The following is a 72,089-nucleotide window of genomic DNA, read 5'->3' on the forward strand; positions in this document are numbered from 1 at the left end:
AATAGTATCGGCCAACCGTCAAATCACCATTAGAGAAGTTACTGAGGACCTAAAACATAACGATTGGCTAGTACCATTTGGTTTTTACCAATGATTTTGGTGTGACACAGGTTGCCGCAAAATTTGTACCAAAAGTGCTCCATTTCGACCAAAAACAGCAAAGCACATTCCACATTGCTAATGACTCTGTCCGCAATGATCCAAATTTGCCCCAGAGGGTCAAAACTGGTGACCAATCATGGGTTTACGGTTATGACATGGTAACTAAAGCTCAATCATCCCAATGGAAGCTGCAGCGTGCACCAAGACCATAGAAAGCGCCTGAAGTTTGGTTGAATGTGAAAGTGTTTCTTCAATTGCAACGGCATGGTGCATCATAAGTTCTTGGCAGAGGATAGAACGGAAATTAAGGAATATTAAAGACTTAAACCTTGATGGCCAAGTTTAAGAGCCACCCTTCAAAGAGTGACAAGGAAAGACAGTAATGCAACATTAGACACAAACATCGCAGTGAATCAGAGCCAGGAGTAATTCGAGAAATTAAATGCACCTACCTTGATTTATTTGAAGAAACGTTGCATTTTGCACAAATGTCAGTCTAATCTAGAAGACATTTAAAAAGGGGATAATTTTTGGGCAAGCAAGGAGGCAGGAATAGGACCGATTGGACGGGAGGGGAAGATAGAGGCCTAATGCATTTCGGAAGAATGGTCCGCTGCGCTGTATAGCGGAGTGTCACGACGTGCTCTTTTGAACAGCATTAAGAAATGTATTCATTGTTGGCCTTGAACCCAAACAAAATCTGCCTTAAAACAATTCAATCATTAAACAATAATAATGAGATTATTCCAATATCCTTCCTTTGTTTCATTTTGCAGAGGAATTAAGGAAACATTCAACAGACCTTGGTCACTCAGTTACCACCAATAAATTAGCATGCAGTCCTTACTGCTGGCCACTAAGACGTCCTGCACAAAGTAATTGCACATGCACACACACACATTCAGGTCTCCTGAGGGAATAAGTGATAACTTGTCCCTCTGCACCCAGACACCGCTTACCTTCTGGAGGGTAAGCTGTGTCTGGGTGCAGAGGGACAAGTTATCACTTATTCCCTCGGGAGACTTAGATGTGTGTGCATGTGCAATTACTTTGAGCAGGATGTCTTAGCGGACCATTCTTCCAAAATAAGCCAGTGACCTCCTCCTGCTGACCCCTCCACTTCCTTCATCACATCTATGGGGCTGCCACCATATTTCTACCAGAGGAGACGATTGGGGAAGAAGAAAAACCATATTCTTCAGACACACATATAGATGATTTCGTCCAGGTAACAAAGAAATGTTGAATAACAAACTTTGACAGCAACAAACAATATAAAAAAACATGAAAAGACCGCTCACATATTATTTCTTGATCATTTCAATGGAATTTAACTCCATCTTCATCAGAAGAAATGGAAGTAATGACTGCTGGAATAGGAGAGGTGAGGGGTGTGAGAGAAAGGGAAGGGGAGAATGGGAGGCAGACAAGGGGCAAGAGGAATGGTTGGGGGAGAGGAATGGGAGAGGAGAGCCTAGAAGGGAGCAGAGATAGGAAAGGAGGGAGAGGGAGGAAGTGGAATTGACAAAAAATCAGAAAAGAAAACAATCTGCTCACCACAGCTGTTGCAACATCCAAGACCCAAGTTTCAACTTAACAAGTTATGATCAAGACCCTGCAAGACGAAACAAAGGCCACGCACAATAAAACTCATGCGGAATAACAAAGTATTCACCTCTCCGGTATACATCACTTCCACAAAGTGACAATTTGGACCATTCTCATCAGTAAACGACATTTAGGCCCGGTGGGAGTCTGTGGTTGAGGCAGACTTGGGGGTGTAGGATGTTTGAGTATTTTTTTATGGAGGAGAGAATCTGGGTATCCTCGTTGGAGGAGGGAGTGGTGAAGATTTTTGAGGTATTTGTGAGGGATTCGGGATGGTTGCAAATACAGTGACTGCAGATAGAGAGGGAGCACTTGGTATGGAAGGGGTAGCAACTGTTGTAATGAAGATATTGCTGCTTATTAGTAGTTTTGGTGTGAACAGAGGTCAGGAATTTGTTATTTCTGAAGAAAATATTGACATAGAGGAAGGTGATCTGAGAGGATGAAATGGTCGAAGTGAAAGACAGAGATGAGGAATCATTGACTAGGGAGATGAAGGGATTGAGGGAATCTTTGCTATGTGGCCAGAGTAAAAAGATGTCACCAATGTATCGGAGCCACAGGAGGGACTGCTAAGGATAATTGGAGAGGAAATTCTCTTCCAGGACACTAAGGTGGAGGTTTGCATATGAAGGGCTGAATCTACTTCTTATAGCACAGCCCTTTATTTGGAGGTAATATTTAGTGTTGAAAGAAAAGGAGTTACGGGTGAGAATCAAATGAGAAAATCGATACTGGGGATTTGAGGGGTAGGCCGTTTGTAGAGGAAGTAATGTAGGGAAGAAAGACCTTCTTGGTGAGGAATGGATGTCTATGAAGAGGCAACATTGACTGTAGCCATAGTAATTTGGGTATCAGGAGAGAGGGAAATTGAGAGGAGCAATCCGAGGAAGTGGTGGGTATCTTTTAAAAAGGGAGTGAACTAAAGGTTGGAGGTAGTAGTCCACGAAGGCGGAAATTCTTTCAGTCTCTGCACTATGAGAGGAGACTCCAGGGTGGCCTGGGTTGTTGGGTTTGCAGATCTGGTGAAGGATGTACAAGTCAGGGGTGTGTGGTTGAGAAGGAGAGGTCCCTGGGGGATAGATTCTCCTTAGGGCTGTTGTCACGGAGGAAAGCAATTATTTCTTTTTGAAATGCAGGGTTACGGTCAGCAGGAATATGTTGATAGGAAGATGTGTTGGAGAGTAATCTACTAAACTAAAAAAAATTATAGAAAAAAATGTTCTGGTTTAGGAGATATTGAGAAGTACTTTGTGTTTTTTCGTGTGAGGTGACAACCCTGGTGACGTTATTGGGCCCTGGTTACTAAACTAGGCCATGAGGATAGGGTAAGCGAAAGACTGCTGAAAGTATATGTGGTGCCTAGTGTGTATTGTAAATTTTAGAGAAAAAAATGTTCTACTCAAGCAGATATTTTTAAATTCTTGGAAAACCCTTCATCGTGGGCCAAGTTCAGTGTTTTGTCGTAGTCACTTTTAGTGGGACCTGGCTACTATACTAGGACATGAGCATGGGGTAAGCGAAAGACTGCCGAAAGTATATGTGGTGCCTAGTGTGTATTGTAGAATTTAGAGAAAAACATGTTCTCGTTTAGGAGATACTGTGAAGTACTTTGTGTTTTTTCGTGTTACAGAACGACCCTGGTGACGTTATTGGGCCCTGGGTCCTAACCTAGGCCATGAGCATGGGGTAAGCGAAAGGCTGAATAAAGAGGAAAGAGGGGTTAGTGTTTTTTGCCATATTAAAAAAAAAATGTTTCTAGTTTAGGAGATATTGTTGTGTACTTTCTTATTTTTTGTGTGAAAGGGCGACTCTGGTTGCTGCACTGGGCCCTGGATGCTAAATTAGGCTATGGATGTGGGTTTTATGCCTACGTCCTGATATAGTAGAGAGTGCCGAGTGTTTTTGGCGATTTTCAAGAAAAGTTTTCTAGTTGAGCAGATATTGCTGAAAATGTTTTCGTTACGACCTCTTAGTTTTCGCTATAAAAGACGACCTCCCGCTTGGGCTAACTTCAGTGTAGTTGTCTTTTTAGGGCCGTATATCATAAACTACATAAATCATCCCGGTCTTATAATTGCAAGTGATTACAGGCAGTATCACTGAGTATAATATGTCCGTTGTAGTGAGATTACTGCAATGCTTTTGGGGAATTACTTAGTTACTTCGTGGAAAAATATTTACGTTGGTGTGACTGAAAAATCCAGAGCTCCAACGGCCGGTACATAGTCGTGGGCCAAGTTCAGTTAACTGATGTACTTAAGAACTGGCATTAGTAACAAAGATTGTAGTGGTGAGTTTGAGTACCCATACGGAATCAGATAAAGAAACCATTTCCTTTAATGATCTGGACAAGTATTTCTTCATGCTGTATACATTTTCTGATTCATTGAATAGATACAAGTCCCACGCTTTGATGAACTGGAAATGACGTACTCAGCTGTTCAGTTATCCCGTAATGGTTTTTTATTATTCGCATGCAATCGGAAATGAATTTACCTTTGAAACGGCGCCAACCGTCGAAAGCAGCGCCCTCACCTCAAGTGTCTAATAAATGAATGGTTGGGCGCGGTCATGGTCATCTACATCGGGCTATTCATGAAGGGGAAAATTTGACGTAGTGATGAAGGTTTATTTGGCTCAAGGATTTTTAAGAGTGAAAGTGAACGTAACTAAACCAAAAAATAGGTGGAAGTATGGAGTTAAACAGCGAGCTAACTAAGCAATTGAATGATAAAATAATAGGTGGACAGGAGTTATTGAATAAAGTTTCTCAATTCAGTGATGTTAATGGAATATCCAAACTCCAGAAGAAAATCAAGCAGGAAATCAATTTCCTCGTGAAGGTTTGTGCTGATATTTGCTGATCTCCTTTTTCTTTCACTTAATTGTTAGCAGTAATATAAATACCGACTTGTGAGTTTTGTTAAGACTCAAGTGAAATTGAGAATAAGTCTGGTGGGTCTGAATAATTATAACAAGTCCTATACGCACAAATCAAAATAAATTGACCGTTAAACTTCGCATTGCAGACACTGAAACTTGGGCGAGTAAAAAAGGAGCACCTGCTATGCACCAATCTCCATCATTTTTGGGCTTTGGCAAATACACTTGAGTCATGTAATGGCCTGGTGTCAGTCCTTCAACATTTCACATTTAAGTCGGGAGAAGACGATTCCAATGGGTCATCGACGAGATTATGTGTTGACGTTGTAGCGGAAAAAGGGAGGCAATGGATGAAAGTTGTAGCTCGTAATCCTCGGGCCCTTACCCAACTCTGTTCAGGTATTATTGCCATTATATTATGATGTAGTGTCAATGAGGTATTGGGTAATAATTTGAAAACGGATTTAAAAAATGAGAATAAAAACATTTCCCGGAGCTTAGGAGATGACCGTAATTGATTGTCCTGTATTAGGCAATGACAGATCATGCGCAAACATTCGCAAATTTTATTGTGTTATCGTATGTATGTTTGGTTTTAATTCCCGCTCGCCTCTCAAGCATGAGGCTAGGAATGTTATGAGGTTCTCTATTCGACAGGAGAATGCCAATTAAAAATGATTTTGAATTATGTTGTGGTACATATTGGTCGGAGCGTTTTATTTTTTTTATTAACTTAGTATATACTACATTTAATGCTGTTGATTTATTCAGCACAATTTTTCCTTGTACAGCATTCTTAACTCAACAAGGGAAAAATACCCACTGTCCACATATAAGAATATGGATTGTGAACTGACCCTTAATGCTTCAAATCTTATTCAAAGGTACATACATTGATGAAAGAGGTGGAATAGGGAAAATGGAAGTTTTATCATAGAATTAAGGGTGATTTATGGAGGATGGTAACCTTGCACAAAATTATCCCTTGGGGACCCAAAACATTTGAATGGGTCATTTAATTTCCTTATAAACAATGTTGTAAAAACTTCATTATTGTGCCCGGTCAAACGATTGTGGATAAGTTATGGATTGCCCTTACATTGCGTCGTGGAGTCTTAAAACATTCCTCCACCTCTTAATGACCCCCTTTCCAGCCCTCTCCCTATCAGTATCATTTATTCGGCATTAGTACTGCTGCCCATCTAAGGTCATGTGCTCTTTTACAATCTACTTCCACTCGCCCCTCTCTTCTGTCTGTCTTCTCTTTCCCTCACATTTTCGTCATTTTATCACACTGCCATAACTTTGGTCATCCATCCTCTTCTTTGTTTGTCACCTGACTGTGCTTCATCTTTTTGGTGGGCTGTATGAGGCAATCATTCTAGTTTATGCCATGAAAGATTCCTCTTAAAAGATTTGTTATCATGCCTCCAATATTACCATAATTGAATTCACAATATTGGAATAAATCCAGTGGTATTTATTGGAAATAGAAAGTGGACATATTCATTAGTGGCTGGCTGTATTGAGGTAATCTGCCCTGTTGGGTAGATCTTACAATCCTATTGATTTGTCATTTTAGGCCATAATTATTGAAGCAATCCATGACCAAAACCAAGAAGAGGTAGCAGCATTATACGATCTTTATAAGCTGTTTTCCTATCTTCGAATATGCACCTGGAAATTGTGTTTCTTGCCAAGTTCATGGTCTACTGAAAAGATACAATTACAGTGAAAACTTATACAGTGCATTCATGTGTCTTTCTGCCTGGTTCATGATTCTGTTGAGATCATGCTGCGTTCCTAACATTTGCTCGGAAACCTTTGTTGAAACTGTATTCAAGACATATTCTTAGTGGTTATGGATTTTATGGTAGCTTGGTACAGTTATAGTATTTCAAAAAGCATTGTGGTAATTTTAAATTAGCGCAACGATGTAAGTAATAACATGCAGACGCATTCCCATGAAGATATTTTTGTGTTGTGTTGCATGAGATAATAATTTGTTAGTAATTACAGATTCAGGTGCAATGCGGTGGAACTGTTTCATAATAACAGAGATGAAGACTGCTGCAATTTTCCACTTAATAATTTATAAGTTAATTGGTGGAAAATAGTAGTAACCTTCGTCTCTGATATAATAATCTGGATACACATTTTGATAAAAAATTGGAAGTAAATTTGAAATATTAAGGCACTCTATTATTTTTAAAATATTGGCACTTTGTTAATAATTAAATGATAAACACAGTAATCACCCCGAAGGTTGGTTTGGTAGGTGATGTTAGAGTTCACCCAGTCATAAGCCCGAGGGCGTGTGAAATTCACCATCAGGGTAGGGGGGCCAGTTCCTTTCCCTGTGCCGGTTATGGTTTCCCAGGAAGATCTGGTACCCAAAAAATCACATAGTTTGGGTGGAGCTGCAGGTGCCCGGAGACGATTGTCTGGTAATTGAACCCAGGCCCTCCCGGGTCAGTAGTCCAATGCTCTACCCCTGGACTACTGTGACGTACTGATAGTAATTACATTCTAATTTTCAATTGGTACATATTACATTTTTCAAATTATGTAACTTATAATTCATTTATTCCTTTATCAGGTTGTCAATATAAATCTGAATTATGACCCTTGGAATGTTTTAAAAGAAGAAGAAAGGGTCTGTTCAGACACAGTAAGTGACACATTCAGGCTCTATTAATAAGGAACAGAAGAGCATCCCATATACAAGGGTGGTCTGAAAAGTTTCCGACCTAACAAAGATACCAGACAATTTTTCTGAAAATTTTTTGGTTATTTTTCAACATAGTCTCCTTATAACTCCTCACACTTCTCCCAACGATGCTCCCATCTCTGTAGCCCATCCAAATAGTACTTGGCGTTTTTCTCTGCAAAATAATCGTTCACGAAGGTGATTGCCTCTTGATGGAAATCTCTGTTCTCCGAGCGCAATTTTTAGATGAGGGAACAAAAAGTAGTCGCTTTGGGCTGGATCTGGTGATTAAGGCGGATGGTCAAGCAGTTCAAACCATTATTTGCGGATTTTTGCCGTGAAAACTGCTGAGGTGTCTTGGTGAAACAGGATTTTCTTTTTCTGCGAATGTGGCTGTTTTTCCCGCAAGTTCTGCCTTCAGATTGTCAAGTAATGATGTGTAGTATGCTCCTATAATGGTTTTTCCTTTTTGAAGGTTAATCGATTAAAATAACTCCATGAATATTCCAAAAAACAGTCGCCATCACTTTCCCAGCCGGAAAAATAGTTTTTGCTTTTCATGGAGCCGGTTCCCCCTTTGCGGACCACTGTTTGGGCTGTATTTTTCTTTCGGGCATATAATGGTGTATCCAAGTTTCATCTACAGTAATTAATCGGCACCAAAACTTGGATTTATTGCACCTAAACTGCACCAACAGAGCGTGTGAAATGTTCATTCGAACACGTTTTTGGTCTAACGTGATCAAACGCGGCACCCAACGCACGGACAGCTCTCTAATGCCTAAATGTTGATTTAATATGTGACAAACACGTTCTTTTGACATGTTCATAACCTCTGCTACCTCTCTCACTTTAATTCCGCGGTCGTCTAGCACCAGTTGGTGAACTTTGGCGATGTTTTCGTCAGTAGTTGCAGTTTTTGGACGTCCCGAGCGTTCGTCACCTCTCAAGCTCTTACGGCCACGTTTAAATTCAGCCGTGCAAAATTTCACCGTGGTGAATGAAGACGCTGAGTCCCCAAAAGAGAATCCAACTCATCTTTGATTTGTGTAGGCGAATTGCCTTTCAAAAACAAATATTTAATGACAGCTCGATACTTAATTTTTTCCATTTTCACCAAAACGCTTTCATCAATTCACTCAAATGGCTGTTACATAACAACTGCGCATCCAAAATGGCTGAAACTTTGGTGAGTAGCTGTCAATGGATGAACGACAAAATTCACTAGCTTTTATTCAAGAGTGCTGATATATTCACATTGAGTTTGGAAACTTTTCAGACCACCCTCGTAATAGCAACACGTTGAAATCATTCTGCCATGTTTGACTGCAGCTTTAGAGGAGAGAAACTTGATGATGACATAGTTGCTATATGATTCCTAGTTTTTAGGGTTCCCTGAGTACCAGCCTTCCTTTTTAAGAGCCTCTACTTGGAAAATTACATGATAATCCAGAATTTCCTGCTTGATGACATATATTCAAATAAGGAATCACATTTTGTTTTATTATTAAATCTTGACCCTGGCTAGTGCCACTGCTTACTTTTCAAATACCATTCCTTATTGTTTGTCATCATTAAACGAGGGTATTATCGTATGCATATTGTACATTATGCATATCTGCGTCAACAGCTGAAGTGATTTTGGACTTCCAAGTGCCTAATGTTGTTAATAAATTAATTGAGTTTTACTGTAATTGTCCTCTTTGGGACAGTTAGTCCCAGATGTGAGTCCTATGTTTACTTTACTTTTTCTGTCCTATGTTAACCCCAAGATATTCTAATTGTGGGGATTCTTTGATGAGAAATATTTAATTGTTCAGATCTTAAAATACTGTCCAGAAGGAAAAGAGAGGTCTGACTGCCAGTTTTAGTGAATGGTATTGACCTATTTGTCTCTCTCCTTCCTAAGTGAATCAATCTAAGGAGTTAATGTATGCTGAGTGTGTTAACAAGCTATTGGTATGCTATTTCCTTTGTATCACGTTGGAGTAATATGTTAATGGTTTCATTCAATGTGTGTGCATGTTTTGTAAAATCTCGGTTCATTTTTACTCCTCAAAATCTTATTGTTAATTGGTTACGTATCTCAGTTTAAAATTTATATACCAATTTAGAATTATAGTGGCTTGTTTATATCCCCTTGCAAATGATAGGATTTTAACTGCATGTAAAGGAGAATTGATTTTAATTTATGCTCCTGAATTTAAATTAATATTAGTTAAGTTTACTTAATAGTTTATTTGGCCACTCTAGCTGCAGAAAATAATGTTTCCGTTCTCCATTTTGTTTGCAGGTGCTGGGGAGTATGGCCAAAGGAATGTCATCGATCAGGCTCAAGAATTCCTGGCATGTGCCAGACAACATTTGTATATGTTCCGTCCACCAGAGGTGAGTGTGGTCTAATTTTTGTATAAGCCTGCACCAGTTGAAGTTTATATTAAGTAAGAATAATATGATGTGGGGGCAAGGTAGGTTTAGTGGCTAGTGTACTGGCTTCTCACCCCAAGGACCAGGAACAAATCCCAAGAGTGAAATAATTGTCTGGAGGCATTCCTAATTTTGTGGTAATAGCCTCTGGGCCTCAGCTTCTCGAGGGATCTCAGCTTAGACTAATGGAATGTTGCATTTGTACCTAAAAATGATGTATTTTGTCTGCAATTTTAAATTTTCCATCTGAATATCATTCAAATAGAAGGGACTTTTACTGTGAAAATTCAACAAAAGTAGAAGACATGGGCAAAGAAAATATTTATGGCTATTGAAGTCAATAGAAAGAATAAGGGAACAAAATCATTGGGCCAAAATGAACTCCCATGTCACCAATTGCCTTCTTAATTAAAAAAAACAACATTAAAAACAAACTCAGGTGATGATTTGGTGCTTGACCCTGTGGGGTAGAAATATTCTGGGGTCATTTTGAATTTTAACCTCATAGTTGAATAGGGAATGTTGGAAGTTAGGGTTTTTGATACTGAATACCTTAAGGGAGGACCTTTTCTTTGTTTTGAGTTGTGAAGTTGAGTTGAGTTTTGAAGTTTTTGCTCCCATCACTTTCTCTTTGCTTTCTTTTTTCCTCATTTTCAGATGCACTCAACTGAACTTTACCCAAAAGTATATAATTTCAATGCACATACACTCAAATCTGTTTATTGTAAAATCTCAGGAGATTAGAGAAAATTTCTATAGTTTGGTAGGTTGCTTGGTCATGCCCGATCATGCATTGAAATGGCTCTACTCTGTCCTATCTGCATCTTCTATTGTTAAAATAGAAGGGATATAGGCTAAGTAGGCAAACAACCTGGTTGATGTTTAGTAAAATTTGTAAAGTTACATTCAAATATGAAAAAAATGCAGCAAACCTTTGCTAATATGGGCTAAGTGGGGCCAGAGGTCTGGAGTAAGCAAAATACAGATTAACTGGGGATATTATTCTAGCTACCCAGTGTTTTTCAACACAATTTTTATCACCTTTTATGCTAAATAGGAGGCCTCAAAAATAGAAATATCGTATATATTAGTAATAATAATACTTAATTCATTTTGAAAAATGGTACAACAATATTAAATGTCGTCAATAAAATTATTTATTTAACGTATAAACACAAGTTCTTAAATGTGATGAAGATAGTCACCTAAGGATTCATCCAATGAGTAAAGTAGGTGAGCAAGTAACCAGGTATATGTGTACCCTATTCTTGAAACCCTGGATACAGTCAGATTTCAACTGAGTAGGCAGATAGTTGTATAGTCGTATGATCGTATTAGGATATGTGTTGTAAGTTGATGACAATCTACAATAAGTAGTATTTAGATTTGATTTACCTCTTGTGGAGTAGTTATGGATGTTAGATCTTAATTGGTTAGTTTCTAGATTAATTTTCACATGAATCAAGAGCCTTAGGGATATATAAACTAAATACAGTCACGATTCCATACCTAATAAAAAAAGGTTTGCAGGAATCATGTGGTGGTATATTAGCAAGAGGGCAAATAGCTCTCTTTTGTAGTTGCAAAATTTGTTTAACATGTGGGGAATGACCCCATAATTCAACACCATAGTTCAAATGACATTGAAAGAAGGCATGGTAAAGCGTTAAACGATACTCATTGGAAATGAGAAACTTGAGCTTTCTTAACATATTTACTCAGTTTAGTACAGGTATGACTGATGTGAGTCTCCCAGTTACCTTTTGTATCAATATAAATTCCTAGTATTTTAGCAGTTTCAATATCAGTTAATTTTGATTTGAGACTGTACACAATATGCTGAGTGTTGTTAGTATTTAAATGTAAATGATTAGTATCAAACCATTCCTTAGTCTGTCTGTGTGTAAAGTTGGTAAGATCTTAATTGAACGAACTAAATCGCAGAATTACCTCATATTATCTCTGTCATTCATAAGTAACTTCAATAAAGCATGATGATTAGATATGTTTAGCAATGGTATTATCCCATTTATTTGATCTATTTTCATGCAGTAAGTGAATGATGAATGTTTGCTATTTTATGAATGTGAGTTAACCTTTAGAAAATTATGCTAGTTTTCTTTTGCAAATTTTGGTAGTGTTGACCCAATGCTCTGTTCTCAGTCATGCTTAAATTATACCATTTGCAGAATTAGCGCACTAACACGTATGACTTGCTCATCTTCTAGAAATATTTGAGAATATTACGGCTGATGGAAGCCTCTGTGACAACATGATATGTTTAGAGGCAATTGAATTCCACTAGATTTTAAGTTAGCAGGATTCTATGTGCAAATGAAGTTGGCCAAATTAATAGCTTTTGATAAATGAATAGCACTGTGAGACCATTTGTTTATATTCATGTGATTATTGCGATAGAAATTAATAATTAACAATTTCATGATACAATGAGTCAAAGCAATACATATTATAATCCTGAAATCATTTTGAGATAACTCCTTGTTGAATTTCTAGGTGAGATGACTACTATATGTTATCATTGGAAATTGAAAAGCTGGGTACTGATGTCAACTTTCTGTAAATAAATTCTATTAACCCATAGTACATGGGCTCTTTAGAAAGTAAACTCCGTTATGCTGTGAAAAATACATTGGCATAGGTATAGAAAAATTTATCATTTTCGTCTAAAAACTGCATATCTCTTCTGTTTTTTTGCATATTCGCCAGATAGATTTAAACATTTGTCATATCTCTGAACTAGTTTTCAACTTCCTTCAGTATAAAACTCTGCCGCCTGAGATTGCAGCTGATTAATGATGCTATCTTGAAGTTCCTTGTAATGACGCTATCTTGAAGTTCCTTGTAATGACGCCATATTGAAGTTCCTTGTAATGACGCTATCTTGAAGTTCCTTGTAATGACGCTATCTTGAAGTTCCTTGTAATGACGCTATATTGAAGTTCCTTGTAATGACGCTATATTGAAGTTCCTTGTAATGACGCTATATTGAAGTTCCTTGTAATGACGCTATATTGAAGTTCCTTGTAATGACGCTATCTTGAAGTTCCTTGTAATGACGCTATATTGAAGTTCCTTGTAATGACGCTATATTGAAGTTCCTTGTAATGACGCTATATTGAAGTTCCTTGTAATGACGCTATATTGAAGTTCCTTGTAATGACGCTATCTTGAAGTTCCTTGTAATGACGCTATCTTGAAGTTCCTTGTAATGACGCTATATTGAAGTTCCTTGTAATGACGCTATATTGAAGTTCCTTGTAATGACGCTATATTGAAGTTCCTTGTAATGACGCTATATTGAAGTTCCTTGTAATGACGCTATATTGAAGTTCCTTGTAATGACGCTATATTGAAGTTCCTTGTAATGACGCTATATTGAAGTTCCTTGTAATGACGCTATATTGAAGTTCCTTGTAATGACGCTATATTGAAGTTCCTTGTAATGACGCTATATTGAAGTTCCTTGTAATGACGCTATCTTGAAGTTCCTTGTAATGACGCCATATTGAAGTTCCTTGTAATGACGCCATATTGAAGTTCCTTGTAATGATGCTATATTGAAGTTCCTTGTAATGACGCTATCTTGAGGTTCCTTGTCGAGATGAGCTCAAAACATGGAGCAGCCTAACTTTTCAGTCATGTTTCCATGCAGCAGAGTCCTAGAAATCTGTGAACATTTTTCTATGAATTTCATATATTGTAAAACACCATTTTACGCGAAATTTTTGACCAATTTCTGGTGAAGTTCATTGTTCACCAAAGATGGGAGGCCAATCCCGTCATCATCGTGGACATAAGTGCTCACTCCCAAACAAACGGCAACACTGATACACTCAACTCTTGTCACCCTTCACAATTGGTCCGTGCAGAGCACAAATTTCCCGATGATGAATGTCAGCACCGTTGAAGTTTATTCCCAGTGCAAACCTTACTAAATGGTTTTTTTTAAACAGTTCTGACCTGGCTCCACCTGACGTTTTCTTGTTTCTGTGAATAAAAAGGGAGCTCAAAGGATATCGGTTAGATTCCATCGAGGTGGTTCAAGCGGCGACGTCAAATGCTCTCAGCAATATTCCGGAAACCGACTTCCAGCGGGCTTTTGACGAGTGGCAGACGTGCCGAACTAAGCATGTATCAATGCAGGAGGAATGTATTTTGGAGATTATTAAGTAATTGTAATGATAACTGCGATACATTTTGATTTTTTGAACCAGTCCCGATAGTTATTGTACGGACCCTGTATATTTGAAGCAGGTGTTCGGGATTAGCCATAATAATACGTGTTTTCTGAAGGCAGAGTTAATTTTTCAAGATCAGGTTTCCTATTTTCTGCCAATGGCAAAACAGGTAAATTTGACAGCAGAATTCTGAAATTTTTTCATCCGTTTAATTTACTAGAATGTACTATCTTCATAGCTCAATATGTGAATTAGAACTGCCAGGCTTCTAAGCGTGAGCTGTGTATGGTGAGGCATTAATTATCATTTGACTCTGAATCATATTGTTACTTCTTGCATCATTTAATTTATCGTGTGTGTCCTGATAAGGGTTTAGGTCCTGAATATACATGTCAAAGTCTGATTTTTAAGAATTTAGTAAGTTTTTCTGTTTTTGTCTCTTTAGGTGGTTTTTGTTTTCTCAAGTGGGATTGAGGAATCCCTAGCCAGCACGTTGGAAGATATAGGAGTGACCATTGTCGGGAAGCGCATGCCTGACAGCTTTCCTTGTCAGTTTGACGACGAAGACAGCGAATCTAGTGATGAGAATGAGGAACATGATGTCGAGTGCAGTGGTGCTGGTAGTCAAGAATTGGAGGGTCAAGGGGATTTGTCGCAGTTTTCTGAGCACGTTCCTTTGTACAGTGACTTAGATGTAGAGCCTAATTGCCTTAACCTGGATGTGACTACTCTGTTGGCCTATGTCTCAGCCTTAACAAATGGAGGTTGCAATTGGAATTATAAGCAGCCTATTCTAAGAGAGCAAGCAGCTCAGGAAATGAAACATCCAGTTAAACCTGTTCTTGAAGCTTTATTTGAAGGTGTGTTATATTATACAAAGGGTCTTTTAACCTTTTTTTTTTTTTGATGGGCACTGTCATCGATACTTAATACTAGTACTAACAGACATTGACTGAAATATACAAATTTAAGGGATCTTCCCAGTTGACCGCATCAGCTGCAAATTCAAGATACAGAGATTAGTCTAGATAACTTTTTAAATATTTTCTTTGTGTTTTTTTTAAAAGTTGTAATTCATTGTAATTCAGTCATGAAATTGTTTTCTTTTGTAAATTAATGCAGGCTTTTCAATTCCTGCAATTTACATATCATGAAGTAGATTTCATTAAATGGCTGTCAATGTACTGTGATCCACTTATCAATATGTCCGTACAGTTGAATTTTGTGAAGTAAAATATCCACTTCTCACATTTTTCTGTATTATATGGAAGCCATGTTCAGAGTGTCCACCCCAGTGGGAATTCTGGAGAAGGCACAGGATAGTTAACTCGGGAAAAATGAATGAAGAACTGGGTGAAAGGGTAGAAACCAGGCGAAAGGTAGTTCAGGCAGTGTCCGTTCCTCAGTGAGGTGGCTGCAAAAGTGTCTTGGCCCCTGGGGTGGTCATTTGAGTGATAGTGTTGAGGGAGAAACATCTCTTTCATTTCTCTCTCCTTGTATGAAAAAAATAAGTCATTTTGTGACCAGCAGGGAATAAGTGTTCCCTTTCTAAATAATACTTGATGTTCTATTTACCAGCACAGAATCATATTTATTACTCTTGTTCTTGAGATATCACCATGTATGTTGTAGGAGGCCAAAAATTGTGGTAATTTCAAAATTTCTTTTGAAAGTGTTCTAGGTAATGTTGTGTTGAATATAATTTGGCCAACAAATGTCTGTAACAACTTAAAATATTGAGTCCAAGTATTGTCATCTCAATATTCACTCTCCCTTGTGTCTATCTTATTGTGTATGGTTTTGTCTCCATTGAGGTCCTCTTATGGCAAAGTGCTTGGCTGTGTGATGCAACTCTCTGTTTATTTGTGTTCTTCTTTAGGCAAGCAGCTTTGTGTTTGCAAGTCAGCATTTGATTCCTTCATGACCATTCTAAACACTTTGGGGGGACCTGGCGAGAGGGGGCGAGCGGCTGAGTTTGTACCACGTCTTAACATTGTTGAAGATGGCGAAGAGAACTGGGCGAACCTAAAAACACGGGGCAGGATTAAGGAGAGGTCAAGAGCTGTGTTTGCGACTGGAGTTGCCCTCAAAGCCATCACCGTTACTGCAAATGGAGGTTTTGTACGATCTGCAAGAAACCAGGTAAGGGGATTGCTGTTATATCAGTCTGTTTTTGAGGTATTGAATTGGATTGCAGCAGCCAATTACATTGATCATCTGGCTAATGATTAGAAAGGGCGCTTAGAGTAAATTCACATCTAGTTGATATGCCACTTGACTGGACCAGTAGGGTGTGATTTTCTGGTTTCCATTATCATTTGGGATATTGCAGTTAAAAGTAGATGGCTCTATCAAAAGTCTTGTGCTTTATTAATTTTTAAGAGATTAAGATGATATGGATTGAAAACAGTTTACCATATGTACATATCCCAAAATCCTTTGGCATCAAGAATGTTATGTTCATTGCTGTTGAGAATTTTTACTTTGAAATCATTTAATCATGAATTCATTTGAATTTAAATATCTGTTTCCTAGTATTGATTATCAGCACGAGCAGATTCCAAAGAAACTGCGGGAAATGTGGCAACAGTAACTTTAAACGGAGTCATCTGCTAATATGCATTTCGATGCAACAATTTTAGTGTGTTGAAATCATTCGCCTTGACCGGGATTCAAACCCAGATCCCTCAATGTCCGGTTCATTGCTTTATCCAGTTAAGCTATGGAGGCATCCTCTTAAACTCTGAAATTTTAGGGGCTTTTAAGGAACAAGATGTTGCGATGAAACACCGCACGTACAATGTGACAGTAATTCATAGTCGTGCGCAATGTACCACCGGTCAAGGCAAATGATTTTTACACTCTGAATAATGGTTGGCATGAGCAGAGCTCTAGCCTCTCCTATTAAAAACTGATTGGGTTAAACATGTGAGAATAATGGTTGGCTTTTTAACTTAGAGCTTTTAAGTTAGATGTTTTGAATTTTATACTACGGGTAGCTGTGCATATTGGTGGAATTAGTCATTGTTTCTGTCATTATTGAGTTTATTATAGAGTTACTTAAAATAGAATACACCATTGGATACTTCTTAATTACTGCTATTAATTCCATTTTCAGGGCTACGAGTTCCCTGTCTTTGTGCATGAATCAAGAGCATTGACTGAAGGAAAACAGTTTGGACCTCCATTGTTATAATGAAACGTTATATTTATTATTGAAATTTAATTATTTTGTTTAATATTATTTGGAGGTGGAATATACATCATCATATGAATGGAATATGCTCTTTCTTTATTGGAAACAAAGTATTGGCATTGAAGTTGAATAAATTTATTTCTCGGCAAAAATGTACGTATGAAAATTTGATGACTATGGAATACAAGGTGCATTTTCATTGCACATTAAATATTTTTAGCTTAACATTGAGACATTTCATTGCTCCTTCTTTATTAGTATCATGTAATGCTTCTGAAAGTTATTGGTCTCTTGGCTCAGAGTGAGAGTTATAAGAAGAAAACAACCAGCGTAGTAATACTTAGAGGAAGAGCCAGCTGAAAATACAAGATGAAAAAGTTATGCATACATAGAATGAATTTATGTTTTAATACATCTCTCCTTAATGCTTCTTGACAAGGAACTCTAAATATTGTCATGGAAATCAATGGAGGTAAAAACAATCTGCCTACATGACCTTTTCCAAAAAATATAAAAATTCAATGCAAGTGTAATAATGTGCATTGTGTTGCATTTTGATGGGAAACTTGAATGGGACTGCTCGGTCATGCGTGTATTTTCAAATAAGATGGAAGGGGATTGGAGATTGCCATCTTGGAGTGTGGTCTTGGGGTACTATATGTGGGTGGCATCCTTGGAATGCAAAATATCTTCTAGACTCGGTCCATCCAGAGTCGAATTTGGGTTGTTGTTCCTTTTGCTCGTGCCTTTTTGTGGTGAAACTGATCACATTCGTTTATACTTTTTATGTACCGAGGAGCCACAGTGTTGGTATTAATGAATGTGATTTCAAAAACCTAAATTAAGCAAATGAAAAAAAATTTATTACACTTTTACATATCTTAAGCTAATATTCCTCAAAATAGGACCCTTGTGAGTCGATACACTTGTTCCAGCGGCGTTCCCATTCCTGGAACGCTCCCGCAAAGGCATCATCGGGAACCTCTCGAAGACTCGTCGTCAACCTCTTCTCTGCCCTCCACGAACATCTTGTGCCACCAAAAGATCATGTTTCTGGACATGGCTGACTCCCCGTAAGCCTGGTTAATCAAACCGACAGTTTCGGTAGACGATTTCCCAAGCTTTACCGCAAATTTGATGGAATAACGCTGCTCCAAAAACTTTGGCATCGCGTTCCGTGACGTGGGTCGAGCGTGGAGGTTCGCGTTAGCAGAGCTCCTCACTACACCACAGCTCAGAGCCGACTGCCTTTTTCAGCGTCGCTTGCCAACATACCCCCCTCCAATCGCAGCCCGTCAGAGCGGTGCTGGGCGCGCCTGGAGCGGCGCGCCCAGCCCAGGAGTCAGTACACTTATTTTCCGGACGAACCCTGTAAATGATAAATTCAAAGACTATCTGCCGAAAATTTAAACGTGTTTTTTTTTAGAATTTAATGAAAACAGAAAAATGTAAGGTATAGGGAGACGAGGAATAATGGGGAGTTAGACGATAGATCGCAAGTACTGAACGCATGTGTACAGATGTTTTTAAGCTTCAGCGTCTCACTCCTGTTCACACGCTCATTGGAGTTTCATTTGGGTCTTAAAAATCGTAATAACTCTTTGAAATGTGTAACATCTTGCACTCTGCTTTGATCCCTCAAAAGAAGGTACTCTTGATTGGTTATCATCCAGGAGGAAATCAATAAATGAGCAATTAGTTTTACTTATGTTTTGGCTGTAGCCAGCACCTAAATGAAGCAGGGATTCATTGACCAATTTTTGGCTTTGTTATTGCTCTCTTTGCTACTCTTTTTGGCTTATTTTTTTGACATACAATTTCCACTACAAATTTCAAAGATTTCCAAAAACTAGCAAAGTTTGAGGAGTGACCTGTTTACGTATGTCCTTGTTTCAGATTTTGAGAGCCTCCTTGCCACTGAGTTCAAGTGGACAGGTAATTTGAATGAATCATATACGTGTACTTTCTCTTTGATCACATGTTTAGGATCATAGAAGAGCCAAGAAAATGCTCGACTATTTTTGCCCTTTTTTCTTGTCGACTGTAAGGGTGTGTGACTCAGGCCTTCAATGGGAATATTATGAAAAATTAAGAGAAATGGAAAAAGCTTACAAATAGGAAGCTGTGCCACAATTTCAGTATGTATTTTTATGGGATGTGGGTGAGAGTTCAGGTGGAATCAGATATGTATTGCATTTCATTATTTCAAATTTTGTTTTTAATATTAACATTATTCTATCTGTTAGGATAGGTTTGCCATGAACCCTGTCACAGTATCTTAAGCCCTGACTAACACAATACGAACTATGTAAATAAAAGGGGAGACCAGTAATTATTGACCTGGTGTCTTATCCTCGCTCTCTTGTAAATTTCTAGAACATATCATTTTTAGTGACGTCATGCCATTTCTTGGCACAGCAACACATCAACCACACACAGAATATTCAGCAGACAAAACGAATTCTGGAAGGAGAAATGAGAAATTTTGTAGAATGGAGTTGGGCTATTTATGCACGATGACGATGGGGGCAGGGGACAAACACGTTGATGTGGTTTTATTCGATTGTATTAAGGCCTTTATTTAAGTCCTGCAAGTCAAATTGAGACAGAAGTTGCTAGGGTATGGAAAAAAACGATAATGTAATAAACTGGATTTCAAGACTTATTAATTGGAAAGGAAAGGTAGTAAAGGATGGCCCAAGCAATAATCATGAAAAAATGACATTTTGGCGTCCTTTGGGGGAATGTCATTGGCCATTCGTACTTTCCTATTTACATCATTGATATCACTTCAAAAATATAAAGCAAAATAAGACTGTTTGCCGATGACCCTGCATTATGAAGGAAAAAAGCGGACGATATAGATCGTCTAATACTAAACGTTGGCTTAAACAACATTAAAAGTTGGTAATCAGAAGGGGGTTTGTAATAAACCATCAAAGCATTCACGATTATACACTTCTTAAAAAATAAAAACAACTCGAGCGGGCATTACTGACTTACTATCGCATGTGTTCAGATCGACTTTTCAGACCATGCATCATTATTGGGGGCCACCATCGCTACAGATCTACGCAACTATTCCCACACATCGCTAAGTTACGCGGTTTTTCAATTACGCACTTTTGCACCAACTATCTCAAATAGCAACATATTTACTTTCGGCCTTCATCTTTTCATTCCTTATCCTTAGAAGCAGTACTGCTGCGTTGGGTGTCAGAACTCGAGCTACCTTATCATAAGGCGCCAAATATTTAGACAAATTAAGACAGTGTATCGCTTATTTCACAGTGCTTTTCTTTTCCTAATGGATGGCTTATGGCCTTGTCTGCTGGGAAATGTAAGACAGATTTTAAGCATACGAAGGAAACTTGGCAATTTTTTTCAGTCAAAACTAACATTATAAAATTAACAATATGCACAAAATTTTAATTGCAGAGAAAATCAATTTGAAACGAAATTGCGTCCGTCGCGGGAGGCGCTCCCTTGCTTTAACAGTCTGACTGTTTCTTCTAGTTTAAATACTTTCCCAATGTCGTCTGAGCGTGTTACTCTTCGAGTTTTAGAGCAATTGTGCGTGAAGAAACACACACGGAGTCGTTACGACAAATGAATCGCGTAGCAAGCATTATATGTATGTAGGTTCAACAAATAAACCCGCCAAATACCAGTTAGCTGAGTCCGAATTCGGATGTTTAAATTATAAGGAAGTTACTGCCATGCAGCACCGGATAAGATATCTTCAAAATTTTGTCATCTTGATGAAAATAAATTTGAAAGTGAAGAACTTAATGACTTTTTGTGTCTACTTCTAAATTTCACCCACCACTCGCGAAAAAAGTAGCAAAAGGAAATTTTCAATGTCCACTTTTATCGAATTGCACCTACGGTCAAATTCCGTCTTCTGAGCCAAAGGGACTGTCTTAGCTTGGCACTTCTCCTCTAATATTCCTCATTCTTCTCGCATCACTCAGGACCCTGAAATAGATAAAAATACAAGGGAAAGGAACATCCAAACAAAAATTTAAGGGTTTTTTATGGTCTTATTTCCTTCAAGTTCATTGAAATAACATGAGGTCACGTTTGCATGCGAATAACTCAGCTTTGTGCTATGAGTAATTGGCGTCATAGATTTCTTCCCTCCACATAGAACACGCATAACTCAAAGGAATTATCGGATTGAAAACATGGAGCACATCAACAACGTTTAAACGAGCGAACATTTACAAGCACGAAAACATGAAAAAGCTATAAAATTTAACGCGTTCGCAGTCAATCCAAGGGTATGCGTCACATGTCCAGTGGAGGACATTTCACGCTGACGAAGGAAACTCACACCTTCAATGAAATTCCACTGAGCCCAGTTTTCCTTTAAATCTCGTCGGTATAATGCCGATACTCGGCCATTAAATTCTCTAGCTATATGCTGAGAGGGAAAGAATGTTGTCCTGCATTTTTCAATGTGAAGTGTCCGTTTAGTCACTTCCACAGGTAGCGGCTGGAAGAGTCTGGCGAGTCCTGATTTAGTTCTTCGATGGAACGTCTGCCAAAAAGTGCTTTGACCACGGATTACCCGTACCTACATTTACCAATAGATAGTTAAAATGAATAGTGATCCGTGCGGATGTGAATCGTAGGTGGGCAGTGATTGAAAGCCTACATGGGATGCAGTCATATTGGTTAAAATCCCGGGAAAAAGTGATATTTTTTATTTCGATGCGAAAATTGCAGGTGTTCCTGGGATCGCAAGTGACCATGGCAATACTCCAAGTGCACGCAAAACTCATGGCCAGAGGGCCTTTCTCATTTTCCCTGCATGTATTTATAAAGTGCCCTTTTAATCCATCAGGCTATGGTCAATCAACATGTTTCATAACATCCACCGAACAATTTTCGCCGCCAAGAGTGAGTTCCGAATTACGTGTGATTAAGTCGTTAACCGAGGAGGATTATCTCAGTGAGCGTGCATGAACTCCGTAAAATGTTTCGTAACCGAGACACATTCAAGAGGAAAGAAAAATAAGTCCTACTAGGAGAGGGGACGGTAAGAATTCTTGCCGGTGGAAGCGAAGGATGGACCAAGATCCGATCCTATATTTCTCAGGTACGTACGTGTCTCTGTGCCAATGCTCGCCTTCGCTGTGTCGTAGCCAACGTCCTGGGATGGATTGCGCAAGTGGTTAACTATTTCCCCTGGCGCCATCTTGTGGTTTAAGAAAATACTTTTGGCGGTTAGTTGCAATTCGTAACAAAATTAATATTGAATTAAAATATATTCATTAATGTAAAGAAAATTGTTTTTAATTTTCGTTATCAAAATTTTAATTGTAATTATTTAGGTAAATTTTATTTACATTTGTTAATCTAACTTAAAGGTCCATTTTCAAATTTTAAAAATGACGTCATCCAACGGTTTTGGGCGCCAGGTATTGCTTCGATTGACTAATCCGATCAGATGGTCATGTGTCGTCGTGTTGGATGGAGGTGAGTGCATACTTGTCTAATATTCGCGCCTTTTATGTTTGATGTTGGCTCTTCTGAGTTGCATTTGCGAGAAAGGGTGTAATTATTTCTTTCCAAGGTAATTAAATAATTTTTTGCAAAAGCGACGGTTAAGTCAATTCCCGCGTGTTTTTGAACACCATTGTCGACGGATTTTTCGTGCGATTGCTAGTTACTTATCTGTTTGAAGTATGCTACGTAAGAGTGAAATTACATCGTAATTTACAATGAAACGGTAAATGGTGCCATTTCGTTTGATTTCAAATTATAATTAATGCCGAGAAAACGGAGGGACCTCAGTAGACGACGATGTGAGACTTTTTAAATTTTCTTCACTAACATTGCTGATTTTCTCAGAATGTCATTCTATTTTCTTCTCCAAACTCATCTAAACTAAATATTTAATGACATTTAGTCATCTTCAGTGTGTCTACTGCATTTGCGATTCTTTCACCCGATTTTTTTGAATGTAGGTACTTTTTTCTAGGGAAGTACCCGTCATATCGCATTACGTTTTGCTTCCATGCTCATTGGAAGGATAATCTAAAATATTAATTAAACTGTATAGACCGGAGTCAACATGCGTCGGAACGTTTTTCGCAAGAAAGCGGTGGTGATTCAAATTGATATCATGCTATAGTTCAAGGTCACTGGGTGCCAAAAGTCATATGCTGCATTTCGCCCTATTTTACTAGGAGTCTCTTAGCCCGGAGTTTACAAATCATTTTTGGGAGATATTGAACTAATGGGGACGATGTATTTGTGTTTCGAACACTCATACCTCCACTTATACGACTGATGTTGGGTAAACGATACGTTAAGTATTTTCACCTTCCGATGCGCAATGACCCTCAAGTGTTTAAATTGAACACTTAACTGAAGAGAGTTTCTTATTGCGAAAAACGTTCAAAGTCGTCATTGCGAAGTGTTGGGCATTCTTTTCATCGCGAATTTTAAATTAAAAATTGAATGTTTTTTCACGTATATTCTGGAGTGTTTGGACTTGTCTAACTTGTTTTGTAATCTGTTTCAGTGATTCCATCGGTGTGTGTGTGGAAAAGGATACCTTGAAAAGGGAAGAATATGTCTGTGTTATGAGAGAGAGAGAGTAGGAAATGTTTGGAAGTGCAGGAATGAAATTGATTCCCACGGAATGGAACTTCGGAGTATCCAGCGAATAGGAATATTTGTAAGTTGAGACATTTATACATTATCTCAAAATACTTTTGTGAACTTGTATTCTTTGCATGCAATGCTCAGTCTTAAAGACATGCACGTCGATTTGATCTCTGTCATGGAAGGTCAAATGTATGTTTCCCTCTCTTCCTCGTCTCTTCTTTACTCGTCCCCTATTCTATATTTATCACAAAAAAGATTCTCCCTTAAAAGTATTCTTTGGAAATATTGTCTACCAATTTGTTTTATGCGGGAGAGTCATTGTTGTTGAAAATTTAAACAGTCGCAGTAGCGTGCGTCGAGGCAATTGATATTCTGCAAACGTGACTTTATATGTCGAGCAATTAAAATTCCTACAGAGCCTCTTCAGAAAAACCTTTGCTTTTATAAAAATGGCTAATCATCGAGATACTTCAGTCAAGTTTTGAACAGTTCGTCTTTCATTTAAGAATCGTATCCATTTACTTCGGCTGTGATTCATATGTTTTAATTCTTTGTCGTACTATTGCCTTTTGAGAGGGAAGGGGGACATGCGGTTTATTAAACAACTGAAGGCTACCATTTTCTGTTCATAAAATTGCAGTGAATGTGGTTTACGGCGTGCGTTTTTTTCCTGCAAATGTCCAATTCGGGTTTCTCGCATTTCTAATGAAAAGTTTTCAAAGTGAACAAATGGAAGCGGGTGGTCTTGAATCCAACATCGTGCGTGAATTAAATTAAATTTCGCTGGTTAATAAGATTCTCCATAAATTTATGGATGTCACCTTTACTTGCGTCGGAATGGAAATAATTGAACCAGTTTCTACATTCCTTTTAATAATCCTGGAAGAAAATAATGGCGATGAAGGAATTGCTCATTGCTTTATTTTATGCTAATACGTTTTGTTGGCGTAGAATTATATGGAGCCTTTGCACATTTTCTCGATAATAACCTTAAGTCAGCTGGATGCATCTTATTCAGTCAGATAAGTAATCAAGGGCGATGGAAATAGGGGCGCTATGGAAGGATGTATCTAGCGCGAAGGGTACCGTAATATCATACTCGAGAAGGTTTACGTTTTGCGCGTTATTAAGGAAGATTTTTGGGTTTTTGAAGCCGAAAGTGTATGTAGGCCCAACTGCCTTGTGCTGTGCGTCGAGCTACTTTGCGAAGATTGTACTTTAGGTAGTTTAAAAATGTGATAATGAGTAATGCCTACATTCGTGGGTCTTTTTGTTTTACGGCTTTTTAACCAAAGGGTTTTTTAGTGTGAAAATGTTGGTGCATTGGTCGAGTGTGTTTTTGACGTATTTGATGATTCTGTTGATGAGTTCTCTACGTATTCCGACAATGGGGATCTAATGGTCAATGCTATGGTGATGTTTGTAATCTGATTTGTCCAGTATCTTCGAGTATATCTCTATTGTTGCTAATGTGATGGATTCCCGTTTGGTGTCTTTAATTTTGCAATTTTATTTTGGGCTGTAATGTCCTTGGACAACAAATTGAGTAGCTTCAGGCGTGATGTGGTGGAAGTCGAACATAATGAATAACTGATTGAAGCACTTTTTCACTTGATAACATTTTATTTTACGACCGGGTTTCGATGTATTACATCATCATCAGGTAACCAACTGAAGTTTAGTCCAAGCTTACATGTTTTTTAACAAGGTCAATACGCTGTTTCCGCTATTTCTTGTAAATGTCTTCCTTGTCTTTCCCTCCCCCCCCTCGTTTCAAACCACGTCCTCTCCACCCCTTCGGAATGTATATAAGCTTGAACACAACTTCAGTAGGTTACCTGATGATGATGTAATACATCGAAACCCGGTCGTAAAAAGAAAAAAAATTATCAAGTGGAAAAGTGCTTCAATCAGTTATTCGTCCTTCGACAAATTATTTTTTTTAAACATTCAAATAGATTGGCATCACAATCAATGCGATCATACGAATTTTTCACTACGAACTCTTTTTAGTTTTTCTGTAATTGCCAATTGTCGAACCAGCGTTGTACAACATTAAGGTCATGCGATTAGGCTGAATTTTTCCCGAAGATAAAATTAACTCACTGAATCACTGCCTTGTGGATAAAACGTGTCTTTCCATTAAGACGAGGAGTCAATGCCATTGTCGTAAAGCAGTGATTGAAGGCACTTTGACTAAATTTTAGTCAATACCTCTTAGGCGAACCTTACTACGCCACCTTTCTTAAAGTGTAAAATCTCAGTCCTGGATATTTAAGCTATCATATACTTCCGTAGTGTTGTAAGGAGCCTAATAAGGAAATGTTTACTAGGAAATACTTCGTAAAACGCCTATATGAAGGATAGAAAAATCGCGTACGCTGGAATATTATTTTCTTTTGAAATCAAAATTGCTTGAATTTAAGGAGTAATATTACCTAAAGGAATACTGTCGAGAGGGTTAATATTGTATCAAGATTTACTCTTACCACTACCGCCACGAGTAGGATGACAATACACGGCTGACTTCTTTTCTCACAAAATCCTTTTTCCTCCTTGCGCAAGGGGTTATTCTAAACCCTCATCGTTTGTGGGGAAAAATACATCTCCATCTATGGATACTCGACGCTGTATCTCCGTTATGCTACGTAAACCCACCTTTCAGCCGTTGTACCTGTGTATAAATAATATCTTCTCGACGTCAACGCTAAAATGAATCGTTCTATTGTTTGTATAAAATTGATCTGTAATCTGTGATTTAACCATAGTCCCAAAAGTGATTCCGTAATCAGCTCCTCTAATAATTTTCATTTGCTCCTGTTTATTTTAACAGTTAATCTTTTGAGAAGCATTTAGTTCAATTTATCGTCTTAAAATCAATGTTGAAAAGACGCAAGCCATGACATTTGTTCTCCCTCGCACCCAGCATCATAGTCTTAATTATTCCGTCAGATGCATAGACTTGACGTCAGGCTCTGTCAAGATTCGTGCCATTGACTTGAATTCCCACCCCCATTGGCTTTATAACATTGACATTATTCTGAGGAGACTTTACTAATATTTTATTCATATGCACATTATTCCATTGTTTCTGATAAAGATCTCCTAAAGGCTAAATATTTTTAAGGGCAATTTGAAACATTTGCACAAACAATTTTACTTAGGCAACCTGACTGGAGCGCATGCTTAACACACAACTTAGATTTCAATTCAATATCGAAGATGATGAGTTAAAGTGTCGCGACCACTTGTCTATTTATTGTGCATTATGATTTATTGCGTATGTGAGGAGACACAACATACCTGATCCTATCGCATTGCATTTGATTATTGAAAAATGTTTATTAAACTATTTTATGTGACTTTTAAAGCGCACATCTTTTGGTGAACCACAAATTTATTTATTTATTTATTAATTTATTCAGAATTAGTCCGAAAACAGCGCATTTTGGCCTTTACATCGAACTGTTAACAACGATAACAATGGTCACATTTACAAACACCCAAGCGGGAATCTAACCCAGGCGGGAATCGAACCCGCGACCCTTGGAATGTCAGACGAGGACGTTACCCCGCCGCCACCGGGGTCGGCGATACATAGACATACATAAATCAGATACACAGCGACCTTGCAACTAGTTGAAACTCTAGTCGGACTTTTACATTAATACTACAGCTTTGTAAGACATATGGGCACGATAAACATCTGACGCAATACCGGTGATGCAGGAAGCAAATAATAAGAGCAGCCTTTGAAAGAAAAATCACTTAAGAGCAATAAAAGTTGTGCAAACAGTCCATGATGTTTCCGTACATGCCTTAAACCTCGAGGAATAGAATAATCAAGGTGACAATATGAATAAAAATATGATTGTGTTCATGGTGGCTCATTTTCAGTGAAATGGTGGCTGAATTTATATTTTCTTCCTGAGCAAAAACTTGGGAAGCACCGCGCTCTCGCATTTCATTCTGCTCAATACAACCCCCCGGTTCTCACCTAATTTCCATGAAATCGGTACCTCCTAGTGAAGCGAGCATTAATTAAGACTAGGAAAATATTTGATTCAAACTTTGTAACCAGTCAGTCATTTTAATAAAACACCCCCGTCCATCGCTCTTAGTTCGCTTTTATTTATAAAATATTCGCCTTCCTTAGTTATTTAGAAGTTACAATTCCATAGCATATACATTCCCTTCAATTTTAGCCTATATATTACTGTGTTAAGTTAAGGGAGCAATAACTATTCAAATTTTATTAGCATCGGATATTTAAAATAATCAAAACTTACTACGACTAAAAGTCAGGGAGAGTAAATTTCATCACATAAAGAGAATTCTTCTTCGAAATAGAAAAATATTAGCAAAATAAAAGTGTATGAAGGGGGTACTAAACGGACGTGGGGTGTTGAAGACTGCAATGGAGGGGAGGATGTTAGGCAAACGATGAAATGGAAGGAACAGGATAGGGATGTTCAACGGGTTGAAGGGAGGAACGAAGTACTCAGTGGTGAAGAGGGACTCAGTGGTAGATTAGGATACTGGATGATATGTCTTGTTAGGAGAACCTCCGGTCAGTAGTCCAATGCTCTGCCCACTGGACTACTGAGACCCAGCAATGTGATTTTTCGGGTACCAGGTCTACCTGGGAAACCATAACCGGCACAGGGAAAGGAACTCGCCCCCCTACTCTGATGTGTGAAGTTCAACCATCTCCTGCTATACAACCACCTAATCTGTGAACTCTAACATCACCTACCAAACCGACCTTGGGGTTGATTACCGCTTTTATGATTCACATATATGTTCATAAACACACATACATTGCCATTTTAAAATCTATTAGATCTCTCTTGATACAATGAAACCATTGTCTAAGGTATGTTTTTTCTACTTTGTTGCAGGAGGATAAAAATGGATTCAAATAAGGAAAAAGGGACAAAAATAAACTAAAGCAAAAGAGATATGGAGCCTGAAATCCTCCCTACACGATGCATTTTTGCAATCGGGTGAATAAGCAAAGCACTTGCCATTCAAGGAAAATGATAAAAAAAAGCAATCAACGCATTGAGTTAAACGCTCAAAACAAGAGCAAATAAGGCATAGAGGTGTAATACCCTTTTTTTAGACCAAAAGGGACCATAGGGTGAATGCATATAAAAAGAGCTCAGTACTGGTAAAAAAGCAAGGTGCTTTTATGATACGAATCCACGGATCCGTTGGATATATGGTTAAAATGGTACACCAAAAAAGGGTCATACAAATAATACCCTTAACAAGAGAGAGTGCACTGCAAACAAAAGTATATATGGTATCAATATCATCGATCGATGATCAATAGGTATTATGTGGTGGTATAAATGGCCAAAAGAACGACACTGCTCATTTCACTTATTGTACGTTGCAATGTTTACTCGAAGCATGTCCTGTTATTTTCCACATTGTATGCATGTATGTATTAATCCACTCTATTTAAGGTGTCAAGACAACACGAGAAGAAAGAAGATAGGAGGAAGTGCGAATGGTCAGCGGGGCGGTATTAGAATTAGATTTGGACCATTAGGGTCGAATTACATTTCGATTAAGGTTAGGCGTATTTCCGCGGATAGTGTTAATTTTATGTGTTTTTGATTCTCATTGATTGGTTCTTCTCGTCCTCCATCACGTGGATTGGTGTTCGGCATGGTGTCGTTCTTCCAACCGTTTGATGGCTGATGGAAGGATCGATCTTTGGAACCAAACACACCCAGTGTATTTTATTTGTATACTAATCCGTTCTTTTTCAGAGAGGAACGACATTGACTGAGCAAGACGTGGAATGAATTGGGGAGAGGGAAGACTTTCAGCATGCAACACTATGTGAGTATTCTGATTTATTGTGTAAATTCTAGTATTAATTTAAAGAGTATTTCAAGGTATAACTTTATCTTAGATATTCATTGTCGGGGGTGGGAGAAAAGATGGACCATAAGTGATTTTAATGTAATGCTTTTAAGGTTAAGCACATTCTAATGATATGGTGTATTTTTTTGTATGTAGTTTTGAGGGAATGTTAATGGCTCTATTTTCGAGGTTACCTATGTTTCAGCATTCTAAGGTTATTTTAATCTTGGGATGATTGTGTCGATGGTTGGAGCCGCCAATATCCTGTGTTTTTTTAAATTCACTATTCTTCTTACTATATCTTCAAGGAGTTAGACGAACGTTGACGACCACTGCAGATTGAAGAATGGAGCCACCAATGGAGAATTGACTACGGCAAAGAAACGCCGTAGGGATAGGTTGAGCCTTAAACCCTTAGGATTGAAGTCCTCTAGTCAGCAAGACGTCGAACCGAGGGGACGCCGAATGAAGACAGAAGAATTATGGGACTAGTTTTGATCACGCTGTAGTATGTATTTGGACAATGTTATCATTTCCCATTTTAATTTAGAGGCATTGAACGCGTTTCGTCGAACATATTTGTATAAATTGTATTTCTTCGCCTGGACAATATGAGAATTTTATTGAAAATAAAGCCTGCATTTCTCACGGTTTAGAATAATGTTCGGGAGAGTGAATCAAAAGTAATCCAATTCCTATAATTCTAAGTCCGATGATTTCCAAATGCCATCATGTCATTCCGGCACTCAGGGTAACAAGCATGGCGTTCGCTCAGCGTCACAAAACGGGACGGAGCAGGGGCCAATTTGGTAGTTACTTTGATGTTGGGTCTGTAGAATGATACGAAGAAAGTGGAGTCCCCATTTAAGTTCGGTTCCTTCCTTTCATCTCTTGCCCTGAAAGAATTTCAGCTCATTATGAGGATATAGTTAAACCTTTTAATTTCTTTTTTCCTTAATATCTAAACAAATGTGTAGGTAAATATAGATTATCTGAAATTGTCCATTTCAACTTCGGAAAACTTCAGAAGATAAGTTAAGGAAAAAACTTTTTCTTTATTTCCTTGCCTATGTTTTAGAGACATAACTTATAACTTAAATTCCCGTGTTGAGAATTCAAAGCAGAATTTCTTTTTTTTCACATAAATATATCATAATACTCTGCCATAATTACCATGTTGATTGAAAAAAAAAGAATTTGTGAAATTCATTTTATATATAAATTAAAATATATATATATTTAAATTAAAAAAAAAAATATATATATATATATATATATATATATATATATATATGTATACCAAGTAAATATTGTCTAGTGAGGCAAAGCTTAGAATTATTGCATTCCTATAATTCAAAACTAGATAGTTGAAAATATATTCTGAAGTAATGTTACTTGGTCGTAAAGAATAAGATTCCTTCAAGCCTCAAAGTGGTTCATGTTCATATGAATACTCCCACGAGTTTAAAAAAATTATGTGTCAGTAGTAACTTAGGTATGACGTCATTTCAGGCCCGGCGCACCAACGACGAGCACGGAGTCCTCCACGGATGCGATGAAGAGGAGCCGAAGAAATTATTTTACTCACTTTTGTATTTTCTGAATGCATTATTGTACGTTTTTCAATTGTAAAGGGATGTTTTATGGATGTAAATATTACCACTGTTACACTTCCAATCTCTCCAACACATTTTAAGACACTCGCCATCATTTCATTGTGAACACTTGTAGGATACACATTGTGTGCTTGGATGGGTGTAGTTAGGAGTGTGTGTGTGTGTGCGTGGGAATGCATTGGTAACTAACGAACGGGTAGATAATTGGGATTTGGTAGACCTAACCAGTTGCACTAGTATTTGAAACCTGTTTTCACTAACCTGTGTGAATGTGTCTACTAATCCGTTCTTTTTCAGAGAGCAACGACATTGACGGAACAAGACATCACCCGAAGAGAGAAGAAACAAAAGAAGCACTCTTATGGAGAATGGAGCCACTTTTATGAATAATACACCTACTCCAATGAAGAATGGACCATTATTTAGGAATATAGGGTTAGATTTGGACCATAAGGGTTGAATTAAATTTCGATTAAGGTTAGCCGTATTTCCGCGGTTAGTGTTAATTTTATGGTGTTTGTGATTCTCATTGATTGGTTCTTCTCGTCCTCCATCACGTGGATTCGTGTTCGGCATGGTGTCGTTCTTCCAAATGTTTGATGGTTGATGGAAGGATCGATCTTTGAAACCACTAACACCCAGTGTATTTTATTTGTTTACTAATCCGTTTTTTTTTCAGAGGGGAGCGACATTGACGGAACAAGACGTCGCCCGAAGATAGAAGAAACAAAAGAAGCACTCTAATGGAGAATGGAGCCACTTTTATGAATAATACACCTACTCCAATGAAGAATGGACCATCATTTAGGTAGAAAGGGTTAGATTTGGACCGTTAGGGTCGAATCACATTTCGATTAAGGTTAGGCGTATTTCCGCGGTTAGTGTTAATTTTATGGTGTTTGTGATTCTCATTGATTGGTTCTTCTCGTCCTCCATCACGTGGATTGGTGTTCGGCATGGTGTCGTTCTTCCAAATGTTTGATGGCTGATGGAAGCATCGATCTTTGAAACCACTAACATCCAGTGTATTTTATTTGTTTACTAATCCGTTCTTTTTCAGAGGGGAACGACATTGACGGAACAAGACGTCGCCCGAAGAGAGGAGAAACAAAAGAAGCACTCTTATGGAGAATGGAGCCACTTTTATGAATAATACACTTACTCCAATTAAGAATGGACCATCATTTAGGAAGAAAGGGTTAGGTTTGGACCATTAGGGTCTAATTACATTTCGATTAAGGTTAGGCGTATTTCCGCGGTTAGTGTTAATTTTATGGTGTTTGTGATTCTCATTGATTGGTTCTTCTCCTCCTCCATTACGTGGATTGGTGTTTGGCATGATGTCGTTCTTCCAAATGTTTGATGGTTGATGGAAGGATCGATCTTTGAAACCACTAACACCCAGTGTATTTTATTTGTTTACTAATCCGTTCTGTTTCAGAGGGGAACGACATTGACGGAAAAAGACGTCGCCCGAAGAGAGAAGAAAAAAAGAAGCACTCTTATGGAGAATGGAGTCACTTTTATGAATAATACACCTACTGCAATGAAAAATGGACCATCATTTAGGAAGATAGGGTTAGATTTGGACCATTAGGGTCGAATCACATTTCGATTAAGGTTAGGCGTATTTCCGCGGTTAGTGTTAATTTTATGGTGTTTTTGATTCTCATTGATTGGTTCTTCTCCTCCTCCATCACGTGGATTGGTGTTCGGCATGGGGTCGTTCTTCCAAATGTTTGATGGTTGATGGAAGGATCGATCTTTGGAACCAAACACACCCAGTGTATTTTATTTGTTTACTAATCCGTTCTTTTTCAGAGGGGAACGACATTGACGGAACAAGCGTCGCCCGAAGAGAGAAGAAACAAAAGAAGCACTCTTATGGAGAATGGAGCCACTTTTATGAATAATACACCTACTCCAATGAAGAATGGACCATTATTTAGGAATATAGGGTTAGATTTGGACCATAAGGGTCGAATTACATTTCAATTAAGGTTAGCCGTATTTCCGCGGTTAGTGTTAATTTTATGGTGTTTGTGATTTTCATTGATTGGTTCTTCTCGTCCTCCATCACGTGGATTGGTGTTCGGCATGGTGTCGTTCTTCCAAATGTTTGATGGTTGATGGAAGGATCGATCTTTGAAACCACTAACACCCAGTGTATTTTATTTGTTTACTAATCCGTTTTTTTTCAGAGGGGAGCGACATTGACGGAACAAGACGTCGCCCGAAGAGAGAAGAAACAAAAGAAGCACTCTAATGGAGAATGAAGCCACTTTTATGAATAATACACCTACTCCAATGAAGAATGGACCATCATTTAGGTAGAAAGGGTTAGATTTGGACCATTAGGGTCGAATCACATTTCGATTAAGGTTAGGCGTATTTCCGCGGTTAGTGTTAATTTTATGGTGTTTGTAATTCTCATTGATTGGTTCTTCTCGTCCTCCATCACGTGGATTGGTGTTCGGCATGGTGTCGTTCTTCCAAATGTTTGATGGCTGATGGAAGCATCGATCTTTGAAACCACTAACATCCAGTGTATTTTATTTGTTTACTAATCCGTTCTTTTTCAGAGGGGAACGACATTGACGGAACAAGACGTCGCCCGAAGAGAGAAGAAACAAAAGAAGCACTCTTATGGAGAATGGAGCCTCTTTTATGAATAATACACCTACTCCAATTAAGAATGGACCATCATTTAGGAAGATAGGGTTAGATTTGGACCATTAGGGTCGAATTACATTTCGATTAAGGTTAGGCGTATTTCCGCGGTTAGTGTTAATTTTATGGTGTTTTTGATTCTCATTGATTGGTTCTTCTCCTCCTCTATCACGTGGATTGGTGTTCGGCATGGTGTCGTTCTTCCAAATGTTTGATGGCTGATGGAAGCATCGATCTTTGAAACCACTAACATCCAGTGTATTTTATTTGTTTACTAATCCGTTCTTTTTCAGAGGGGAACGACATTGACGGAACAAGACGTCGCCCGAAGAGAGAAGAAAAAAAAGAAGCACTCTAATGGAGAATGGAGCCACTTATATGAATAATACACCTACTCCAATGAAGGATGGACCATCATTTAGGAAGAAAGGGTTAGGTTTGGACCATTAGGGTCAAATTACATTTCGATTAAGGTTAGGCGTATTTCCGCGGTTAGTGTTAATTTTATGGTGTTTGTGATTCTCATTGATTGGTTCTTCTCGTCCTCCATCACGTGGATTGGTGTTCGGCATGGGGTCGTTCTTCCAAATGTTTGATGGCTGATGGAAGCATCGATCTTTGAAACCACTAACATCCAGTGTATTTTATTTGTTTACTAATCCGTTCTTTTTCAGAGGGGAACGACATTGACGGAACAAGACGTCGCCCGAAGAGAGAAGAAAAAAAAGAAGCACTCTAATGGAGAATGGAGCCACTTATATGAATAATACACCTACTCCAATGAAGGATGGACCATCATTTAGGTAGAAAGGGTTAGATTTGGACCATTAGGGTCGAATCACATTTCGATTAAAGTTAGGCGTATTTCCGCGGTTAGTGTTAATTTTATGGTGTTTGTGATTCTCATTGATTGGTTCTTCTCGTCCTCCATCACGTGGATTGGTGTTCGGCATGGTGTCGTTCTTCCAAATGTTTGATGGCTGATGGAAGCATCGATCTTTGAAACCACTAACATCCAGTGTATTTTATTTGTTTACTAATCCGTTCTTTTTCAGAGGGGAACGACATTGACGGAACAAGACGTCGCCCGAAGAGAGAAGAAACAAAAGAAGCACTCTTATGGAGAATGGAGCCACTTTTATGAATAATACACCTACTCCAATGAAGAATGGACCATTATTTAGGAATATAGGGTTAGATTTGGACCATAAGGGTTGAATTAAATTTCGATTAAGGTTAGCCGTATTTCCGCGGTTAGTGTTAATTTTATGGTGTTTGTGATTCTCATTGATTGGTTCTTCTCGTCCTCCATCACGTGGATTGGTGTTCGGCATGGTGTCGTTCTTCCAAATGTTTGATGGTTGATGGAAGGATCGATCTTTGAAACCACTAACAACTAGTGTATTTTATTTGTATACTAATCCGTTCTTTTTCAGAGGGGAACGACATTGACGGAACAAGACGTCGCCCGAAGAGAGAAGAAACAAAAGAAGCACTCTAATGGAGAATAGAGCCACTTTTATGAATAATACACCTACTCCAATGAAGAATGGACCATCATTTAGGAAGAAAGGGTTAGGTTTGGACCATTAGGGTCAAATTACATTTCGATTAGAGTTAGGCGTATTTCCGCGGTTAGTGTTAATTTTATGGTGTTTGTGATTCTCATTGATTGGTTCTTCTCGTCCTCCATCACGTGGATTGGTGTTCGGCATGGTGTCGTTCTTCCAAATGTTTGATGGCTGATGGAAGCATCGATCTTTGAAACCACTAACAACCAGTGTATTTTATTTGTATACTAATCCGTTCTTTTTCAGAGGGGAACGACATTGACGGAACAAGACGTCGCCCGAAGAAAGAAGAAACAAAAGAAGCACTCTTATGGAGAATGGAGCCACTTATATGAATAATACACCTACTCCAATGAAGAATGGACCATCATTTAGGAAGAAAGGGTTAGATTTGGACCATTAGGGTCAAATTACATTTCGATTAAGGTTAGGCGTATTTCCGCGGTTAGTGTTAATTTTATGGCGTTTGTGATTCTCATTGATTGGTTCTTCTCGTCCTCCATCACGTGGATTGGTGTTCGGCATGGTGTCGTTCTTCCAAATGTTTGATGGTTGATGGAAGGATCGATCTTTGAAACCACTAACACCTAGTGTATTTTATTTGTTTACTAATCCGTTCTTTTTCAGAGGGGAACGACATTGACGGAACAAGACGTCGCCCGAAGAGAGAAGAAACAAAAGAAGCACTCTTATGGAGAATGGACCCACTGTTATGAAGAAAAGACCCACTCCAATGAAGAATGGACCATTATTTAGGAATATAGGGTTAGATTTGGACCATAAGGGTCGAATTACATTTCGATTAAGGTCAGGCGTATTTCCGCGGTTAGTGTTAATTTTATGGTGTTTTTGATTCTCATTGATTGGTTCTTCTCCTCCTCCATCACGTGGATTGGTGTTCGGCATGGGGTCGTTCTTCCAAATGTTTGATAATTGATGGAAGGATCGATCTTTGGAACCAAACACACCCAGTGTATTTTATTTGTTTACTAATCCGTTCTTTTTCAGAGGGGAACGACATTGACGGAACAAGACGTCGCCCGAAGAGAGAAGAAACAAAAGAAGCACTCTAATGGAGAATGGAGCCACTTATATGAATAATACACCTACTCCAATGAAGAATGGACCATCATTTAGGAAGAAAGGGTTAGATTTGGACCATTAGGGTCAAATTACATTTCGATTAAGGTTAGGCGTATTTCCGCGGTTAGTGTTAATTTTATGGCGTTTGTGATTCTCATTGATTGGTTCTTCTCGTCCTCCATCACGTGGATTGGTGTTCGGCATGGTGTCGTTCTTCCAAATGTTTGATGGTTGATGGAAGGATCGATCTTTGAAACCACTAACACCTAGTGTATTTTATTTGTTTACTAATCCGTTCTTTTTCAGAGGGGAACGACATTGACGGAACAAGACGTCGCCCGAAGAGAGAAGAAACAAAAGAAGCACTCTAATGGAGAATGGAGCCATTTTTATGAATAATGCACCTACTCCAATGAAGAATGGACTTCATTTAGGAAGATAGGGTTAGATTTGGACCATAAGGGTCGAATGACATTTCGATTAAGGTTAGCCGTATTTCCGCGGTTAGTGTTAATTTTATGGTGTTTGAGATTTTCATTGATTGGTTCTTCTCCTCCTCCATCACGTGGATTGGTGTTCGGCATGGGGTCGTTCTTCCAAATGTTTGATGGTTGATGGAAGGATCGATCTTTGAAACCGCTAACAGCCAGTGTATTTTATTTGTTTACTAATCCGTTATTTTTCAGAGGGGAGCGACATTGACGGAACAAGACGTCGCCCGAAGAGGGAAGAAACAAAAGAAGCACTCTTATGGAGAATGGAGCCACTTTTTGAATAATACACCTACTCCAATGAAGAATGGACCATCATTTAGGTAGAAAGGGTTAGATTTGGACCATTAGGGTCGAATCACATTTCGATTAATGTTAGGCGTATTTCCGTGGTTAGTGTTAATTTTATGGTGTTTGTGATTCTCATTGATTGGTTCTTCTCCTCCTCCATTACGTGGATTGGTGTTTGGCATGAGGTCGTTCTTCCAAATGTTTGATGGTTGATGGAAGGATCGATCTTTGAAACCACTAACACCCAGTGTATTTTATTTGTTTACTAATCCGTTCTGTTTCAGAGGGGAACGACATTGACGGAAAAAGACGTCGCCCGAAGAGAGAAGTAAAAAAGAAGCACTCTTATGGAGAATGGAGTCACTTTTATGAATAATACACCTACTGCAATGAAAAATGGACCATCATTTAGGAAGATAGGGTTAGATTTGGACCATTAGGGTCGAATCACATTTCGATTAAGGTTAGGCGTATTTCCGCGGTTAGTGTTAATTTTATGGTGTTTTTGATTCTCATTGATTGGTTCTTCTCCTCCTCCATCACGTGGATTGGTGTTCGGCATGGGGTCGTTCTTCCAAATGTTTGATGGTTGATGGAAGGATCGATCTTTGGAACCAAACACACCCAGTGTATTTTATTTGTTTACTAATCCGTTCTTTTTCAGAGGGGAACGACATTGACGGAACAAGCGTCGCCCGAAGAGAGAAGAAACAAAAGAAGCACTCTAATGGAGAATGGAGCCACTTTTATGAATAATACACCTACTCCAATGAAGAATGGACCATTATTTAGGAATATAGGGTTAGATTTGGACCATTAGGGTCGAATTACATTTCAATTAAGGTTAGCCTTATTTCCGCGGTTAGTGTTAATTTTATGGTGTTTGTGATTTTCATTGATTGGTTCTTCTCGTCCTCCATCACGTGGATTGTTGTTCGGCATGGTGTCGTTCTTCCAAATGTTTGATGGCTGATGGAAGCATCGATCTTTGAAACCACTAACATCCAGTGTATTTTATTTGTTTACTAATCCGTTCTTTTTCAGAGGGGAACGACATTGACGGAACAAGACGTCGCCCGAAGAGAGAAGAAACAAAAGAAGCACTCTTATGGAGAATGGAGCCTCTTTTATGAATAATACACCTACTCCAATGAAGAATGGACCATCATTTAGGAAGATAGGGTTAGATTTGGACCATTAGGGTCGAATTACATTTCGATTAAGGTTAGGCGTATTTCCGCGGTTAGTGTTAATTTTATGGTGTTTTTGATTCTCATTGATTGGTTCTTCTCCTCCTCCATCACGTGGATTGGTGTTCGGCATGGGGTCGTTCTTCCAAATGTTTGATGGCTGATGGAAGCATCGATCTTTGAAACCACTAACATCCAGTGTATTTTATTTGTTTACTAATCCGTTCTTTTTCAGAGGGGAACGACATTGACGGAACAAGACGTCGCCCGAAGAGAGAAGAAAAAAAAGAAGCACTCTAATGGAGAATGGAGCCACTTATATGAATAATACACCTACTCCAATGAAGGATGGACCATCATTTAGGTAGAAAGGGTTAGATTTGGACCATTAGGGTCGAATCACATTTCGATTAAAGTTAGGCGTATTTCCGCGGTTAGTGTTAATTTTATGGTGTTTGTGATTCTCATTGATTGGTTCTTCTCGTCCTCCATCACGTGGATTGGTGTTCGGCATGGTGTCGTTCTTCCAAATGTTTGATGGCTGATGGAAGCATCGATCTTTGAAACCACTAACATCCAGTGTATTTTATTTGTTTACTAATCCGTTCTTTTTCAGAGGGGAACGACATTGACGGAACAAGACGTCGCCCGAAGAGAGAAGAAACAAAAGAAGCACTCTTATGGAGAATGGACCCACTGTTATGAAGAAAAGACCCACTCCAATGAAGAATGGACCATTATTTAGGAATATAGGGTTAGATTTGGACCATAAGGGTCGAATTACATTTCGATTAAGGTCAGGCGTATTTCCGCGGTTAGTGTTAATTTTATGGTGTTTTTGATTCTCATTGATTGGTTCTTCTCGTCCTCCATCACGTGGATTGGTGTTCGGCATGGTGTCGTTCTTCCAAATGTTTGATGGTTGATGGAAGGATCGATCTTTGAAACCACTAACACCTAGTGTATTTTATTTGTTTACTAATCCGTTCTTTTTCAGAGGGGAACGACATTGACGGAACAAGACGTCGCCCGAAGAGAGAAGAAACAAAAGAAGCACTCTTATGGAGAATGGAGCCACTTATATGAATAATACACCTACTCCAATGAAGAATGGACCATCATTTAGGAAGAAAGGGTTAGATTTGGACCATTAGGGTCAAATTACATTTCGATTAAGGTTAGGCGTATTTCCGCGGTTAGTGTTAATTTGATGGCGTTTGTGATTCTCATTGATTGGTTCTTCTCGTCCTCCATCACGTGGATTGGTGTTCGGCATGGTGTCGTCCTTCCAAATGTTTGATGGTTGATGGAAGGATCGATCTTTGAAACCACTAACACCTAGTGTATTTTATTTGTTTACTAATCCGTTCTTTTTCAGAGGGGAACGACATTGACGGAACAAGACGTCGCCCGAAGAGAGAAGAAACAAAAGAAGCACTCTTATGGAGAATGGACCCACTGTTATGAAGAAAAGACCCACTCCAATGAAGAATGGACCATTATTTAGGAATATAGGGTTAGATTTGGACCCTAAGGGTCGAATTACATTTCGATTAAGGTTAGGCGTATTTCCGCGGTTAGTGTTAATTTTATGGTGTTTTTGATTCTCATTGATTGGTTCTTCTCCTCCTCCATCACGTTGATTGGTGTTCGGCATGGGGTCGTTCTTCCAAATGTTTGATAATTGATGGAAGGATCGATCTTTGGAACCAAACACACCCAGTGTATTTTATTTGTTTACTAATCCGTTCTTTTTCAGAGGGGAACGACATTGACGGAACAAGACGTCTCCCGAAGAGAGAAGAAACAAAAGAATCACTCTAATGGAGAATGGAGCCACTTTTATGAATAATGCACCTACTCCAATGAAGAATGGACTTCATTTAGGAAGATAGGGTTAGATTTGCCCCATAAGGGTCGAATGACATTTCGATTAAGGTTAGCCGTATTTCCGCGGTTAGTGTTAGTTTTATGGTGTTTGAGATTTTCATTGATTGGTTCTTCTCCTCCTCCATCACGTGGATTGGTGTTCGGCATGGGGTCGTTCTTCCAAATGTTTGATGGTTGATGGAAGGATCGATCTTTGAAACCACTAACACCCAGTGTATTTTATTTGTTTACTAATCCGTTCTGTTTCAGAGGGGAACGACATTGACGGAAAAAGACGTCGCCCGAAGAGAGAAGAAAAAAAGAAGCACTCTTATGGAGAATGGAGTCACTTTTATGAATAATACACCTACTGCAATGAAAAATGGACCATCATTTAGGAAGATAGGGTTAGATTTGGACCATAAGGGTCGAGTTACATTTCGATTAAGGTTAGCCGTATTTCCGCGGTTAGTGTTAATTTTATGGTGTTTGAGATTTTCATTGATTGGTTCTTCTCGTCCTCCATCACGTGGATTGGTGTTCGGCATGGTGTCGTTCTTCCAAATGTTTGATGGTTGATGGAAGGATCGATCTTTGAAACCACTAACACCCAGTGTATTTTATTTGTTTACTAATTCGTTATTTTTCAGAGGGGAGCGACATTGTCGGAACAAGACGTCGCCCGAAGAGGGAAGAAACAAAAGAAACACTCTTATGGAGAATGGACCCACTGTTATGAAGAAAGGACCCACTCCAATGAAGAATGTACCATTATTTAGGAATATAGGGTTAGATTTGGACCATAAGGGTCGAATTACATTTCGATTAAGGTTAGGCGTATTTCCGCGGTTAGTGTTAATTTTATGGTGTTTTTGATTCTCATTGATTGGTTCTTCTCCTCCTCCATCACGTGGATTGGTGTTCGGTATGGGGTCGTTCTTCCAAATGTTTGATGGTTGATGGAAGGATCGATCTTTGGAGCCAAACACACCCAGTGTATTTTATTTGTTTACTAATCCGTTCTTTTTCAGAGGGGAACGACATTGACGGAACAAGACGTCGCCCGAAGAGAGAAGAAACAAAAGAAGCACTCTTATGGAGAATGGAGCCACTTTTATGAATAATTCACCTACTCCAATGAAGATTGGACCATCATTTAGGAAGATAGGGTTAGATTTGGACCATAAGGGTCGAATTACATTTCGATTAAGGTTAGGCGTATTTATGCGGTTAGTGTTAATTTTATGGTGTTTGTGATTCTCATTGATTGGTTCTTCTCGTCCTCCATCACGTGGATTGGTGTTCGGCATGGTGTCGTTCTTCCAAATGTTTGATGGTTGATGGAAGGATCGATCTTTGAAACCACTAACACCCAGTGTATTTTATTTGTTTACTAATCCGTTTTTTTTTCAGAGGGGAGCGACATTGACGGAACAAGACGTCGCCCGAAGATAGAAGAAACAAAAGAAGCACTCTAATGGAGAATGGAGCCACTTTTATGAATAATACACCTACTCCAATGAAGAATGGACCATCATTTAGGTAGAAAGGGTTAGATTTGGACCATTAGGGTCGAATCACATTTCGATTAAGGTTAGGCGTATTTCCGCGGTTAGTGTTAATTTTATGGTGTTTGTGATTCTCATTGATTGGTTCTTCTCGTCCTCCATCACGTGGATTGGTGTTCGGCATGGTGTCGTTCTTCCAAATGTTTGATGGCTGATGGAAGCATCGATCTTTGAAACCACTAACATCCAGTGTATTTTATTTGTTTACTAATCCGTTCTTTTTCAGAGGGGAACGATATTGACGGAACAAGACGTCGCCCGAAGAGAGAAGAAACAAAAAAAGCACTCTAATGGAGAATGGAGCCACTGTTATGAAGAAAAGACCCACTCCAATGAAGAATGGACCATTATTTAGGAATATAGGGTTAGATTTGGACCATTAGGGTCGAATTAAATTTCGATTAAGGTTAGGCGTATTTCCGCGGTTAGTGTTAATTTTATGGTGTTTTTGATTCTCATTGATTGGTTCTTCTCGTCCTCCATCACGTGGATTGGTGTTCGGCATGGTGTCGTTCTTCCAAATGTTTGATGGTTGATGGAAGGATCGATCTTTGAAACCACTAACATCCAGTGTATTTTATTTGTTTACTAATCCGTTCTTTTTCAGAGGGGAACGACATTGACGGAACAAGACGTCGCCCGAAGAGAGAAGAAACAAAAGAAGCACTCTTATGGAGAATGGAGCCACTTTTATGAATAATACACCTACTCCAATGAAGAATGGACCATTATTTAGGAATATAGGGTTAGATTTGGACCATAAGGGTCGAATCACATTTCGATTAAGGTTAGGCGTATTTCCGCGGTTAGTGTTAATTTTATGGTGTTTGTGATTCTCATTGATTGGTTCTTCTCGTCCTCCATCACGTGGATTGGTGTTCGGCATGGTGTCGTTCTTCCAAATGTTTGATGGTTGATGGAAGGATCGATCTTTGAAACCACTAACATCCAGTGTATTTTATTTGTTTACTAATCCGTTCTTTTTCAGAGGGGAACGACATTGACGGAACAAGACGTCGCCCGAAGAGAGAAGAAACAAAAGAAGCACTCTAATGGAGAATGGAGCCATTTTTATGAATAATGCACCTACTCCAATTAAGAATGGACCATCATTTAGGAAGATAGGGTTAGATTTGGACCATTAGGGTCGAATCACATTTCGATTAATGTTAGGCGTATTTCCGCGGTTAGTGTTAATTTTATGGTGTTTGTGATTCTCATTGATTGGTTCTTCTCGTCCTCCATCACGTGGATTGGTGTTCGGCAAGGTGTCGTTCTTCCAAATGTTTGATGGTTGATGGAAGGATCGATCTTTGAAACCACTAACAACTAGTGTATTTTATTTGTATACTAATCCGTTCTTTTTCAGAGGGGAACGACATTGACGGAACAAGACGTCGCCCGAAGAGAGAAGAAACAAAAGAAGCACTCTTATGGAGAATGGAGCCACTTATATGAATAATACACCTACTCCAATGAAGAATGGACCATCATTTAGGAAGAAAGGGTTAGATTTGGACCATTAGGGTCAAATTACATTTCGATTAAGGTTAGGCGTATTTCCGCGGTTAGTGTTAATTTTATGGCGTTTGTGATTCTCATTGATTGGTTCTTCTCGTCCTCCATCACGTGGATTGGTGTTCGGCATGGTGTCGTTCTTCCAAATGTTTGTTGGTTGATGGAAGGATCGATCTTTGAAACCACTAACACCTAGTGTATTTTATTTGTTTACTAATCCGTTCTTTTTCAGAGGGGAACGACATTGACGGAACAAGACGTCGCCCGAAGAGAGAAGAAACAAAAGAAGCACTCTTATGGAGAATGGACCCACTGTTATGAAGAAAAGACCCACTCCAATGAAGAATGGACCATTATTTAGGAATATAGGGTTAGATTTGGACCATAAGGGTCGAATTACATTTCGATTAAGGTCAGGCGTATTTCCGCGGTTAGTGTTAATTTTATGGTGTTTTTGATTCTCATTGATCGGTTCTTCTCCTCCTCCATCACGTGGATTGGTGTTCGGCATGGGGTCGTTCTTCCAAATGTTTGATAATTGATGGAAGGATCGATCTTTGTAACCAAACACACCCAGTGTATTTTATTTGTTTACTGATCCGTTCTTTTTCAGAGGGGAACGACATTGACGGAACAAGACGTCGCCCGAAGAGAGAAGAAACAAAAGAAGCACTCTAATGGAGAATGGAGCCACTTATATGAATAATACACCTACTCCAATGAAGAATGGACCATCATTTAGGAAGATAGGGTTAGATTTGGACCATAAGGGTCGAATTACATTTCGATTAAGGTTAGGCGTATTTCCGCGGTTAGTGTTAATTTTATGGTGTTTGTGATTCTCATTGATTGGTTCTTCTCGTCCTCCATCACGTGGATTGGTGTTCGGCATGGTGTCGTTCTTCCAAATGTTTGATGGTTGATGGAAGGATCGATCTTTGAAACCACTAACACCCAGTGTATTTTATTTGTTTACTAATCCGTTTTTTTTTCAGAGGGGAGCGACATTGACGGAACAAGACGTCGCCCGAAGATAGAAGAAACAAAAGAAGCACTCTAATGGAGAATGGAGCCACTTTTATGAATAATACACCTACTCCAATGAAGAATGGACCATCATTTAGGTAGAAAGGGTTAGATTTGGACCATTAGGGTCGAATCACATTTCGATTAAGGTTAGGCGTATTTCCGCGGTTAGTGTTAATTTTATGGTTTTTGTGATTCTCATTGATTGGTTCTTCTCGTCCTCCATCACGTGGATTGGTGTTCGGCATGGTGTCGTTCTTCCAAATGTTTGATGGCTGATGGAAGCATCGATCTTTGAAACCACTAACATCCAGTGTATTTTATTTGTTTACTAATCCGTTCTTTTTCAGAGGGGAACGATATTGACGGAACAAGACGTCGCCCGAAGAGAGAAGAAACAAAAAAAGCACTCTAATGGAGAATGGAGCCACTGTTATGAAGAAAAGACCCACTCCAATGAAGAATGGACCATTATTTAGGAATATAGGGTTAGATTTGGACCATTAGGGTCGAATTAAATTTCGATTAAGGTTAGGCGTATTTCCGCGGTTAGTTTAATTTTATGGTGTTTTTGATTCTCATTGATTGGTTCTTCTCGTCCTCCATCACGTGGATTGGTGTTCGGCATGGTGTCGTTCTTCCAAATGTTTGATGGTTGATGGAAGGATCGATCTTTGAAACCACTAACATCCAGTGTATTTTATTTGTTTACTAATCCGTTCTTTTTCAGAGGGGAACGACATTGACGGAACAAGACGTCGCCCGAAGAGAGAAGAAACAAAAGAAGCACTCTTATGGAGAATGGAGCCACTTTTATGAATAATACACCTACTCCAATGAAGAATGGACCATTATTTAGGAATATAGGGTTAGATTTGGACCATAAGGGTCGAATCACATTTCGATTAAGGTTAGGCGTATTTCCGCGGTTAGTGTTAATTTTATGGTGTTTGTGATTCTCATTGATTGGTTCTTCTCGTCCTCCATCACGTGGATTGGTGTTCGGCATGGTGTCGTTCTTCCAAATGTTTGATGGTTGATGGAAGGATCGATCTTTGAAACCACTAACATCCAGTGTATTTTATTTGTTTACTAATCCGTTCTTTTTCAGAGGGGAACGACATTGACGGAACAAGACGTCGCCCGAAGAGAGAAGAAACAAAAGAAGCACTCTAATGGAGAATGGAGCCATTTTTATGAATAATGCACCTACTCCAATTAAGAATGGACCATCATTTAGGAAGATAGGGTTAGATTTGGACCATTAGGGTCGAATCACATTTCGATTAATGTTAGGCGTATTTCCGCGGTTAGTGTTAATTTTATGGTGTTTGTGATTCTCATTGATTGGTTCTTCTCGTCCTCCATCACGTGGATTGGTGTTCGGCAAGGTGTCGTTCTTCCAAATGTTTGATGGTTGATGGAAGGATCGATCTTTGAAACCACTAACAACTAGTGTATTTTATTTGTATACTAATCCGTTCTTTTTCAGAGGGGAACGACATTGACGGAACAAGACGTCGCCCGAAGAGAGAAGAAACAAAAGAAGCACTCTTATGGAGAATGGAGCCACTTATATGAATAATACACCTACTCCAATGAAGAATGGACCATCATTTAGGAAGAAAGGGTTAGATTTGGACCATTAGGGTCAAATTACATTTCGATTAAGGTTAGGCGTATTTCCGCGGTTAGTGTTAATTTTATGGCGTTTGTGATTCTCATTGATTGGTTCTTCTCGTCCTCCATCACGTGGATTGGTGTTCGGCATGGTGTCGTTCTTCCAAATGTTTGTTGGTTGATGGAAGGATCGATCTTTGAAACCACTAACACCTAGTGTATTTTATTTGTTTACTAATCCGTTCTTTTTCAGAGGGGAACGACATTGACGGAACAAGACGTCGCCCGAAGAGAGAAGAAACAAAAGAAGCACTCTTATGGAGAATGGACCCACTGTTATGAAGAAAAGACCCACTCCAATGAAGAATGGACCATTATTTAGGAATATAGGGTTAGATTTGGACCATAAGGGTCGAATTACATTTCGATTAAGGTCAGGCGTATTTCCGCGGTTAGTGTTAATTTTATGGTGTTTTTGATTCTCATTGATTGGTTCTTCTCCTCCTCCATCACGTGGATTGGTGTTCGGCATGGGGTCGTTCTTCCAAATGTTTGATAATTGATGGAAGGATCGATCTTTGTAACCAAACACACCCAGTGTATTTTATTTGTTTACTGATCCGTTCTTTTTCAGAGGGGAACGACATTGACGGAACAAGACGTCGCCCGAAGAGAGAAGAAACAAAAGAAGCACTCTAATGGAGAATGGAGCCACTTATATGAATAATACACCTACTCCAATGAAGAATGGACCATCATTTAGGAAGAAAGGGTTAGATTTGGACCATTATGGTCAAATTACATTTCGATTAAGGTTAGGCGTATTTCCGCGGTTAGTGTTAATTTTATGTCGTTTGTGATTCTCATTGATTGGTTCTTCTCGTCCTCCATCACGTGGATTGGTGTTCGGCATGGTGTCGTTCTTCCAAATGTTTGATGGTTGATGGAAGGATCGATCTTTGAAACCACTAACACCTAGTGTATTTTATTTGTTTACTAATCCGTTCTTTTTCAGAGGGGAACGACATTGACGGAACAAGACGTCGCCCGAAGAGAGAAGAAACAAAAGAAGCACTCTAATGGAGAATGGAGCCATTTTTATGAATAATGCACCTACTCCAATTAAGAATGGACCATCATTTAGGAAGATAGGGTTAGATTTGGACCATTAGGGTCGAATCACATTTCGATTAATGTTAGGCGTATTTCCGCGGTTAGTGTTAATTTTATGGTGTTTGTGATTCTCATTGATTGGTTCTTCTCCTCCTCCATTACGTGGATTGGTGTTTGGCATGAGGTCGTTCTTCCAAATGTTTGATGGTTGATGGAAGGATCGATCTTTGAAACCACTAACACCCAGTGTATTTTATTTTTTTACTAATCCGTTCTGTTTCAGAGGGGAACGACATTGACGGAAAAAGACGTCGCCCGAAGAGAGAAGAAAAAAAGAAGCACTCTTATGGAGAATGGAGTCACTTTTATGAATAATACACCTACTGCAATGAAAAATGGACCATCATTTAGGAAGATAGGGTTAGATTTGGACCATTAGGGTCGAATCACATTTCGATTAAGGTTAGGCGTATTTCCGCGGTTAGTGTTAATTTTATGGTGTTTTTGATTCTCATTGATTGGTTCTTCTCCTCCTCCATCACGTGGATTGGTGTTCGGCATGGGGTCGTTCTTCCAAATGTTTGATGGTTGATGGAAGGATCGATCTTTGGAACCAAACACACCCAGTGTATTTTATTTGTTTACTAATCCGTTCTTTTTCAGAGGGGAACGACATTGACGGAACAAGCATCGCCCGAAGAGAGAAGAAACAAAAGAAGCACTCTAATGGAGAATGGAGCCACTTTTATGAATAATACACCTACTCCAATGAAGAATGGACCATTATTTAGGAATATAGGGTTAGATTTGGACCATAAGGGTCGAATTACATTTCAATTAAGGTTAGCCGTATTTCCGCGGTTAGTGTTAATTTTATGGTGTTTGTGATTCTCATTGATTGGTTCTTCTCGTCCTCCATCACGTGGATTGGTGTTCGGCATGGTGTCGTTCTTCCAAATGTTTGATGGTTGATGGAAGGATCGATCTTTGAAACCACTAACACCCAGTGTATTTTATTTGTTTACTAATCCGTTTTTTTCAGAGGGGAGCGACATTGACGGAACAAGACGTCGCCCGAAGAGAGAAGAAACAAAAGAAGCACTCTAATGGAGAATGAAGCCACTTTTATGAATAATACACCTACTCCAATGAAGAATGGACCATCATTTAGGTAGAAAGGGTTAGATTTGGACCATTAGGGTCGAATCACATTTCGATTAAGGTTAGGCGTATTTCCGCGGTTAGTGTTAATTTTATGGTGTTTGTGATTCTCATTGATTGGTTCTTCTCGTCCTCCATCACGTGGATTGGTGTTCGGCATGGTGTCGTTCTTCCAAATGTTTGATGGCTGATGGAAGCATCGATCTTTGAAACCACTAACATCCAGTGTATTTTATTTGTTTACTAATCCGTTCTTTTTCAGAGGGGAACGACATTGACGGAACAAGACGTCGCCCGAAGAGAGAAGAAACAAAAGAAGCACTCTAATGGAGAATGGAGCCACTTATATGAATAATACACCTACTCCAATGAAGAATGGACCATCATTTAGGAAGAAAGGGTTAGATTTGGACCATTACGGTCAAATTACATTTCGATTAAGGTTAGGCGTATTTCCGCGGTTAGTGTTAATTTTATGTCGTTTGTGATTCTCATTGATTGGTTCTTCTCGTCCTCCATCACGTGGATTGGTGTTCGGCATGGTGTCGTTCTTCCAAATGTTTGATGGTTGATGGAAGGATCGATCTTTGAAACCACTAACACCTAGTGTATTTTATTTGTTTACTAATCCGTTCTTTTTCAGAGGGGAACGACATTGACGGAACAAGACGTCGCCCGAAGAGAGAAGAAACAAAAGAAGCACTCTAATGGAGAATGGAGCCACTTTTATGAATAATACACCTACTCCAATGAAGAATGGACCATTATTTAGGAATATAGGGTTAGATTTGGACCATAAGGGTCGAATCACATTTCGATTAAGGTTAGGCGTATTTCCGCGGTTAGTGTTAATTTTATGGTGTTTGTGATTCTCATTGATTGGTTCTTCTCGTCCTCCATCACGTGGATTGGTGTTCGGCATGGTGTCGTTCTTCCAAATGTTTGATGGTTGATGGAAGGATCGATCTTTGAAACCACTAACATCCAGTGTATTTTATTTGTTTACTAATCCGTTCTTTTTCAGAGGGGAACGACATTGACGGAACAAGACGTCGCCCGAAGAGAGAAGAAACAAAAGAAGCATTCTTATGGAGAATGGAGCCACTTTTATGAATAATACACCTACTCCAATGAAGAATGGACCATTATTTAGGAATATAGGGTTAGATTTGGACCATAAGGGTTGAATTAAATTTCGATTAAGGTTAGGCGTATTTCCGCGGTTAGTGTTAATTTTATGGTGTTTGTGATTCTCATTGATTGGTTCTTCTCGTCCTCCATCACGTGGATTGGTGTTCGGCAAGGTGTCGTTCTTCCAAATGTTTGATGGTTGATGGAAGGATCGATCTTTGAAACCACTAACAACTAGTGTATTTTATTTGTATACTAATCCGTTCTTTTTCAGAGGGGAACGACATTGACGGAACAAGACGTCGCCCGAAGAGAGAAGAAACAAAAGAAGCACTCTTATGGAGAATGGAGCCACTTATATGAATAATACACCTACTCCAATGAAGAATGGACCATCATTTAGGAAGAAAGGGTTAGATTTGGACCATTAGGGTCAAATTACATTTCGATTAAGGTTAGGCGTATTTCCGCGGTTAGTGTTAATTTTATGGCGTTTGTGATTCTCATTGATTGGTTCTTCTCGTCCTCCATCACGTGGATTGGTGTTCGGCATGGTGTCGTTCTTCCAAATGTTTGTTGGTTGATGGAAGGATCGATCTTTGAAACCACTAACACCTAGTGTATTTTATTTGTTTACTAATCCGTTCTTTTTCAAAGGGGAACGACATTGACGGAACAAGACGTCGCCCGAAGAGAGAAGAAACAAAAGAAGCACTCTTATGGAGAATGGACCCACTGTTATGAAGAAAAGACCCACTCCAATGAAGAATGGACCATTATTTAGGAATATAGGGTTAGATTTGGACCATAAGGGTCGAATTACATTTCGATTAAGGTCAGGCGTATTTCCGCGGTTAGTGTTAATTTTATGGTGTTTTTGATTCTCATTGATTGGTTCTTCTCCTCCTCCATCACGTGGATTGGTGTTCGGCATGGGGTCGTTCTTCCAAATGTTTGATAATTGATGGAAGGATCGATCTTTGGAACCAAACACACCCAGTGTATTTTATTTGTTTACTGATCCGTTCTTTTTCAGAGGGGAACGACATTGACGGAACAAGACGTCGCCCGAAGAGAGAAGAAACAAAAGAAGCACTCTAATGGAGAATGGAGCCACTTATATGAATAATACACCTACTCCAATGAAGAATGGACCATCATTTAGGAAGAAAGGGTTAGATTTGGACCATTACGGTCAAATTACATTTCGATTAAGGTTAGGCGTATTTCCGCGGTTAGTGTTAATTTTATGTCGTTTGTGATTCTCATTGATTGGTTCTTCTCGTCCTCCATCACGTGGATTGGTGTTCGGCATGGTGTCGTTCTTCCAAATGTTTGATGGTTGATGGAAGGATCGATCTTTGAAACCACTAACACCTAGTGTATTTTATTTGTTTACTAATCCGTTCTTTTTCAGAGGGGAACGACATTGACGGAACAAGACGTCGCCCGAAGAGAGAAGAAACAAAAGAAGCACTCTAATGGAGAATGGAGCCATTTTTATGAATAATGCACCTACTCCAATTAAGAATGGACCATCATTTAGGAAGATTGGGTTAGATTTGGACCATTAGGGTCGAATCACATTTCGATTAATGTTAGGCGTATTTCCGCGGTTAGTGTTAATTTTATGGTGTTTGTGATTCTCATTGATTGGTTCTTCTCCTCCTCCATTACGTGGATTGGTGTTTGGCATGAGGTCGTTCTTCCAAATGTTTGATGGTTGATGGAAGGATCGATCTTTGAAACCACTAACACCCAGTGTATTTTATTTTTTTACTAATCCGTTCTTTTTCAGAGGGGAACGACATTGACGGAAAAAGACGTCGCCCGAAGAGAGAAGAAAAAAAGAAGCACTCTTATGGAGAATGGAGTCACTTTTATGAATAATACACCTACTGCAATGAAAAATGGACCATCATTTAGGAAGATAGGGTTAGATTTGGACCATTAGGGTCGAATCACATTTCGATTAAGGTTAGGCGTATTTCCGCGGTTAGTGTTAATTTTATGGTGTTTTTGATTCTCATTGATTGGTTCTTCTCCTCCTCCATCACGTGGATTGGTGTTCGGCATGGGGTCGTTCTTCCAAATGTTTGATGGTTGATGGAAGGATCGATCTTTGGAACCAAACACACCCAGTGTATTTTATTTGTTTACTAATCCGTTCTTTTTCAGAGGGGAACGACATTGACGGAACAAGCGTCGCCCGAAGAGAGAAGAAACAAAAGAAGCACTCTAATGTAGAATGGAGCCACTTTTATGAATAATACACCTACTCCAATGAAGAATGGACCATTATTTAGGAATATAGGGTTAGATTTGGACCATAAGGGTCGAATTACATTTCAATTAAGGTTAGCCGTATTTCCGCGGTTAGTGTTAATTTTATGGTGTTTGTGATTTTCATTGATTGGTTCTTCTCGTCCTCCATCACGTGGATTGGTGTTCGGCATGGTGTCGTTCTTCCAAATGTTTGATGGTTGATGGAAGGATCGATCTTTGAAACCACTAACACCCAGTGTATTTTATTTGTTTACTAATCCGTTTTTTTCAGAGGGGAGCGACATTGACGGAACAAGACGTCGCCCGAAGAGAGAAGAAACAAAAGAAGCACTCTAATGGAGAATGAAGCCACTTTTATGAATAATACACCTACTCCAATGAAGAATGGACCATCATTTAGGTAGAAAGGGTTAGATTTGGACCATTAGGGTCGAATCACATTTCGATTAAGGTTAGGCGTATTTCCGCGGTTAGTGTTAATTTTATGGTGTTTGTGATTCTCATTGATTGGTTCTTCTCGTCCTCCATCACGTGGATTGGTGTTCGGCATGGTGTCGTTCTTCCAAATGTTTGATGGCTGATGGAAGCATCGATCTTTGAAACCACTAACATCCAGTGTATTTTATTTGTTTACTAATCCGTTCTTTTTCAGAGGGGAACGACATTGACGGAACAAGACGTCGCCCGAAGAGAGAAGAAACAAAAGAAGCACTCTAATGGAGAATGGAGCCACTTATATGAATAATACACCTACTCCAATGAAGAATGGACCATCATTTAGGAAGAAAGGGTTAGATTTGGACCATTACGGTCAAATTACATTTCGATTAAGGTTAGGCGTATTTCCGCGGTTAGTGTTAATTTTATGTCGTTTGTGATTCTCATTGATTGGTTCTTCTCGTCCTCCATCACGTGGATTGGTGTTCGGCATGGTGTCGTTCTTCCAAATGTTTGATGGTTGATGGAAGGATCGATCTTTGAAACCACTAACACCTAGTGTATTTTATTTGTTTACTAATCCGTTCTTTTTCAGAGGGGAACGACATTGACGGAACAAGACGTCGCCCGAAGAGAGAAGAAACAAAAGAAGCACTCTAATGGAGAATGGAGCCATTTTTATGAATAATGCACCTACTCCAATTAAGAATGGACCATCATTTAGGAAGATAGGGTTAGATTTGGACCATTAGGGTCGAATCACATTTCGATTAATGTTAGGCGTATTTCCGCGGTTAGTGTTAATTTTATGGTGTTTGTGATTCTCATTGATTGGTTCTTCTCCTCCTCCATTACGTGGATTGGTGTTTGGCATGAGGTCGTTCTTCCAAATGTTTGATGGTTGATGGAAGGATCGATCTTTGAAACCACTAACACCCAGTGTATTTTATTTTTTTACTAATCCGTTCTGTTTCAGAGGGGAACGACATTGACGGAAAAAGACGTCGCCCGAAGAGAGAAGAAAAAAAGAAGCACTCTTATGGAGAATGGAGTCACTTTTATGAATAATACACCTACTGCAATGAAAAATGGACCATCATTTAGGAAGATAGGGTTAGATTTGGACCATTAGGGTCGAATCACATTTCGATTAAGGTTAGGCGTATTTCCGCGGTTAGTGTTAATTTTATGGTGTTTTTGATTCTCATTGATTGGTTCTTCTCCTCCTCCATCACGTGGATTGGTGTTCGGCATGGGGTCGTTCTTCCAAATGTTTGATGGTTGATGGAAGGATCGATCTTTGGAACCAAACACACCCAGTGTATTTTATTTGTTTACTAATCCGTTCTTTTTCAGAGGGGAACGACATTGACGGAACAAGCGTCGCCCGAAGAGAGAAGAAACAAAAGAAGCACTCTAATGGAGAATGGAGCCACTTTTATGAATAATACACCTACTCCAATGAAGAATGGACCATTATTTAGGGATATAGGGTTAGATTTGGACCATAAGGGTCGAATTACATTTCAATTAAGGTTAGCCGTATTTCCGCGGTTAGTGTTAATTTTATGGTGTTTGTGATTTTCATTGATTGGTTCTTCTCGTCCTCCATCACGTGGATTGGTGTTCGGCATGGTGTCGTTCTTCCAAATGTTTGATGGTTGATGGAAGGATCGATCTTTGAAACCACTAACACCCAGTGTATTTTATTTGTTTACTAATCCGTTTTTTTCAGAGGGGAGCGACATTGACGGAACAAGACGTCGCCCGAAGAGAGAAGAAACAAAAGAAGCACTCTAATGGAGAATGAAGCCACTTTTATGAATAATACACCTACTCCAATGAAGAATGGACCATCATTTAGGTAGAAAGGGTTAGATTTGGACCATTAGGGTCGAATCACATTTCGATTAAGGTTAGGCGTATTTCCGCGGTTAGTGTTAATTTTATGGTGTTTGTGATTCTCATTGATTGGTTCTTCTCGTCCTCCATCACGTGGATTGGTGTTCGGCATGGTGTCGTTCTTCCAAATGTTTGATGGCTGATGGAAGCATCGATCTTTGAAACCACTAACATCCAGTGTATTTTATTTGTTTACTAATCCGTTCTTTTTCAGAGGGGAACGACATTGACGGAACAAGACGTCGCCCGAAGAGAGAAGAAACAAAAGAAGCACTCTTATGGAGAATGGAGCCTCTTTTATGAATAATACACCTACTCCAATTAAGAATGGACCATCATTTAGGAAGATAGGGTTAGATTTGGACCATTAGGGTCGAATTACATTTCGATTAAGGTTAGGCGTATTTCCGCGGTTAGTGTTAATTTTATGGTGTTTTTGATTCTCATTGATTAGTTCTTCTCCTCCTCCATCACGTGGATTGGTGTTCGGCATGGGGTCGTTCTTCCAAATGTTTGATGGCTGATGGAAGCATCGATCTTTGAAACCACTAACATCCAGTGTATTTTATTTGTTTACTAATCCGTTCTTTTTCAGAGGGGAACGACATTGACGGAACAAGACGTCGCCCGAAGAGAGAAGAAATAAAAGAAGCACTCTAATGGAGAATGGAGCCACTTATATGAATAATACACCTACTCCAATGAAGGATGGACCATCATTTAGGAAGAAAGGGTTAGGTTTGGACCATTAGGGTCAAATTATATTTCGATTAAGGTTAGGCGTATTTCCGCGGTTAGTGTTAATTTTATGGTGTTTTTTATTCTCATTGATTGGTTCTTCTCCTCCTCCATCACGTGGATTGGTGTTCGGCATGGGGTCGTTCTTCCAAATGTTTGATGGCTGATGGAAGCATCGATCTTTGAAACCACTAACATCCAGTGTATTTTATTTGTTTACTAATCCGTTCTTTTTCAGAGGGGAACGACATTGACGGAACAAGACGTCGCCCGAAGAGAGAAGAAAAAAAAGAAGCACTCTAATGGAGAATGGAGCCACTTATATGAATAATACACCTACTCCAATGAAGGATGGACCATCATTTAGGAAGATAGGGTTAGATTTGGACCATTAAGGTCGAATCACATTTCGATTAAGGTTAGGCGTATTTCCGCGGTTAGTGTTAATTTTATGGTGTTTGTGATTCTCATTGATTGGTTCTTCTCGTCCTCCATCACGTGGATTGGTGTTCGGCATGGTGTCGTTCTTCCAAATGTTTGATGGCTGATGGAAGCATCGATCTTTGAAACCACTAACATCCAGTGTATTTTATTTGTTTACTAATCCGTTCTTTTTCAGAGGGGAACGACATTGACGGAACAAGACGTCGCCCGAAGAGAGAAGAAACAAAAGAAGCACTCTTATGGAGAATGGAGCCACTTTTATGAATAATACACCTACTCCAATGAAGAATGGACCATTATTTAGGAATATAGGGTTAGATTTGGACCATTAGGGTCGAATCACATTTCGATTAATGTTAGGCGTATTTCCGCGGTTAGTGTTAATTTTATGGTGTTTGTGATTCTCATTGATTGGTTCTTCTCCTCCTCCATTACGTGGATTGGTGTTTGGCATGAGGTCGTTCTTCCAAATGTTTGATGGTTGATGGAAGGATCGATCTTTGAAACCACGAACACCCAGTGTATTTTATTTGTTTACTAATCCGTTCTGTTTCAGAGGGGAACGACATTGACGGAAAAAGACGTCGCCCGAAGAGAGAAGAAAAAAAGAAGCACTCTTATGGAGAATGGAGTCACTTTTATGAATAATACACCTACTGCAATGAAAAATGGACCATCATTTAGGAAGATAGGGTTAGATTTGGACCATTAGGGTCGAATCACATTTCGATTAAGGTTAGGCGTATTTCCGCGGTTAGTGTTAATTTTATGGTGTTTGTGATTCTCATTGATTGGTTCTTCTCGTCCTCCATCACGTGGATTGGTGTTCGGCATGGTGTCGTTCTTCCAAATGTTTGATGGTTGATGGAAGGATCGATCTTTGAAACCACTAACAACTAGTGTATTTTATTTGTATACTAATCCGTTCTTTTTCAGAGGGGAACGACATTGACGGAACAAGACGTCGCCCGAAGAGAGAAGAAACAAAAGAAGCACTCTAATGGAGAATAGAGCCACTTTTATGAATAATACACCTACTCCAATGAAGAATGGACCATCATTTAGGAAGAAAGGGTTAGGTTTGGACCATTAGGGTCAAATTACATTTCGATTAAGGTTAGGCGTATTTCCGCGGTTAGTGTTAATTTTATGGTGTTTGTGATTCTCATTGATTGGTTCTTCTCGTCCTCCATCACGTGGATTGGTGTTCGGCATGGTGTCGTTCTTCCAAATGTTTGATGGCTGATGGAAGGATCGATCTTTGAAACCACTAACAACCAGTGTATTTTATTTGTATACTAATCCGTTCTTTTTCAGAGGGGAACGACATTGACGGAACAAGACGTCGCCCGAAGAGAGAAGAAACAAAAGAAGCGCTCTTATGGAGAATGGAGCCACTTATATGAATAATACACCTACTCCAATGAAGAATGGACCATCATTTAGGAAGAAAGGGTTAGATTTGGACCATTAGGGTCAAATTACATTTCGATTAAGGTTAGGCGTATTTCCGCGGTTAGTGTTAATTTTATGGTGTTTGTGATTCTCATTGATTGGTTCTTCTCGTCCTCCATCACGTGGATTGGTGTTCGGCATGGTGTCGTTCTTCCAAATGTTTGATGGTTGATGGAAGGATCGATCTTTGAAACCACTAACACCTAGTGTATTTTATTTGTTTACTAATCCGTTCTTTTTCAGAGGGGAACGACATTGACGGAACAAGACGTCGCCCGAAGAGAGAAGAAACAAAAGAAGCACTCTAATGGAGAATGAAGCCACTTTTATGAATAATACACCTACTCCAATGAAGAATGGACCATCATTTAGGTAGAAAGGGTTAGATTTGGACCATTAGGGTCGAATCACATTTCGATTAAGGTTAGGCGTATTTCCGCGGTTAGTGTTAATTTTATGGTGTTTTTGATTTTCATTGATTGGTTCTTCTCCTCCTCCATCACGTGGATTGGTGTTCGGCATGGGGTCGTTCTTCCAAATGTTTGATAATTGATGGAAGGATCGATCTTTGGAACCAAACACACCCAGTGTATTTTATTTGTTTACTATTCCGTTCTTTTTCAGAGGGGAACGACATTGACGGAACAAGACGTCGCCCGAAGAGAGAAGAAACAAAAGAAGCACTCTAATGGAGAATGGAGCCACTTATATGAATAATACACCTACTCCAATGAAGAATGGACCATCATTTAGGAAGAAAGGGTTAGATTTGGACCATTAGGGTCAAATTACATTTCGATTAAGGTTAGGCGTATTTCCGCGGTTAGTGTTAATTTTATGGCGTTTGTGATTCTCATTGATTGGTTCTTCTCGTCCTCCATCACGTGGATTGGTGTTCGGCATTGTGTCGTTTTTCCAAATGTTTGATGGTTGATGGAAGGATCGATCTTTGAAACCACTAACACCTAGTGTATTTTATTTGTTTACTAATCCGTTCTTTTTCAGAGGGGAACGACATTGACGGAACAAGACGTCGCCCGAAGAGAGAAGAAACAAAAGAAGCACTCTAATGGAGAATGGAGCCATTTTTATGAATAATGCACCTACTCCAATGAAGAATGGACTTCATTTAGGAAGATAGGGTTAGATTTGGACCATAAGGGTCGAATGACATTTCGATTAAGGTTAGCCGTATTGCCGCGGTTAGTGTTAATTTTATGGTGTTTGAGATTTTCATTGATTGGTTCTTCTCCTCCTCCATCACGTGGATTGGTGTTCGGCATGGGGTCGTTCTTCCAAATGTTTGATGGTTGATGGAAGGATCGATCTTTGAAACCACTAACACCCAGTGTATTTTATTTGTTTACTAATCCGTTATTTTTCAGAGGGGAGCGACATTGACGGAACAAGACGTCGCCCGAAGAGGGAAGAAACAAAAGAAACACTCTTATGGAGAATGGAGCCACTTTTTGAATAATACACCTACTCCAATGAAGAATGGACCATCATTTAGGTAGAAAGGGTTAGATTTGGACCATTAGGGTCGAATCACATTTCGATTAATGTTAGGCGTATTTCCGCGGTTAGTGTTAATTTTATGGTGTTTGTGATTCTCATTGATTGGTTCTTCTCCTCCTCCATTACGTGGATTGGTGTTTGGCATGAGGTCGTTCTTCCAAATGTTTGATGGTTGATGGAAGGATCGATCTTTGAAACCACTAACATCCAGTGTATTTTATTTGTTTACTAATCCGTTCTGTTTCAGAGGGGAACGACATTGACGGAAAAAGACGTCGCCCGAAGAGAGAAGAAAAAAAGAAGCACTCTTATGGAGAATGGAGTCACTTTTATGAATAATACACCTACTCCAATGAAGAATGGACCATCATTTAGGAATATAGGGTTAGATTTGGACCATTAGGGTCGAATCACATTTCGACTAAGGTTAGGCGTATTTCCGCGGTTAGTGTTAATTTTATGGTGTTTTTGATTCTCATTAATTGGTTCTTCTCCTCCTCCATCACGTTGATTGGTGTTCGGCATGGGGTCGTTCTTCCAAATGTTTGATAATTGATGGAAGGATCGATCTTTGGAACCAAACACACCCAGTGTATTTTATTTGTTTACTAATCCGTTCTTTTTCAGAGGGGAACGACATTGACGGAACAAGCGTCGCCCGAAGAGAGAAGAAACAAAAGAAGCACTCTAATGGAGAATGGAGCCACTTTTATGAATAATACACCTACTCCAATGAAGAATGGACCATTATTTAGGAATATAGGGTTACATTTGGACCATAAGGGTCGAATTACATTTCAATTAAGGTTAGGCGTATTTCCGCGGTTAGTGTTAATTTTATGGTGTTTGTGATTTTCATTGATTGGTTCTTCTCGTCCTCCATCACGTGGATTGGTGTTCGGCATGGCGTCGTTCTTCCAAATGTTTGATGGTTGATGGAAGGATCGATCTTTGAAACCACTAACACCCAGTGTATTTTATTTGTTTACTAATCCGTTTTTTTTCAGAGGGGAGCGACATTGACGGAACAAGACGTCGCCCGAAGAGGGAAGAAACAAAAGAAGCACTCTAATGGAGAATGGAGCCATTTTTATGAATAATACACCTACTCCAATGAAGAATGGACCATCATTTAGGTAGAAAGGGTTAGATTTGGACCATTAGGGTCGAATCACATTTCGATTAAGGTTAGGCGTATTGCCGCGGTTAGTGTTAATTTTATGGTGTTTGTGATTCTCATTGATTGGTTCTTCTCGTCCTCCATCACCTGGATTGGTGTTCGGCATGGTGTCGTTCTTCCAAATGTTTGAGGCTGATGGAAGCATCGATCTTTGAAACCGCTAACATCCAGTGTATTTTATTTGTTTACTAATCCGTTCTTTTTCAGAGGGGAACGACATTGACGGAACAAGACGTCGCCCGAAGAGAGAAGAAACAAAAGAAGCACTCTTATGGAGAATGGAGCCTCTTTTATGAATAATACACCTACTCCAATGAAGAATGGACCATCATTTAGGAAGATAGGGTTAGATTTGGACCATTAGGGTCGAATTACATTTCGATTAAGGTTAGGCGTATTTCCGCGGTTGGTGTTAATTTTATGGTGTTTTTGATTCTCATTGATTGGTTCTTCTCCTCCTCCATCACGTGGATTGGTGTTCGGCATGGGGTCGTTCTTCCAAATGTTTGATGGCTGATGGAAGCATCGATCTTTGAAACCACTAACATCCAGTGTATTTTATTTGTTTACTAATCCGTTCTTTTTCAGAGGGGAACGACATTGACGGAACAAGACGTCGCCCGAAGAGAGAAGAAAAAAAAGAAGCACTCTAATGGAGAATGGAGCCCTTTATATGAATAATACACCTACTCCAATGAAGGATGGACCATCATTTAGGAAGAAAGGGTTAGGTTTGGACCATTAGGGTCAAATTACATTTCGATTAAGGTTAGGCGTATTTCCGCGGTTAGTGTTAATTTTATGGTGTTTGTGATTCTCATTGATTGGTTCTTCTCGTCCTCCATCACGTGGATTGGTGTTCGGCATGGTGTCGTTCTTCCAAATGTTTGATGGTTGATGGAAGGATCGATCTTTGAAACCACTAACACCTAGTGTATTTTATTTGTTTACTAATCCGTTCTTTTTCAGAGGGGAACGACATTGACGGAACAAGACGTCGCCCGAAGAGAGAAGAAACAAAAGAAGCACTCTTATGGAGAATGGACCCACTGTTATGAAGAAAAGACCCACTCCAATGAAGAATGGACCATTATTTAGGAATATAGGGTTAGATTTGGACCATAAGGGTCGAATTACATTTCGATTAAGGTCAGGCGTATTTCCGCGGTTAGTGTTAATTTTATGGTGTTTTTGATTCTCATTGATTGGTTCTTCTCCTCCTCCATCACGTGGATTGGTGTTCGGCATGGGGTCGTTCTTCCAAATGTTTGATAATTGATGGAAGGATCGATCTTTGGAACCAAACACACCCAGTGTATTTTATTTGTTTACTAATCCGTTCTTTTTCAGAGGGGAACGACATTGACGGAACAAGACGTCGCCCGAAGAGAGAAGAAACAAAAGAAGCACTCTTATGGAGAATGGAGCCACTTATATGAATAATACACCTACTCCAATGAAGAATGGACCATCATTTAGGAAGAAAGGGTTAGATTTGGACCATTAGGGTCAAATTACATTTCGATTAAGGTTAGGCGTATTTCCGCGGTTAGTGTTAATTTTATGGCGTTTGTGATTCTCATTGATTGGTTCTTCTCGTCCTCCATCACGTGGATTGGTGTTCGGCATGGTGTCGTTCTTCCAAATGTTTGATGGTTGATGGAAGGATCGATCTTTGAAACCACTAACACCTAGTGTGTTTTATTTGTTTACTAATCCGTTCTTTTTCAGAGGGGAACGACATTGACGGAACAAGACGTCGCCCGAAGAGAGAAGAAACAAAAGAAGCACTCTTATGGAGAATGGACCCACTGTTATGAAGAAAAGACCCACTCCAATGAAGAATGGACCATTATTTAGGAATATAGGGTTAGATTTGGACCATAAGGGTCGAATTACATTTCGATTAAGGTTAGGCGTATTTCCGCGGTTAGTGTTAATTTTATGGTGTTTTTGATTCTCATTGATTGGTTCTTCTCCTCCTCCATCACGTGGATTGGTGTTCGGCATGGGGTCGTTCTTCCAAATGTTTGATAATTGATGGAAGGATCGATCTTTGGAACCAAACACACCCAGTGTATTTTATTTGTTTACTAATCCGTTCTTTTTCTGAGGGGAACGACATTGACGGAACAAGACGTCTCCCGAAGAGAGAAGAAACAAAAGAAGCACTCTAATGGAGAATGGAGCCACTTTTATGAATAATGCACCTACTCCAATGAAGAATGGACTTCATTTAGGAAGATAGGGTTAGATTTGGACCATAAGGGTCGAATGACATTTCGATTAAGGTTAGCCGTATTTCCGCGGTTAGTGTTAATTTTATGGTGTTTGAGATTTTCATTGATTGGTTCTTCTCCTCCTCCATCACGTGGATTGGTGTTCGGCATGGGGTCGTTCTTCCAAATGTTTGATGGTTGATGGAAGGATCGATCTTTGAACCCACTAACACCCAGTGTATTTTATTTGTTTACTAATCCGTTATTTTTCAGAGGGGAACGACATTGACGGAACAAGACGTCGCCCGAAGAGAGAAGAAACAAAAGAAGCACTCTTATGGAGAATGGACCCACTGTTATGAAGAAAAGACCCACTCCAATGAAGAATGGACCATTATTTAGGAATATAGGGTTAGATTTGGACCATAAGGGTCGAATTACATTTCGATTAAGGTCAGGCGTATTTCCGCGGTTAGTGTTAATTTTATGGTGTTTTTGATTCTCATTGATTGGTTCTTCTCCTCCTCCATCACGTGGATTGGTGTTCGGCATGGGGTCGTTCTTCCAAATGTTTGATAATTGATGGAAGGATCGATCTTTGGAACCAAACACACCCAGTGTATTTTATTTGTTTACTAATCCGTTCTTTTTCAGAGGGGAACGACATTGACGGAACAAGACGTCGCCCGAAGAGAGAAGAAACAAAAGAAGCACTCTTATGGAGAATGGAGCCACTTATATGAATAATACACCTACTCCAATGAAGAATGGACCATCATTTAGGAAGAAAGGGTTAGATTTGGACCATTAGGGTCAAATTACATTTCGATTAAGGTTAGGCGTATTTCCGCGGTTAGTGTTAATTTTATGGCGTTTGTGATTCTCATTGATTGGTTCTTCTCGTCCTCCATCACGTGGATTGGTGTTCGGCATGGTGTCGTTCTTCCAAATGTTTGATGGTTGATGGAAGGATCGATCTTTGAAACCACTAACACCTAGTGTATTTTATTTGTTTACTAATCCGTTCTTTTTCAGAGGGGAACGACATTGACGGAACAAGACGTCGCCCGAAGAGAGAAGAATCAAAAGAAGCACTCTTATGGAGAATGGACCCACTGTTATGAAGAAAAGACCCACTCCAATGAAGAATGGACCATTATTTAGGAATATAGGGTTAGATTTGGACCATAAGGGTCGAATTACATTTCGATTAAGGTTAGGCGTATTTCCGCGGTCAGTGTTAATTTTATGGTGTTTTTGATTCTCATTGATTGGTTCTTCTCCTCCTCCATCACGTGGATTGGTGTTCGGCATGGGGTCGTTCTTCCAAATGTTTGATAATTGATGGAAGGATCGATCTTTGGAACCAAACACACCCAGTGTATTTTATTTGTTTACTAATCCGTTCTTTTTCTGAGGGGAACGACATTGACGGAACAAGACGTCTCCCGAAGAGAGAAGAAACAAAAGAAGCACTCTAATGGAGAATGGAGCCACTTTTATGAATAATGCACCTACTCCAATGAAGAATGGACTTCATTTAGGAAGATAGGGTTAGATTTGGACCATAAGGGTCGAATGACATTTCGATTAAGGTTAGCCGTATTTCCGCGGTTAGTGTTAATTTTATGGTGTTTGAGATTTTCATTGATTGGTTCTTCTCCTCCTCCATCACGTGGATTGGTGTTCGGCATGGGGTCGTTCTTCCAAATGTTTGATGGTTGATGGAAGGATCGATCTTTGAAACCACTAACACCCAGTGTATTTTATTTGTTTACTAATCCGTTTTTTTTCAGAGGGGAGCGACATTGACGGAACAAGACGTCGCCCGAAGAGGGAAGAAACAAAAGAAGCACTCTAATGGAGAATGGAGCCATTTTTATGAATAATACACCTACTCCAATGAAGAATGGACCATCATTTAGGTAGAAAGGGTTAGATTTGGACCATTAGGGTCGAATCACATTTCGATTAAGGTTAGGCGTATTGCCGCGGTTAGTGTTAATTTTATGGTGTTTGTGATTCTCATTGATTGGTTCTTCTCGTCCTCCATCACGTGGATTGGTGTTCGGCATGGTGTCGTTCTTCCAAATGTTTGAGGCTGATGGAAGCATCGATCTTTGAAACCGCTAACATCCAGTGTATTTTATTTGTTTACTAATCCGTTCTTTTTCAGAGGGGAACGACATTGACGGAACAAGACGTCGCCCGAAGAGAGAAGAAACAAAAGAAGCACTCTTATGGAGAATGGAGCCTCTTTTATGAATAATACACCTACTCCAATGAAGAATGGACCATCATTTAGGAAGATAGGGTTAGATTTGGACCATTAGGGTCGAATTACATTTCGATTAAGGTTAGGCGTATTTCCGCGGTTGGTGTTAATTTTATGGTGTTTTTGATTCTCATTGATTGGTTCTTCTCCTCCTCCATCACGTGGATTGGTGTTCGGCATGGGGTCGTTCTTCCAAATGTTTGATGGCTGATGGAAGCATCGATCTTTGAAACCACTAACATCCAGTGTATTTTATTTGTTTACTAATCCGTTCTTTTTCAGAGGGGAACGACATTGACGGAACAAGACGTCGCCCGAAGAGAGAAGAAAAAAAAGAAGCACTCTAATGGAGAATGGAGCCCTTTATATGAATAATACACCTACTCCAATGAAGGATGGACCATCATTTAGGAAGAAAGGGTTAGGTTTGGACCATTAGGGTCAAATTACATTTCGATTAAGGTTAGGCGTATTTCCGCGGTTAGTGTTAATTTTATGGTGTTTGTGATTCTCATTGATTGGTTCTTCTCGTCCTCCATCACGTGGATTGGTGTTCGGCATGGTGTCGTTCTTCCAAATGTTTGATGGTTGATGGAAGGATCGATCTTTGAAACCACTAACACCTAGTGTATTTTATTTGTTTACTAATCCGTTCTTTTTCAGAGGGGAACGACATTGACGGAACAAGACGTCGCCCGAAGAGAGAAGAAACAAAAGAAGCACTCTTATGGAGAATGGACCCACTGTTATGAAGAAAAGACCCACTCCAATGAAGAATGGACCATTATTTAGGAATATAGGGTTAGATTTGGACCATAAGGGTCGAATTACATTTCGATTAAGGTCAGGCGTATTTCCGCGGTTAGTGTTAATTTTATGGTGTTTTTGATTCTCATTGATTGGTTCTTCTCCTCCTCCATCACGTGGATTGGTGTTCGGCATGGGGTCGTTCTTCCAAATGTTTGATAATTGATGGAAGGATCGATCTTTGGAACCAAACACACCCAGTGTATTTTATTTGTTTACTAATCCGTTCTTTTTCAGAGGGGAACGACATTGACGGAACAAGACGTCGCCCGAAGAGAGAAGAAACAAAAGAAGCACTCTTATGGAGAATGGAGCCACTTATATGAATAATACACCTACTCCAATGAAGAATGGACCATCATTTAGGAAGAAAGGGTTAGATTTGGACCATTAGGGTCAAATTACATTTCGATTAAGGTTAGGCGTATTTCCGCGGTTAGTGTTAATTTTATGGCGTTTGTGATTCTCATTGATTGGTTCTTCTCGTCCTCCATCACGTGGATTGGTGTTCGGCATGGTGTCGTTCTTCCAAATGTTTGATGGTTGATGGAAGGATCGATCTTTGAAACCACTAACACCTAGTGTGTTTTATTTGTTTACTAATCCGTTCTTTTTCAGAGGGGAACGACATTGACGGAACAAGACGTCGCCCGAAGAGAGAAGAAACAAAAGAAGCACTCTTATGGAGAATGGACCCACTGTTATGAAGAAAAGACCCACTCCAATGAAGAATGGACCATTATTTAGGAATATAGGGTTAGATTTGGACCATAAGGGTCGAATTACATTTCGATTAAGGTTAGGCGTATTTCCGCGGTTAGTGTTAATTTTATGGTGTTTTTGATTCTCATTGATTGGTTCTTCTCCTCCTCCATCACGTGGATTGGTGTTCGGCATGGGGTCGTTCTTCCAAATGTTTGATAATTGATGGAAGGATCGATCTTTGGAACCAAACACACCCAGTGTATTTTATTTGTTTACTAATCCGTTCTTTTTCTGAGGGGAACGACATTGACGGAACAAGACGTCTCCCGAAGAGAGAAGAAACAAAAGAAGCACTCTAATGGAGAATGGAGCCACTTTTATGAATAATGCACCTACTCCAATGAAGAATGGACTTCATTTAGGAAGATAGGGTTAGATTTGGACCATAAGGGTCGAATGACATTTCGATTAAGGTTAGCCGTATTTCCGCGGTTAGTGTTAATTTTATGGTGTTTGAGATTTTCATTGATTGGTTCTTCTCCTCCTCCATCACGTGGATTGGTGTTCGGCATGGGGTCGTTCTTCCAAATGTTTGATGGTTGATGGAAGGATCGATCTTTGAACCCACTAACACCCAGTGTATTTTATTTGTTTACTAATCCGTTATTTTTCAGAGGGGAACGACATTGACGGAACAAGACGTCGCCCGAAGAGAGAAGAAACAAAAGAAGCACTCTTATGGAGAATGGACCCACTGTTATGAAGAAAAGACCCACTCCAATGAAGAATGGACCATTATTTAGGAATATAGGGTTAGATTTGGACCATAAGGGTCGAATTACATTTCGATTAAGGTCAGGCGTATTTCCGCGGTTAGTGTTAATTTTATGGTGTTTTTGATTCTCATTGATTGGTTCTTCTCCTCCTCCATCACGTGGATTGGTGTTCGGCATGGGGTCGTTCTTCCAAATGTTTGATAATTGATGGAAGGATCGATCTTTGGAACCAAACACACCCAGTGTATTTTATTTGTTTACTAATCCGTTCTTTTTCAGAGGGGAACGACATTGACGGAACAAGACGTCGCCCGAAGAGAGAAGAAACAAAAGAAGCACTCTTATGGAGAATGGAGCCACTTATATGAATAATACACCTACTCCAATGAAGAATGGACCATCATTTAGGAAGAAAGGGTTAGATTTGGACCATTAGGGTCAAATTACATTTCGATTAAGGTTAGGCGTATTTCCGCGGTTAGTGTTAATTTTATGGCGTTTGTGATTCTCATTGATTGGTTCTTCTCGTCCTCCATCACGTGGATTGGTGTTCGGCATGGTGTCGTTCTTCCAAATGTTTGATGGTTGATGGAAGGATCGATCTTTGAAACCACTAACACCTAGTGTATTTTATTTGTTTACTAATCCGTTCTTTTTCAGAGGGGAACGACATTGACGGAACAAGACGTCGCCCGAAGAGAGAAGAATCAAAAGAAGCACTCTTATGGAGAATGGACCCACTGTTATGAAGAAAAGACCCACTCCAATGAAGAATGGACCATTATTTAGGAATATAGGGTTAGATTTGGACCATAAGGGTCGAATTACATTTCGATTAAGGTTAGGCGTATTTCCGCGGTCAGTGTTAATTTTATGGTGTTTTTGATTCTCATTGATTGGTTCTTCTCCTCCTCCATCACGTGGATTGGTGTTCGGCATGGGGTCGTTCTTCCAAATGTTTGATAATTGATGGAAGGATCGATCTTTGGAACCAAACACACCCAGTGTATTTTATTTGTTTACTAATCCGTTCTTTTTCTGAGGGGAACGACATTGACGGAACAAGACGTCTCCCGAAGAGAGAAGAAACAAAAGAAGCACTCTAATGGAGAATGGAGCCACTTTTATGAATAATGCACCTACTCCAATGAAGAATGGACTTCATTTAGGAAGATAGGGTTAGATTTGGACCATAAGGGTCGAATGACATTTCGATTAAGGTTAGCCGTATTTCCGCGGTTAGTGTTAATTTTATGGTGTTTGAGATTTTCATTGATTGGTTCTTCTCCTCCTCCATCACGTGGATTGGTGTTCGGCATGGGGTCGTTCTTCCAAATGTTTGATGGTTGATGGAAGGATCGATCTTTGAAACCACTAACACCCAGTGTATTTTATTTGTTTACTAATCCGTTATTTTTCAGAGGGGAGCGACATTGACGGAACAAGACGTCGCCCGAAGAGGGAAGAAACAAAAGAAGCACTCTTATGGAGAATGGAGCCACTTTTTGAATAATACACCTACTCCAATGAAGAATGGACCATCATTTAGGTAGAAAGGGTTAGATTTGGACCATTAGGGTCGAATCACATTTCGATTAATGTTAGGCGTATTTCCGCGGTTAGTGTTAATTTTATGGTGTTTTTGATTCTCATTGATTGGTTCTTCTCCTCCTCCATTACGTGGATTGGTGTTCGGCATGAGGTCGTTCTTCCTAATGTTTGATGGTTGATGGAAGGATCGATCTTTGAAACCACTAACACCCAGTGTATTTTATTTGTTTACTAATCCGTTCTGTTTCAGAGGGGAACGACATTGACGGAAAAAGACGTCGCCCGAAGAGAGAAGAAAAAAAGAAGCACTCTTATGGAGAATGGAGTCACTTTTATGAATAATACACCTACTGCAATGAAGAATGGACCATCATTTAGGAAGATAGGGTTAGATTTGGACCATTAGGGTCGAATCACATTTCGATTAAGGTTAGGCGTATTTCCGCGGTTAGTGTTAATTTTATGGTGTTTTTGATTCTCATTGATTGGTTCTTCTCCTCCTCCATCACGTGGATTGGTGTTCGGCATGGGGTCGTTCTTCCAAATGTTTGATGGTTGATGGAAGGATCGATCTTTGGAACCAAACACACCCAGTGTATTTTATTTGTTTACTAATCCGTTCTTTTTCAGAGGGGAACGACATTGACGGAACAAGCGTCGCCCCAAGAGAGAAGAAACAAAAGAAGCACTCTAATGGAGAATGTAGCCACTTTTATGAATAATACACCTACTCCAATGAAGAATGGACCATTATTTAGGAATATATGGTTAGATTTGGACCATTAGGGTCGAATTACATTTCGATTAAGGTTAGCCGTATTTCCGCGGTTAGTGTTAATTTTATGGTGTTTGTGATTTTCATTGATTGGTTCTTCTCGTCCTCCATCACGTGGATTGGTGTTCGGCATGGTGTCGTTCTTCCAAATGTTTGATGGTTGATGGAAGGATCGATCTTTGAAACCACTAACATCCAGTGTATTTTATTAGTTTACTAATCCGTTCTTTTTCAGAGGGGAACGACATTGACGGAACAAGACGTCGCCCGAAGAGAGAAGAAACAAAAGAAGCACTCTTATGGAGAATGGAGCCTCTTCTATGAATAATACACCTACTCCAATGAAGAATGGACCATCATTTAGGAAGATAGGGTTAGATTTGGACCATTAGGGTCGAATGCAATTTCGATTAAGGTTAGGCGTATTTCCGCGGTTAGTGTTAATTTTATGGTGTTTTTGATTCTCATTGATTGGTTCTTCTCCTCCTCCATCACGTGGATTGGTGTTCGGCATGGGGTCGTTCTTCCAAATGTTTGATGGTTGATGGAAGGATCGATCTTTGGAACCAAACACACCCAGTGTATTTTATTTGTTTACTAATCCGTTCTTTTTCAGAGGGGAACGACATTGACGGAACAAGACGTCGCCCGAAGAGAGAAGAAAAAAAAGAAGCACTCTAATGGAGAATGGAGCCACTTTTATGAATAATACACCTACTCCAATGAAGGATGGACCATCATTTAGGGAGAAAGGGTTAGATTTGGACCATAAGGGTCGAATTACATTTCGATTAAGGTTAGGCGTATTTCCGCGGTTAGTGTTAATTTTATGGTGTTTGTGATTCTCATTGATTGGTTCTTCTCGTCCTCCATCACGTGGATTGGTGTTCGGCATGGTGTCGTTCTTCCAAATGTTTGATGGCTGATGGAAGCATCGATCTTTGAAACCACTAACATCCAGTGTATTTTATACTAATCCGTTCTTTTTCAGAGGGGAACGACATTGACGGAACAAGACGTCGCCCGAAGAGAGAAGAAACAAAAGAAGCACTCTTATGGAGAATGGAGTCACTTTTATGAATAATACACCTACTGCAATGAAGAATGGACCATCATTTAGGAAGATAGGGTTAGATTTGGACCATTAGGGTCGAATCACATTTCGATTAAGGTTAGGCGTATTTCCGCGGTTAGTGTTAATTTTATGGTGTTTTTGATTCTCATTGATTGGTTCTTCTCCTCCTCCATCACGTGGATTGGTGTTCGGCATGGGGTCGTTCTTCCAAATGTTTGATGGTTGATGGAAGGATCGATCTTTGGAACCAAACACACCCAGTGTATTTTATTTGTTTTCTATTCCGTTCTTTTTCAGAGGGGAACGACATTGACGGAACAAGCGTCGCCCGAAGAGAGAAGAAACAAAAGAAGCACTCTAATTGAGAATGGAGCCACTTTTATGAATAATACACCTACTCCAATGAAGAATGGACCATTATTTAGGAATATAGGGTTACATTTGGACCATAAGGGTCGAATTACATTTCAATTAAGGTTAGGCGTATTTCCGCGGTTAGTGTTAATTTTATGGTGTTTGTGATTTTCATTGATTGGTTCTTCTCGTCCTCCATCACGTGGATTGGTGTTCGGCATGGTGTCGTTCTTCCAAATGTTTGATGGTTGATGGAAGGATCGATCTTTGAAACCACTAACACCCAGTGTATTTTATTTGTTTACTAATCCGTTTTTTTTCAGAGGGGAGCGACATTGACGGAACAAGACGTCGCCCGAAGAGAGAAGAAACAAAAGAAGCACTCTAATGGGGAATGGAGCCATTTTTATGAATAATACACCTACTCCAATGAAGAATGGACCATCATTTAGGTAGAAAGGGTTAGATTTGGACCATTAGGGTCGAATCACATTTCGATTAAGGTTAGGCGTATTGCCGCGGTTAGTGTTAATTTTATGGTGTTTGTGATTCTCATTGATTGGTTCTTCTCGTCCTCCATCACGTGGATTGGTGTTCGGCATGGTGTCGTTCTTCCAAATGTTTGAGGCTGATGGAAGCATCGATCTTTGAAACCACTAACATCCAGTGTATTTTATTTGTTTACTTATCCGTTCTTTTTCAGAGGGGAACGACATTGACGGAACAAGACGTCGCCCGAAGAGAGAAGAAACAAAAGAAGCACTCTTATGGAGAATGGAGCATCTTTTATGAATAATACACCTACTCCAATGAAGAATGGACCATCATTTAGGAAGATAGGGTTAGATTTGGACCATTAGGGTCGAATTACATTTCGATTAAGGTTAGGCGTATTTCCGCGGTTAGTGTTAATTTTATGGTGTTTTTGATTCTCATTGATTGGTTCTTCTCCTCCTCCATCACGTGGACTGGTGTTCGGCATGGGGTCGTTCTTCCAAATGTTTGATGGCTGATGGAAGCATCGATCTTTGAAACCACTAACATCCAGTGTATTTTATTTGTTTACTAATCCGTTCTTTTTCAGAGGGGAACGACATTGACGGAACAAGACGTCGCCCGAAGAGAGAAGAAAAAAAAGAAGCACTCTAATGGAGAATGGAGCCCTTTATATGAATAATACACCTACTCCAATGAAGGATGGACCATCATTTAGGAAGAAAGGGTTAGGTTTGGACCATTAGGGTCAAATTACATTTCGATTAAGGTTAGGCGTATTTCCGCGGTTAGTGTTAATTTTATGGTGTTTGTGATTCTCATTGATTGGTTCTTCTCGTCCTCCATCACGTGGATTGGTGTTCGGCATGGTGTCGTTCTTCCAAATGTTTGATGGTTGATGGAAGGATCGATCTTTGAAACCACTAACACCTAGTGTATTTTATTTGTTTACTAATCCGTTCTTTTTCAGAGGGGAACGACATTGACGGAACAAGACGTCGCCCGAAGAGAGAAGAAACAAAAGAAGCACTCTTATGGAGAATGGACCCACTGTTATGAAGAAAAGACCCACTCCAATGAAGAATGGACCATTATTTAGGAATATAGGGTTAGATTTGGACCATAAGGGTCGAATTACATTTCGATTAAGGTCAGGCGTATTTCCGCGGTTAGTGTTAATTTTATGGTGTTTTTGATTCTCATTGATTGGTTCTTCTCCTCCTCCATCACGTGGATTGGTGTTCGGCATGGGGTCGTTCTTCCAAATGTTTGATAATTGATGGAAGGATCGATCTTTGGAACCAAACACACCCAGTGTATTTTATTTGTTTACTAATCCGTTCTTTTTCAGAGGGGAACGACATTGACGGAACAAGACGTCGCCCGAAGAGAGAAGAAACAAAAGAAGCACTCTTATGGAGAATGGAGCCATTTATATGAATAATACACCTACTCCAATGAAGAATGGACCATCATTTAGGAAGAAAGGGTTAGATTTGGACCATTACGGTCAAATTACATTTCGATTAAGGTTAGGCGTATTTCCGCG

General features: G+C 39.4%; 1 protein-coding gene across 1 annotated transcript; it reads left to right on the plus strand.

The window, feature by feature from the left end:
* Window positions 1–4,282: 4,282 nt before the first annotated feature.
* On the plus strand, window positions 4,283–17,353 carry LOC139700222 (UPF0415 protein C7orf25 homolog). Its single transcript, XM_071598839.1, has 6 exons — window positions 4,283–4,556; window positions 4,743–4,995; window positions 9,600–9,694; window positions 14,378–14,792; window positions 15,812–16,074; window positions 17,051–17,353. The coding sequence occupies exons 1-6, from the start codon at window positions 4,407–4,409 to the stop codon at window positions 17,126–17,128; spliced, it is 1,254 nt and encodes a 417-aa protein (XP_071454940.1). The 5' UTR covers window positions 4,283–4,406; the 3' UTR covers window positions 17,129–17,353.
* The last annotated feature ends 54,736 nt before the right edge of the window (window positions 17,354–72,089 follow it).

Source organism: Hetaerina americana, unplaced genomic scaffold (assembly GCF_022747635.1).
Source record: "Hetaerina americana unplaced genomic scaffold, ioHetAmer1.1.p SCAF_10, whole genome shotgun sequence".
Lineage (NCBI taxonomy): Eukaryota > Metazoa > Arthropoda > Insecta > Odonata > Calopterygidae > Hetaerina > Hetaerina americana.

What these genes read in the sequence shown, in the direction of transcription:
- LOC139700222 (XM_071598839.1), top strand. Translation starts at nt 4,407, where the DNA reads ATGGAGTTAAACAGCGAGCTAACTAAGCAATTGAATGATAAAATAATA. An exon ending in ATATGTTCCGTCCACCAGAG is followed by an intron (nt 9,695 to 14,377) that starts GTGAGTGTGGTC and finishes TTGTCTCTTTAG; the next exon opens with GTGGTTTTTGTTTTCTCAAG. An exon ending in TCTTGAAGCTTTATTTGAAG is followed by an intron (nt 14,793 to 15,811) that starts GTGTGTTATATT and finishes GTTCTTCTTTAG; the next exon opens with GCAAGCAGCTTTGTGTTTGC.